The sequence below is a fragment of the Glycine max genome, chromosome 4 (assembly GCF_000004515.6).
Source record: "Glycine max cultivar Williams 82 chromosome 4, Glycine_max_v4.0, whole genome shotgun sequence".
Taxonomy (NCBI): Eukaryota; Viridiplantae; Streptophyta; class Magnoliopsida; order Fabales; family Fabaceae; genus Glycine; species Glycine max.
In genome coordinates, this window is record NC_016091.4 from 41,193,599 (window position 1) to 41,265,687 (window position 72,089).

The 72,089-nt window shown below is 34.6% G+C and overlaps 3 protein-coding genes and 1 long non-coding RNA gene across 5 annotated transcripts; 1 reads left to right on the forward strand and 3 right to left on the reverse strand.

Annotated features, from left to right (window-relative positions):
• Nucleotides 1-10,924: 10,924 nt before the first annotated feature.
• On the reverse strand, nt 10,925-14,537 carry LOC100783846 (probable arabinosyltransferase ARAD1). The gene is made up of 3 exons (XM_014774758.3): nt 14,281-14,537; nt 12,755-14,109; nt 10,925-11,625 (listed from the first exon to the last, which is right to left on the reverse strand). The coding sequence occupies exons 2-3, from the start codon at nt 13,706-13,708 to the stop codon at nt 11,125-11,127; spliced, it is 1,455 nt and encodes a 484-aa protein (XP_014630244.1). The 5' UTR covers nt 13,709-14,109; nt 14,281-14,537; the 3' UTR covers nt 10,925-11,124.
• Nucleotides 14,538-18,501: 3,964 nt separating this feature from the next.
• Nucleotides 18,502-20,044, reverse strand: GASA5 (gibberellin-regulated protein 5). The gene is made up of 4 exons (NM_001371563.1): nt 19,788-20,044; nt 19,622-19,657; nt 19,298-19,331; nt 18,502-19,115 (listed from the first exon to the last, which is right to left on the reverse strand). The coding sequence occupies exons 1-4, from the start codon at nt 19,854-19,856 to the stop codon at nt 18,934-18,936; spliced, it is 321 nt and encodes a 106-aa protein (NP_001358492.1). The 5' UTR covers nt 19,857-20,044; the 3' UTR covers nt 18,502-18,933.
• Nucleotides 20,045-25,411: 5,367 nt separating this feature from the next.
• LOC100806120 (uncharacterized) lies at nt 25,412-46,557 on the forward strand. Of its 2 annotated transcripts, XR_414008.4 has the most exons (4): nt 25,487-25,697; nt 25,764-25,855; nt 26,948-27,559; nt 46,212-46,557. It is a non-coding gene; the product is annotated as an uncharacterized lncRNA (long non-coding RNA). The 2 variants fall into 2 exon arrangements; XR_136472.5 differs by lacking the exon at nt 46,212-46,557 and having other exon boundaries at nt 25,412-25,697; nt 26,948-27,296.
• Nucleotides 46,558-57,380: 10,823 nt separating this feature from the next.
• On the reverse strand, nt 57,381-58,031 carry LOC100785967 (mini zinc finger protein 3). The gene has a single exon (XM_003522278.4). It carries the CDS (start codon nt 57,649-57,651, stop codon nt 57,382-57,384), a length of 270 nt encoding a protein of 89 aa, XP_003522326.1. The 5' UTR covers nt 57,652-58,031; the 3' UTR covers nt 57,381.
• Nucleotides 58,032-72,089: the final 14,058 nt, after the last annotated feature.

Consider the following 72,089-nt stretch of genomic DNA (forward strand, 5'->3'; position numbering starts at 1 on the left):
TTTAATGGTTTTCTTGTCCCTGTTGCATTAGCATTCTTAAATGAGTCACTTACTTCTACCTTTTTGTCTTGGTTGCCATGTCACCATTCTAGTTTGGGTGACAACACCTCTTACTTAAATAAACTTGATATTTAACAAAGAACAGGAAAACTTATACTATAAATGCTTATTGGTTTGTCGTTCTTGTTTTCTCGTTTAGATTCTTTCATTAGCGTCCTTTTATTTTATGTTTTAGTGTGTTTGTTTGAAAATTTATTTTGGATAAAATTAATTATGATTAGAATTAAGTTATAGTAAAAAGATTTGTATTTAAATATTTTTATTATTTTTTGGCGAAAATGATGGAGACATGATTTTTCAGTGGAACCGGTTCAAATTTTAATGTTAGGTAACGAAGCATGACATGCTCAAGTTAATGTTTGGGAGAAGAGAGTCTATGTAGATAATGAAAGTTAGTTAGGTTTTATACCTAAAGTAAGTATTTATACACTTGAATTTAGGTGAAAAAGTTACCGTCACATAATCCTCCTGACTTGCCTTAGGGTCACATGTATCACGCCTGCCCCCTTGTCTTTGCTTAATGTTCCACAGGAGCTTAGCTTTCGAGGCCCAAGTAACCTCCCAGTGAGAGAAAATAGAAGAGAGAGAAGGAGAATTGAGGAAATGCTTCTTATTATTTTCACAAGTGTTTTTCTTACATTTATAATGGTTACTATTACTCTGATGGGCAACAGAAAGCTAACGTCCTAACAGAAAGCTAACAGATTCCACAATAATATTCTTTATTCCCCTAAGCTTCTTCTAGAAGATACTAGCGCTGCTCCTACGTACTTGCATGCACCCAGGAACGACTATGCAGTTAATACGTAATCCTTCAAATGACTGGGAGTGTGGCTTTGCCTCTTGGGCCTTGCTGTTTGCAACTTCTTACTGCTATTCGTATCATTCCCCCGCGCTTCAAACAACACCTTGTCCTCAAGGTGATGAATATTTTTAAGGTTCGTCCAATCCTCCCAAGATGTTTCGTCAGGGTGAAGGCCCTTCCACTGAACCAATACGAGCTGTCTTGGACCTGTATCCGATGGAATGGTCTTGTGAGCCAGGATAGCTAGTGGGGTTGGAACTGGTTGATTATCCACTGCCACTGGTGGAAGGTCAACAGTCCTTTCAGCATCAAGAGGTCCCACGAAAGGCTTTAAAATAGAACAATGGAATACCAGATGAATGCGAGAGTTCTCTGGTAATGCCAGCTTATAAGCAACTGGACCCATCCGTTCAATGATCCGAAATGGCCCATAAAAACGCTTCGCAAGCTTGGATTGTGTCCCACCCCAGGCTGTGGTCTGATGATATGGCCAGAGTTTGACCAGGAACCATTCTCCAATCTGGAACTCATGATCACGGCGATGCCCGTCGGCGATAGCTTTCATACGGGCCTGGGTTTTAAGCAACTTCTGACGGAGTAAGGCAAATATGGATTCCCATTGACTGAGCAAATCATCTATTGCATCAATCTTTGAAGTGCCCGTTAGGTACTGAGGAAAGTTCGATGGTTTGCGACCAAAGGTTACCTCGAATGGTGTCAACTCAGTGGCCAAATGAGTGGATGTATTATATGACCACTCAGTCCACAACAGGAAGCACCCCCATGATTTTGGTTGCCGGTGGACGAAGGCTCGTAAATATTGTTCAATAACTCAATTTGCTACTTCGGTCTGTCCATTCGTTTGAGGATGATAAGCAGAACTCATCCTAAGTTTAGTGCCACTTAAGGAGAATAATGCCTGCCAAAACTTACTGATGAAAAGCGGGTCTCGATCAGAAGTGGTGCTCTTGGGCATGCCATGCAGTTTGCCCACTAGTTCCATGAACAGCAGCACCACACTTTGCGATGTGTGGTGGGAAGGAAGCATGCCGAAATGAATGCCCTTGGAAAAATGGTCTACGACAACGAGGATGCAAGTGTTGCCGCGGTACGCCGGCAACCCCACTATGAAGTCCATTGAAAGGTCTTCCTATGGCTGGGATGGGACCGGTAACGGACACAGTAAGCCCCTAGGCTTTGCAAGTTCATACTTCACGAGTTGATAATCTAAACAGCTTGCAACAAATTTACGAGTATCGATAGTCATTGTGTGCCAAGTGAAGTTTTCGGCGACGCGATTCAAGGTTTTCCAAAAGCCCATGTGTCCTCCAATTGGTGATTGATGAAATTCGATGAGCAAGGTATTGATGAAAGAAAAATATGAGGGTAGCCAAATGCAACCACGATGTAAAATGAAATGTGGAGTCAACAAATAATCAGGATATGCTACAGGATTGGCGCAAATCTTTTCCCTTAGAGTCACAAATTCAGCATGTGACTGTAGCTCCTTATGCAGGTCTTCAAGGAAAACAAAACGTGGCATCGAAAGAATGAGGAACGAAGCAATGGGTGGCTCCGATGATCGTGATAACGTGTCTGCAACCACATTGGTTTTGCCCGCCCTATACTGGATAACATAATCAAACCCTAACAAGCGTGCCAAGTACCGGTGTTGTTCAAGTGTTTGAATCGTCTAGCTCATTAATTCCTTTAAGCTACGGTGGTCAGTTAAGATGACAAAGTGATGACCTAATAGGTACTGTCGCCATTTCTTAATGGTTGTAGTGATGGCAGTAAGCTCGTGGACATACGTGGAGGATCAGAGCAGCTTGGGGCAGAATTGTTTGCTAAAGATAGCAATTGGGTGCCCTTCCTGAGAGAGTACCGCACCCATATCGGCGCCCGAAGCATCGGTTTCCACCATGAAAGGTTTAGTGAAATCGAGAAGTGCTAGCACCGGGGACTTAGTGACTGCATCATTAAGAGTTTGAAAGGTAGCATCAGCTTCCGGTGACCACACAAAGTTTTCCTTGGTCAGCAGTCGTGAAACGGGTGCAACCATGGTAGTGTAACCTCTTATGAACCTGCGATAAAATCCCGCGACACCAAGAAACCCACGCAGGGCTCGTGCAATGCGCAATTGCGACCACTGTTGAATGGATTGTACCTTGTCTGGTATGGGTTGTACCCCCTTGCCAGAAAGAGTAAATTTGGATAACTTAAGAGTAAATTTGCCATCCATTAATACCAGAAATGCAGTCTCCAAATGCTTTAAGTGCTCAACGAGAGTTCGACTGTATATCAATATATCATTGAAGAAGACGATGATATATTTGCGCAAATATGGCTGGAACAAGTGATTCATCGTTGCCTGAAAAGAAAGAGCATTACGAAGTCCAAAAGGCATCACACGAAACTCATAGTGACCATGGTGTGTGCGGAAGGCGGTTTTGCTCGTATCGGAGTCCTTCATCAGAATCTGATGATAACCTTGCATCAAATCTAGCTTGGAAAACCAGGTTACGCCTCCGAGTTCATCCAATAACTCGTCCACAGTTGGTATAGGGAAACGATCCCGAACTGTAATCGCATTGAGTGCCCTATAATCAACACAAAAATGTCATGTTCCATCACGTTTCTTCTCTAGTAAAACGGGAGAGGAGAAAGGGCTCGAGCTATGCTGTATGTGACCATGATGGAGCATGGATGCAACTTGATTCTCAATCTCTTGCTTTTGAGAGTAAGGATAGCGGTAGGGCTGAACGTTAACAGGAGTTGTGTTAGGAAGGAGGTTGATGGTGTGGTCTGTGGGTCGGGATGGGGGTAAGGTCGTGAGTGGTTGAAACAGGGAGGGACATTTAGTGAGGAGAGTCTGAATTGTTGGTATAGGATGAAACAAGGGTAATGATGTAGTGGTGTGTGGATCCATTTGAATGTGAAAATAACTGCTAGTGTTACCTGTATCCACAAGACAATGTAACTGTGATGGGGAAATTTGATCGAGAGTCATATCGCGATCCCCAATGAGTTCGATCAACTTGCCATCATAAATGAATTTCATAGTAAGAGTTGTGTAGTCCGTTAGGACAGGTCCCAGTGATTTGAGCCACTGCATTCCTAAGACTACGTCTGCACCGCGAATTGGCAGCACATGGAAATCAACCCTGAAATCATGCTTCTGAATATGCACTGAGACTCCTGGGCACACCTGATGACAATGCAATTCCTCACCATTGCCCACCATCACTTGCAGTGTTGAAGTATTCTGAGGGCACAAGTTCAGGGAGGAGACCAACTCCTCTTGCTGGAAGTTATGTGTACTTTTGCCATCAATGAAAATTTGGACCTGGTGATTTGCGATTAAGCCGGTGACGCGTAAAGTTTTCGGAGCTCCATGGCCCGAGAGTGCATGAAGAATGATCTGCGCCGATAATTTGTCTTGAGAAGTAGCAAGAGAAGTTGGCGACAAGGGCCCGGGATCGATTTCCTAGAGACACTCATCATCCTCCGTAACAAACAAGAACAAGGAAGAAGTACATTTATGACCGCGAGAGTATTTCTCTTCACAATTAAAGCATAGGCCCTTTTCCCGACGACGAGCCAACTCAGTCGGAGACAATTGTTTGAAAGGAATGGTGGATGAGTGTGGTTTGGTCACGGAGGGAAGCAGAGGTGATTCAGGAGAGTTGGTGGCTGGAGGAGGCGAGGGCCGTGAAGGTAGGGAAGTCATAGTAGTAGTAGGTGGGGGCCGAACGGAAGGTTGACGACCATCTAACAGCTTCTCTTCATGGAGCCTCACGAAGGAAACTGCTTGAGCCAAGGAGTGAGGCTGCATGACTTGCACCTCCCTTCGAATGGTGGGCTTAATCCTGAAACAAAACAACTGAGCACGAATGGCACCGAAAGGTCGATGACGCGATTAGCAAGAGCTTCGAACTCCGAGAGGTAAGCAGAAATGGTTGAACGCTGCATCAGTTTACAAAGTACACCAATAGGATCCTCATAAGCTGAAGATGAGAATTATGTGCAGGTCCTTCCATGTAGAATGAAGCGATGGTGAGACGATCATGGTCTCGTGTAGCATGATATTCAAAGAATTGTGTGATATTGAATATCCACCCCTTTGGATCGGAACCATTGAAGCGAGGAACCTCCAGCTTCAACTGGTAAGCAAAGTCCGCGGTCGTTGTGGACGAAGGACCAGAAAATGCAGATGGAACGTGAGGATTGGCGTGCGAGGTCTCCAATTGATTCATGCGATGGAGAAGCTCGTCAATCTTCGAAGTCATGGAAGAGGAAAGCTTCGCGAAGGCATCTTCCCAACGATCGACGTTGGCTTTGGATCGAGTAGCATCGGCCATGGCAGTAGAGAATGAAAGCACCAATGTTAGAGCTTGGCTTTTGAGGCCCAAGTAACCTCCCAGTGAAAGAAAATAGAAGAGAGAGAGAGAAGGAGAATTGAGGAAATGCTTCTTATTATTTTCACAAGTGCTTTTCTTACATTTATAGTGGTTACTGTTACTTTGATGGGCAACAGAAAGCTAACGTCCTAACAGAAAGCTAATAGATTCCACAATAATATTCTTTATTCCCCTAAGCTTCTTCTAGAAGATACTAGCGTTGCTCTTACGTACTTGCATGCACCTAGGAACGACTACGTAGTTAATAAGTAATCCTTCAAATGACTGGGAGTATGGCTTTGCCTCTTGGGCCTTGTTGTTTGCAACTCCTTACTGTTATTCGTATCAATATCGATCTAGATGAATCGAGTTATACAAAAGATCTTGGTCTAAGCTAACCTGAGATGATGTTATTCCAGGACAATTATAAAAAGCACATTAGTAGTAAAAGTCGTATAAAATTTTTGATCCAACATAAAATACACCAAAAAAAACAAATTAGAGGATATGGTTATGTTGGATAAAATTGGTTGAAAAACTAGCTAGTAGCTAAAAGTTGAAAAACTATCTTATTAAATTATAAGTGTTTAATAAAACTAGTTGTTAAAGTAGTTAAAAAGTATAAAATAACATAAAAATAATAAAATCATAATTTATTTAAAAAAGGTAACTAAGAAATTGGATAAATATATTGAGAATAAAAATGAAAGAAAATATAAAAAAAAATTAGAAGCTACAACTAACGTTTTAAAAAAAATTAGAAACTACTAAAAAAATTGTTTAACGAACAGTCAAATAAGTTTTTCAACTAATTAAAAAAGTTTGAAACTAGCTCGAAAACTTGTTTGATTGTTTAATTTAATAGCTTCTAGTGTTTTTAAAAATTCTACTTGAAGTAACATTTATTAGAACTCTAGCTTCTAACTTTTTATATTTTTTTCATTTTTATCCTCAATATATTTATCCAATTTCTTGATTGCCCTTTTAGATAAATCATGATTTAACTATTTTTTTTTGTTATTTTACACTTTATGGTTACTTCAATAGTTAGGCTATGTTCGACAAAATTAATTGGAAGCTAAAAATCTAACTGAAAGATGGAAGTTGAAAAATTAGTTTATTAAAATATAAGTGTTCGGTAAAAGTAATCGTTGAAGCAACTGAAAAATATAAAATGACAGAAATAATAAGATCTTGATTTATTTAGAAAGAATAACCATGAAATTGGATAAATGTATTCAGGATAAAAATGAAAGAAAATATAAAAAGTCAGACGCTAGCATTTAAAAAAACGCAACTTCGAGTAGCATTTAAAAAAAATACTAAAAATTACTAAAAAAGTTTGTTTATTGAACAGATAAAAAAACTTCTCAACTAATAAAAAAAGATAGATAATAGTTGAAATATCTTGTCAAACATAATCTTAGTTTTAGCAAACAATTATAATTTAATAAATTAATTTTCAGTTATCAGCTAATTTTTTCAGCTTTCAATTAACTTTTAAGCTAGTTTTAGAAAATATAACCAAAATTAATTGAAGACTTAAGAATTAATTTTTCAACATGAAATTAGATAAGTAAATATTTACCTAAATCTACATGTAGTCGATATTTTAACGTGATTTTAGATGACTTAATATAAAATCATACATGCAACAAATCGAGTGCGCCTTAATTTAGAGCATACGTTACATATGATTTTAATAGAACATGATTGAAATATATTTTTTAAAATTAATCTTAACTATAGATTTGGCATTAAAGTGTGTGTTAATATGTATGTGGATTTTTTTTTATTTTTTTGGCAATAAGCCAAGTGTGCCTTTAGAGCATATTAAATTGAAGTTGTTATTAAATATAAATAAGACTATTTTAACTAATTTATACCCATTAAAAAAGATATTGATTTAGTTAGTAGTATTGAATTATTAACAATTTATTTTATTTTTATGAAATTACTTTTAAAATTATTAGGATTTCTCATCTCACTCTTTTCACTTAATTATTTTTCACCTAATTAATTTATGTGTTGATAGTCATATTTTCTAATCCTTGCAAGAAAGATCATAAATTTATCTTATTAATTTATAGTATTTATGTAAAGTAATTAAAGATATTTTTGTTAAAAAAGTAATTAATAAAAAATACAATTTGAAAATAATCTTATAAAATAACACAAATAAATTTAAAAAATGTATAAGGACAGAGGTAGTAGTTTTTATACAGCTTCGCCAATGAAGCAATTGACATGACAAACTCTTACATAAGAACCGTTGCTTATATAATTAATGAAACTGTGTGATAATTATAAGACCCATTTTGAGATGTTAGGATTGCACTGTTGAAGAGAAAACTTGTTCTAGTTCTTAAAGTTAAATCCCATATAAGGAATAAGACCCACCAAAAATTAGTTGAACAACTGTACTATGATTGTACTGCACTGTGGTGGTACGTACCAATAGAGATACTCTCACAGTCTCACTAGTGAAAGAAAAATGGTTTCTTTCGGAGAGCGGTTGTTTTGGATCACAATCACCTTTTATGATTCCATTGCCTCTTCATCGGGGGTATAATTTAGAGGGTTAGGTATTTTGGAGATATAAGGTAGGCTAGATTATTAAAAAAATAAGAAGGTAAAATTGGTCTCTCATTTTATCTCTAATTACGGATTTGGTCCCCTTATAATTTAATTCACAAATTTGATCCCCAGTTTTATAAATTCCTGCAAAATTAGTCCTGGAAACCCGATTTGGACGTTGACCATTAACCTCAGACGTTGACTGTCACATGTCAATAACACGTGTCAACTAAGTGGTTTCATGTAAAAGTTTCATTTTTTGTAGGTAAAATTACACTTTTGGTCTCCCAGTTTTACTCCAATTTCAATTTTGATCCCCCTATAGTTTAATTCACACATTTAGTCCCCCAGTTTTATAAATCTCTTTATAAATTGTTCCTGCAAAATTGATCTTTTGAATGGTTTAGTCACTGGTGCTAAAGACATGGTAGGTCTTGATAAATCTTGCACTTCTTTTTCATCGCAAGTTTTTATTTCAGTTGGAACCTAGAGAAAAATTACTCTTTGTCTCTCCCACTTCCGGGGTTGTTCAACTTGGGAAAGTAGCGCATGAATCCCAACCTGGGTCTGAAATTTTCAGATCTCTTACTTTAACACGTTCTGTAATAACCCTTTTTTTTTCTTTTTTTTCCTCCCCCATGCGATATTATGTGCAGCTTAAGTGACCTATGTATGAGAATGATATTTTTGTTTGAAATTTGAAATACAACTTCTTCCGTAATGAAATTTGGTTGAATTTATAAAAGTATTTATAAAACTGGAGGATCAAATGTGCGAATTAAATTATAAGGGACCAAAATCGAAATTGGATTAAAACTAGGGGACCAAAAGTATAATTTTACCTACAAAAATGAAGTCTTTATAGGGAACCACTCAGACGTTAACGCGTGACATTGATTGACACGTGACATTAACATGTGGCAGTCACACGTGACAGTACGTCTGAGGTTAATGGTCAACATCCAAATCGGACTTCCAAAACCAATTTTGCAGGGATTTATAAAACTGGGGATCAAATTTGTGAATTAAATTATAGGGGGACCAAATCCGAAATTGGAGATAAACTGGGAGACCAAAAGTGTAATTTTGCCAAATAAGAATAGAGGAAAAAAGTTATTGGTTCGATTATCTCTGTTATCAAAATTAACAAATTAACATTTGTTGATAAAAAAAGAAAAAAGAGGGTTAGGTTTTTCATAGAACACCTATGATAATAGACTGTTCTCCCAATAAAATAAACTCAGAAGGCTGCTGATTCAACTAAACTAAGCAATATGCAGAGAATCATTCTTCTCATTGGCATATATGTCATGTCTTCAGGATATGGTACAAGGACATGTCAGCAAGGGAAGATGACGTGGCAGACTAATAAAGAATTTGAAGACACACAAGGTCCGGTCTTTGTTTGGTGAAAAAGAGCAAGACAAATGATAGGGATGTAGGGAAACTGAATGAAAAGATACTTGGCTTCCCAAGGATATGTTGTTCCAATTAACTTTTTATTCAAACCTGTCACTGTCAGTCTTCTAAATCAGCCTTATATATTTGCTTCTATAGCATTTGCTTATGATTGGGGTGAATCTAAAACTTCCCTACATGTTCTAGGCTTCTTATGCCTTTTGCTTTTACACTTCCAAATCCCATACAAGATAAACTGCAGCATTATTCTTGTTGCAGCTATGAGCAACAAGAAATAGGAGACAAAGACATACAGTTTCAAACACACCACCACCTTCTCTTCTTTGCTTCAAACTGAAAGAGAAAGCTTTTGTTCCTCCAAGTTTTTCATAGCAATAGACATGATGAGTTTCATGACTTTGCGAGGGTTCTTTGTTTTAGTTTGTGTTGGGATTTTAGCTTCTCAACCATGCATGGTTTCTGGCCAGAGAAGCAAAGATCTTGCTCTGAGATGGGATCACAAACAATCACCACTTGCTCGAATAGCTCGTGTCGTAAAGGGTGTTGCAATGGAGGATTTGCAATCACAGCTGGAGTTGGCACCTGCACCTTCAATGACATTTGATCCTAATCAATCAAACAAAAGGACAGTTCGAAAAGGGTCAGACCCAATTCACAATAGATGTTAACAACTTAACAAGCTGTGGCTATTTCCTTTTTGCTATGCTGCTGAGAGATTATGACAAATGAGTTCCCTAATGAGAAGATTGTTCTTTGCTTCGTTGACAGTTTCTTGATGAGGTTGGTCGGTTTTCAATGTTCTTTTCCCCCTCATGTGTTTTTAGTTTTGTTGAGTCTTTCTGTCAGGTGATGAATTGCTGCTGAAGCATTGTGTAAAGAAATCATAGGTATTGAAGAATAGCTAGATAGTTTCATGATATTGTTAGTTATCAAATACAGAATATAGTGGATTTCTCTCTCACTCTCACTATATATATTTATCTATCTATTTACAAATGACTTTTGCTCTAGTGACACTTGTGCTCTTGTCTTTCCGCAACGGATATGTTGACCTTTTTCCTGCATAATACAGTAGCTATCTACTTATGGACATACAATGAGAGCTTCTCATTCTAATTACTTTTTTTTTTCTGTTCACAAGACTCAAGCTTGGTAACAACAATGTTGGTATCCATGCTTCCATTTAGTAAAATTAGGATGCAGTTTCCATGTGAAGAGTCTCTACATTTCAGCTTTATTGTACCCTGCAGATTTTCTTCTTTGCAAATTAATGATAATTAATCACCACTTGCGATAATGCAAACCATGATCATCAATGCCGTGACAAGTACACTAATATACCATCACAGCATTAGTGATAATGGTTCTTTAGGAAAAACAAATTACCCAAATTACCAATAATTTGTGATTTAATTAAGGTTTTTTAAATTTAATTTCAATATATTGTCATTATAAATGGACTAATAAAAAATTATCTTAAATATGACTTTCAAAATAATTATTATAAGAAAATAACAATTTTTAATTATACAACAATTCATGATTGAATAATAGCATAAACAACTTCTAAACTATTAGTATATTCCAATCAATTTTTTTGCTTTTAGTTTTTCCTAAGATTCATATGCCAAGAAGAGGACAAATAATGAGGTATGCTTCGACATTAAAATATAAAATCTATTTTTCATCAACAATATGTTATTCAGCAAAAAGAAAAAATTAAAAGGAAGAAAAAGAAGCCTTCTAGTGGCAAAACATGAGAGTAGGTTTGTGTCTTCCACTGGCATGTTGAACTTGACTGACCAAGGTCAGCAGATTCTAATGTAACAGAATCTCAGCATTTCAGTTAGTCTTAACACGAAGCTAAGATCTCTGGTATCTGTTCTTCCTGTGCAAATTGAACCTTATCGAAGATATCTTATGTTCAACTTGCTGCCATATCATATTCACTGCATCCCCAGGTTGGGATGGATACTGATACTCAAAGTGGTGTGTAATCTGCTTCAATCTTTCCCACATCTTGTTCCACTCGTCACGCTTGATTGAACGAAGGAGATTCAGCAGGTAGCCTTTCTTCATGGCATCAGAGGCATGGACAATTATGGAAAAGTCAGAGTAGTCCAAGTCATCTTCAAAGGGTAGCTCAATTTCATCACTGATGATCACAGGAACACAGTGGCTTACTATGGCATCAAAAAGGCGATTTGAGGATGGGGTATCCCCTGCAATGTTGAGGCAGAATTTCGACAAGGCCATGCCCTGGCTAGCCTGATTAATCCCATTTCCTCCTATGCTCCCAAATGTGAAATGAACATCATTCTCATCTTTGAGGAGGTAGTACAGTTCTTGGCGAATGGCTCCTCCCTAGAGTCTCAATATGATAATTTAACTATTTAAAGTGAAGATAGACTATTTGGAACATCTAGAATTAATACAATAAAATTGATAAGGAAAGTAGTATCCATGGAAAGACTGCAGAAATTACATCATCGCAATGATTCTCATAAAGCAATCTTAGCAGGATGTGTTTTAGTATTCCCATGAATTGAACCTGAATCATGTGCCTAGTATATGTATTGTTCATAGATGTCAAAAGAAAATAATTCAATAAAACTGTTTAGAAACAAACCATCAAAGTGCTTTCTTACATTTGCCAGCATGAAAAATGTAACATTCTCTTATACCACCTCAGAATTGAAGGCTTGTATAGAAGCTATAAATGGACCTACCTGAACTGATTAAACTTCTACATGATTATATATTCAACTAATGCATTATAGTGAGCTCAGTGACGCTACTATTGACATCGTTAAAGCCTTTTGAAGTTCAATAAAAAATATGATCTATGATTGACATCTTGAGAGAGGTGCAGTTAGTGCCATTTTGCCATAGAAGGTGGAGTTGAAGTTTTTTTTTTCTTTTGTAATTGATAATTCAATACCAATGACGTGAAGGATATGGTGCTTGTGGCTAAAAGAGGCAGGGTGACAATATTTGTCATGTCACTCATGTGCCAGTTCTCAATGCTCGTATCAAATTTGCTACAAGAAGGTGCCAGGGTGAATCAGTGAATGCAAGTTCCTGGGATCAAATCCCACCTTCAAAAAGCCCCAGGTACCCAAGGTGGTGTGTGTGTGTTCTTTAGATGACATGAGTGAGTTACCTACTGGTTGAAATGTGAGGGTTTCTGAGATCTACTTTCTAAGCCAAAAAATATAAGGATGTTACAACGAGGAAGTTGTTGCTAATTCTGAATTCCACCTATTAACAAGTTAAGAAGCTAAAGCACCTTGACATCATGCCAATACTCGATACAACGGAACAGAGGCATTTTGCTAATCTTAAATGAGCATGATCAATAGCCAATTTAATCATAGATGGAGTTACCACAAAAAAAAAGGAAGGGGATCGTATCACAAGTCAGTGTGAGAATTTTTTACATAATAAGTTAACAATGCATTAAGCAGATAACATGAGTGTGGTAGAAACTCACATCTTTCCTGTATATTGCTCCCTGGAAATACACCAGTGTGGTACGTTTTTCAAATGAAGCTGATTCGGCTCTTGGTATGGTGCCTACTAGATGCCTGTAGGGAGCTATTATATCTTTCTTGATATTTGCTAATTCAACAGGATACCTTCCAAAATCAGCAAGTACAAGCATAGCAGCACCCAACCTTCTTCTTGCATCCAACAAGCTGTTAGGATGGTGGGCTACAATTAGATGATCCTTCCCTCCTGAACGTTTCCATTCTTTCCGGCCCATTAAGAACTGTACCAATCTGTCTTGCAACCTTTTGTTAAGGCTAACTTTCTCCTGTCCATTAAGCTTGGAATGCCTATTGTAACTCAGTGATGAGAAAAATGGCACAAAAATAACATCTGCTTGACTTGAATCCTGCACTCTAATTGCAGTGCAAGGCTGGCCAACTTTTGATGACAGAAGATCAAGGGTGAGCCAGTATTCCATGCTGTGCTGCAAGTTCAGACCACCTGGATAGCGGGGGATACGCTCGGGGTTATCCACCTCGGGCCATGTCTGATTCACACTTCCCTTCCAACCCAATAACCCAAAGTGAAATTCTGGAGGCAAGTCATACATGAATACTTTCAATAATGGCCGAGTTGGGTGCGATGCCATATTCATCTGCTGTCCTACAGAAGTTGTTTTCTGGCTCAAATCGGAAGCATGACAGTCAGATTCTCTGGGTTTTTGTGATTGAAAATTTGAATCCCCAGAGGGAGGGAGTAAAATTTGTTCTCTCTTCAAATTGGGCATGAAGTAAAGCGACGCATTATTGACAAGAATAAGTTCTAACGCTGATCTAGGTATCAAAGAATGACTACTAAACTGGAGTAGGAAAATGGAAGACAGGCTCAAAAGGAACATAGAAATTATCATCACACAAAATATAAACCTTGAGTGAACCATGATCTTCTCTGACATTGTTGAAGATCAAACAAGGGTCCAATGAAGCAACCTTCCAGAAAATAGAACAAGACACCAGAAGAAAATAGACAGAGCAGCTCAAAGGGTATGCTATTTCCACAAACACACAAAGCAAAAACCTTGATGGGAGTTATGGATTTAACAGTTAGCCCTCTTCAATCTGCATCCAAAGCTCAAATCCCTCGAACACAAAACCATGCCCACCAACTAATGTCTTCTCAACCTTCTACAATGTTGGAGAAGATCCCCAACAGTTCTCAAATGCAATGACTAGCTACATACATAGCGATGGCAAAACCCCAACTTCTTATAGAACACACTGATGAGACATAGCATCAACCATCAACCAAGAATTTCTTTGAAATTCAACCTTTTGAGCCAAACCAAAAGGTCCAAAACTAGCAACAAAAAAACACCCAAAAGAAAAAGTTCTCAGCTTCAGCATTCCAAAAAGCAATCTTAGGATGTAAAATCATAAGAAACCCAAGAAAATTGAAGAGCAATTGGCATCTAAGTAGACAAGAATTTTTCGATGAAACGAAGTTGTTGGGTAGAGCAAGAATGGGTACCTGAGATCATTGAGGTTGATGCAGCACTTCACTTCATCACTGTGCTGCGTCTTCACATTCAAACAGCAGAAGAGAAAAAAGGAAGAAACTTTCTTAGCAAAGGTTTATGTTTTGTTTAGCGGTGCACGCCCAACGTGTGCGAATTGCGAAATGCGAGTTTCATCACACATTTATCCTTCGATTCTCAACCTTTTCTTGCGGAATTCAAATACCCATCAAATAAATGTATAGACCTACTAGTACTGACTAGAGTTCTTAAAGTATTTATATTCTTACTAAAAAAATATATTTATATTCTCATTTATGGCTGTTCATAATGAGAAATTAAAGGAAGTAGGGAACACTCTTTCTGTCTGACTTATATTGCACCTTAAATATAACTTGAGTTTAATTTCTGTATATTGTATATTGACGGTATAAAAAATTATATTATTAACTAATTAAAAATAAACGAAAAAATATTATTAACTAGTCAGAAATTAATATCAGCAAAGAATAGTTATACATGAACAGTATAAAAAGATTTATAAATTTATTAAATTATAATTTATTATGTATGATAAATTTTTTAACTTTTAAATTATCTTAAAATAATTTAAATGATAATTTATAATTAGATAATAGTATAAAATTATTTTATGTTGTAAATACTTAGACATTAAACTTTTATTATTAATATGACTTAAAATTAATTAATATAAAATTTAATAAATTTATTATATATGATAATTTAAAATTAATTAATATGGAATTGTTTTATGTCACTGCATATCTATTACATTGATTAGGTTTTATGCCACCAATTAGGAAATTATTAAGTTTGAAATTTGAAGTAATAGGGTGTGGTATTGTGTCAAATAATTTTTGGCGAAAAGTCAAAATCTTGATTTGCACAAGGATTGTGGAAAATAATCTTACCATGAACATGAAGCAACAAAGGATTGACTAGGGATGGTTGGCAACTTGCTAACGCCTTAGAGTGAATGAGACTTTTTATTATTTTTTTTCACGATTTTGATAGTTTTGTACTATTTCACTGGGATATTTCTAGGTGCTATTAGGAATAAGAATATAAATTTCCACCTAAAAAAGAGAGAAATTAAATTTAACTAGAAAAAAGGCTTTGAATACGAATAACCTATTGTTTTTATTGCAATTGGTTCATGCAGTAAATGAACAAGACAACTGTAAAGTAAGCGCATGAGAGGGGAAAGAACCTTATTCTTAACTATATACACCAACTTATTTATATTTTTAGAACCTATAGTTAAACTAATAAAGTATGCTGCATGCTTTATGGGCACATCATTTTGACACTCTCTCAATTTTTTGGTAGGTCAGAAAATAGAAAATACTATGAAATTAAGGAATACAATGAGCTCCTAATCCTATTCCATTTTGCTTCACATAAATTCCATACAATATCTCGAGGATAAACTATTGGACCACTTCCTTTTACTAATTATCTACTGCTACTAATTATTTTATTTTTTCGTATCCATAACAAAACAAAGCAAATTATTAGGGAACTTTTTCCGGCCAAACACAGGATGATAAGGTGTCACGTGTCAACCGACACCATGTCAAGAAACTTAACTTTACTGAAATTTCTTATCTTATCTTTTAGGGGCCAGTAAAATTGAAATGACAACTTAATCACATTGTCTAATTTACCTATTGGGCAGAAGAACGTCATAATAATAATAAAATTTACATTCGCTTAGTTCGTAAGAAAGAGTGATCTCTATAAATAGTTTTTTTTTTTTTTGCTGGTTGTCTCAATAAATAGCGGTAATAAGTAATAACGATGTGTCACTCCTTCTTAAGGTCTCATATTTGCAAGAAGCCAATAAGTTCACTTTCTTCTTTTTCTTTGGCAATTGCTATATTCACTCCCCTTTTTTACTTTTTCACTTTCCTTTTTAATTTGTTTTTCAAAAAGTATATCTCCCTATTTACTTAAAAATGAGAGTGGATAAGCAAAGAAGGGGAATGAATATAGCATGTAACTTTTTCTTTTTGTTGGGTTACTCACTTTTTCGGCCTGCCCAAGCAAAATAATTGGGCCTAAAAAGTGATAGCCGATGAAAATAGTTTCTCTTGCTAGTTGCTATTCTCATCTGCTTAATTATTATTCTCACCCCTTACTTTTAAAAAATAATGTGAAAAAATGCCTAGCCCTGTCAGATTTCCCTACACCCCTCCCTGTTCCCCTTCTCAGTTCTCACACACGTTGCAACCCCACTTCTTCTCACCTCCTCACCCCTCCTTCCATTTTGGAGTCCTATTGTTTCACTTTTAGCCTCTTACCTCCTATTCTTCTCCCGGTTGTGTACATTCAGAAAGATTTTATTTTTGGTTTCAAATAAATGTGATTACATTTTGTAAAAAATACAATAGAATCATATTTCTATTAAAGTTAAATAAGAAAACTATTGTAAAATCATATTTTTATTGTGTCATTTGCATATGCATAATGAAAATACATTTTCGTTATATATCTCAATTGAGACACATAATAAAAACATATTTCCGTTATACATTTGTAAAAAGGGTATATTATAAATAAATAAAAATATTTGAAACACGGGTGAGAATTTAATTATTTCAACGTATAGTCCATTAAAAAAAGCTTTTAAAAAAAAGTCTTCAGTAAAGGTCATTTATATATTTATATATCTACGTATCTATATGTATTAATCTCACACACATTATACAAATATCTTCTATTTTTTGTCACTATAATAATCTCCTTTATAGAGATTAGTGTAATAAAAAAATGTATCAATATAATGTTTCAAACATTAAGGAGATATTAACGTTACATATAGAGTATCAATGAAATGTTTTCAAATATAAAGTGGTGAAAAGTGATGACATGACACTATCCAAATTTGATATGTGTTCACCTTGAACACTACCTATTCACTAGGCATGGTTGAGAATGAGTATGTCATTTCCTATTCTCGTCCTTGTTTTGCTCCCCAACACCATTCCCATCCATGATCTTCAATGGAGATACAATTTTGTCCTCATTCTCGGTCTCTCGTTTGAGGTCAAATATATCCACCTAGTCCCGTCTTTGCCTACTAAAAATGGTTACTACTTTATAACAATATAATTTGTATATGTTTTCTGTCTAATTTTAAATCTAAAACCAATTTTAGATGTCATTAAATTAAATAAGTTGTAAAAATGTAATGATTCAAAACATAAACTCAACCTACTATAATAAAAAAAACAAGTCTTATAAAAAGATTAAATAAATAAGGAAAATACAATGAGCATATATTTCGGGGATCGGGACATATACTGGGACGAGACAGGTATTTATATACCCACCCCATCCATGTCCTGATTTTAAAAAGTTGGGTAATACCTATATCTAATCAAAACAAATATTTTTTCATCAAAGCTAGGCCGGTTTTGGAAGGATACCCACAAGTATGGGGTTTCTTGCCATCCCCAATCATCATCACTTCTGATGACGTTGTCTAGCTCCATAGAATAAAAATCTATTTTTTTGAAATTTAATGGACTAATATTTTTTTCAACTTGGGAGACTAAAAAAGAATTTATCCAAGATCAAATAGATTTATTTGTTTTTATATGTTTTTTCTTTCACTTAATTGTTAGTTGTTGGTTTTTGTCAGTGGAAAATTCAAACTCATAACTTTTATTCCCTTCATTCTCTCTTCACCACCAAGTTAATCTTATAACTCCTACAAAATATAAATTTTAAAAGGATCATTTAAAAAAATTACAAAGACCAAAACTAAAAAAAATATAATATAAAGAATACAAACATATTTAAAAAGCTTTTTCTTTTTAAATTTAAATACTTTTTAGTCCTTGTAATATAATATTCATTTATTTTTAGTTATTTTTAAATTATATTTTATTTGTTTTTAGTCCTTAAAATACTTTAAATAACCCTTTAAACAGTAAAAAAATGTTATTTAAAGCACTATAAGAATGAAAAATAAAATAAATATAATTGAAAAAGATTAAAAATAAAAAAATAGTTTTACAAGTACGAAAAAAAACACTAAATTACCGTAATAAAAAATTATTTAAGCCTACTTCTTATATATTTTGTACGTCCCATGTGTCATATTTGTAAGTATCACTGATGCAGTATGGCCCTGCTACTTCTGATGCAGATGCCAGATTCTACACGCAGAAGTATAGGAAACTGAAGTGAATCAAGAGATACAAGAATTAAAATAAGGTTGGATCTACATATTTTTCTTTCTTTTTGCTGACATAGGTTGGATCTATAGATCCTCTTACCTACATGACATGTCTGTCGTAATACATTATATTATATCAGACAAAAATTATAAAATAACTTCATTATATATAAAACTAAAAAAAGTACAATGACAAAGATAATTGACTAATTAGTAGAACACCCCTCTCATACCTGTTTAGGAAAGGGAGTAACATATAGGTTTCTTCATGAAATTAATAATTGAACTAATTTCATGGTAGAGAACAAGATGGTATTAGTCTAGTGACAACCCAACTGTAGTAGGTGCTGCCCAAAACATAGAAATGGCCATATATATATATATATATATATAGTTTATAGTTCCACTTTGAGTAGTATATATGAAATTGTAGGTGAAATTATGCTTATATTTTCAATTTTCAGGGGCATTTGGGTCCTCCACGCTTGGTCTTCCAGTTATTGTAGCAGGGGCACACAGACTTGTTCCCATAGTAGCCAGGAGGAACACAAAGGCACCTTTTGCAGCATTGTTTGCAGAAGACCATGCAGGGCTTGTGGTACTGTGTCTGGCTACATCTTCTTGTGCATTCAGAAGGGCACTCTGATATATCAAACCAAATTCAGAAATGTAAAACATTAGATCGCACTTAATTCACATAATTGAAAGCAAATGACATGAAAATATTATATAAATTGGTAAATCTGCAGCAACTCTAGGTTCATGAATCATGGTATACAAATAAGACAACTTAGTGTGCAAAAAAATGGAGTGGGATTACTCACGTGAGCTCTTGAGACTCCCAGGTCCATAATTCCTCTGAAAATTAATGAAAAAAAAAATTAGTCAAGACTCAAGATATGAATTTTCAGTTTTGCAAAATGCCCACTAATCACGAGAAATTGTTATATAGTCTCGAACTACATGTAGTTTTAATTGGCTTATCATGACACGTTATTAACTCTTATAAATTTAAAAAATAATAATGTAATTACGTGTCATGTAGAGATTAACCAGACCAAATGATCTCAAACTATACAATAATTTCTCAACAATTAGGAGACGAAGAGAAGTTGAAAATGCTCAAAACAAAGGGAAGAAATACTCACTCCATCCAAGTGATAAGCAGAATCTGTTGCCATAACCTGAAACCATATAGTAAAAATTTAATTCAAAGCAAGGTTCACACTTAGAGTAAATAGCATAAAAACAATGGTACGTACATGTAACATGTTAGTGTATAATAATGAATTATTTTAGAAGGGACTAATTAACCTGAGTTGTGATCATGGAAATGCCAAGGAGTGCCAGAAGCAGAACACAGAAAACCTTAGCCATGGCCATTGCACTACACAGAAGAAGGGTCCAAGACCTCTTTGTGGGGAAAGAGCAAAAAAAAAAATGACACACTAAAGAGTGTGGGGAAAGTGGTTTGAGGGACCTTTGTTTTAAGAGAGCCTAAATGGTTTATAAGTTTGGTTTGATTCAGATACAGCGGTTGAATGGGTTATAAATAGATGCGGTTGGCTTTTAACTTTGAAGCCAGCAGCAGATTGGATAATTGAAGTTTTGGATTCCCCACTGTGTATTATTTATTATAAATAGTAGTATTGTATTTATTATGTGTACGGGTTTTTCATGATAACGTGAGTTTGTTGTACCTTTGATTCATTGCTATCTATGCTACCATCTTATCCCAATTTTTTGCACCATTCAATTATCTCATTTTATTTACTGGCTGTTGATGCTGCTCTATAGAGTATATTTATTCTTGAAAAATACAATACATGACTCTTAAAATATTGGGAGAGAAAATTAATGTATATGTAAAATCATTGTATGGGGAAAGTAATGTGATGTTATGATAAAAATTGTAACAATATAAAATATATAAGTTTCGTACGCGTGAAGTATTATTTTTCTACAGGAAAAAATTATATATTCATAAAAAGTATAAAAATATTATATATATATATATATATATATATATATATATATATATATATATATATATATATATATATATATATATATATATATATATATATATATATATATATATATATATATATATATATATATATATATAATTTCATTGCAAGTTGCCAACTTAAAAGAATATATCAATCAATCTACCAATAAACAATGACAGAAAGGGAAGCATTAATGTCAATCGAGTCATACTTCCTTTTCTCCCCTCTACTTAAATTAAGTGTTAATTTGAATTAATTAATAAAATTATACATACTACATTGTAAATCCATGTATCTTGTATATCATATAATACCTTTTCCATGTTATATCTGTGATCTTAACCTCTTTTTGCATCGCTGAAAAATAAAAGATTACATAGCTTTCTATAATGCAAGGTTACAAAACAATAAATATTCTTCACTCTTTCTACGCATCTAAAAAAAATTTAAAGAAAAATATCTACTAATTTTTTTAGTTTTTAAAATAAATTTTCTAAACATTAAATTAACATGATATTTTAAAGTTATTTTGGATAACATCACCCAAAGTGATGATACTAATAACCAAGCTCATAATTCTAAAACATAAAGTCAGTATGAAAAAGTAATGTGTTAATTTGAAATTTTAAAACATAATTAACTTAAAAGTAAAAAAAGCTAGAGAATAGTTTTATTTATGAAAAGCCCATGTTGTGAAGGAATCAACAGAACTATATCGATTCATGATTTGAAAATCATTTAGAAGTGGCACGGGAAACCAACCATGTCTGTGGTGCAAGCAACAAAAGGCATTTATTATTACTACTGTGGTTGTTTGTTGTTGAAGAGGAAATTTGCAATGAGATAAAAAAAAAAAAAAAGCAAGCATGTGATGTGAGAACCTAGTAACATTTTTTGTTTCCCACATGTTTGTAATTTTATTAGAGAAAGGGTTGAATCTTAAATATGAACATCTTTTTTGGTGGGAATTTGAATGTTGGTGTAGCAAGTGACAGATGAATCCCTTTCACTTGACTCCAGCCTTGTTGGTAGAAACTAGTTGCTAATAGTATAAGATTAGTGAGAAAATGAGGAGGAGAGATTAGTAATTTTGAGAGGGGTGCAAATGGAGGCCGATCACATGGGTAGGGTGGTTAAGAGTGGGGTCCCAAAGAGGGAGGGATGTATAATTGAAAGGGAAAGAAGGGTAAGCCATGTGCTTGAGTGCATTCGCACATGACTCAAAAGATAGGCCAAAAAAAAGGACAACAGTGGGACCCCTCAATTTCCGATGTCAATCACTTGGAAGTTGGAGGAACCTGCGGAAGGAAGAACTTGAGGCATTCACATTCACCTCATCTTTCTATTCTCTTTTGGGCTTTTCAAATACACACTCGTCCTATGTAGTTTGGGTGGCCCTTCTAAGTCACATTTTTTTTCCAGACCATGCTATTGACCCTATTGTTTAATTTTTGTTTTGCTCACTTTTTTTCTTACAACTACAACAAAGCTTTGTCTCAGCAAGCGTCAATTTGTTTTTCTTAAAACGTTCTTAAAAGAAATTAGATTTTTTGAGAAGGTTAGAATAGTAGAAATTCCTTCGAACAAAAAATAACCAGGGAAGGGTGGAATGATGAAAAGGGTGTCAATAGCAAGAGTCTTTTTTTTTTCTCTCTCCCTTATATGGGCCTTTTTTTTATTTGAGTTGTAACATCTTGGGTATTGCTATTGGCACTACCTATGTGGGTGTTTTTTCATTGTATTTCCAAATTGTCACTTGGTGGGAAACATATTGCAAATGGGGTAAAAAATGAAATCCAATAAATCACACTAGAAAGAGGGATTGAATAATGTGTTAGATAAACTTATAAAACTTTTCGCAATGGGAATGATTTTGCAATAAAACAAGTTCTTAATCTTGTCGTCCAGTAATAAAGAACTATTGTCCAGCGACAAAACTAAATTTTCACAAAGGTCTTTTGGGTTGTTGTCCGATGATTGATAAAATAGTAACTTGAAAAGCAATTCAATATAAAACTTGTATGCAACGTTGTATTATTTTGTCATTGAGTCACTCTTGGTTTTCACCAAACAAACAGTTTGAAGAATCATAGATTCTATCACTCAAGGAGTGCACTTACAATGAAGTATGAATCGGTACAAAAACTTTGCTAAGCAAAAATTAAAATATTTTAGCACCGTGTTTCACTCAATAGTATTTCTCTTGATTTCCTTTTTGTTCTTTCTCAATGTGTGAATGTTGTTCTTAAATGTTGTTCATCAATTTCGAGCGAAGCTTTGATGCGCCTTTTATAGGAGAAGGATGATCGAATCATTATGGAATCTTGTGCATTCAAATGCTGACATTGTCAATCTTGATCCTCTGGTTCTAGCTGGAGAGATATGAGACTAGCGTGGTCTCCTCAACGAGAATGATTTTGAATCTATTCTTTCTAAATTCGTTCTTCATTCTTAATTCAAACTATAGCCATTTATAAAAGGAAAGATAATATTGTTCCACAAAATATTCTATTTATAATTATTTCTTCTTTACAAAATAGAATAAGTGGACCACACTTAATAATAACATAGCATATTCATCTTTGAGTATTTTGGGATCCATTGGACGTTGGATATGATTTAGGATGAGGTTCCGGTGAATGGGAATGGATGATCATGAATCTCGCTGAGAATAGAAATTCTATTCACTTATATTTAAACCATTAGTCATCATAAATTTATATCTTTGTTTTCATCAAAACTAATAGGTGAGTGGATCATCCAGATCTAACAAAAAAAAATAAATAACAATGAAATTGTGATTTTATTGTTCAAGTGTGAAACAAAATTACGATTTTGTTGTTAATTTTTTTCACCCCACATTTGCAAAATGGAAGCATGTTTCGTTTGTACATTTTGATAGTTATACAACGAAAGCATGTTTCCATTGTGCTACTTGTTGGCCACCCCCATTTACGCAACAAAAACACGTTTCTGTTGTTGAGTTGAGCAAATTGTCCAACGGAAACATATTTCTATTGTTATATTTTTTTTTCTGATGCATTTTGTGTAAAGAAAACACATTTCTGTTGTATAGTTGCACATCAAAAACATAATTCTGTTTTATAAAATGATTATGAAAAAATAACAAAAATGTATTTCTGTTGTTCTTTTTGTCTGTTTGTGTTTGGATATTTTGGTTTGGTTTGTGTTTTGGAAACTGTGTCCTTCAAGTGGACGTCATGTGTTCTCGCTTCCATTTCTGACGTGGGGATGGCCTAGTCATATCTGTGACTTTTATTCCCTCAACATAATCCGTAATCTACCCTCTATTTGCATCAATTTTTTATTTGTGTTGGATCTAGTAATTGTGATTGGTGTGTTTGTCTTTGTGCCATTGAGTTGTGTGCTACTAAAAGTGAATTTGGTTGAATTATTGATGAATGAATGAATGGATAGACGTGATGGTGGTTTTCAGTTAATCATATTTTGAATGATTTCTAAAACAATTTTTTTACGATTTTTAATCGTTAGAAAAAAATTTGCCACAATCTACCGGTCACATCTTTATTTAACAAAGAGACTTAATGGCATGGACTAAAAATCAAATAGAAAAATAATTTATGGATCAAGATCACTCAAACTTTAGTTGAGGGATCACTACAAGAAAAATGACTTATGCCTACGGACATCTTTTGCCTACAAACATGAATTAGTGTAAGTAAAACTCAAAATACTTCTACCTTCAATTGATTAATGTAGGTAAAATTCAATGACTTGTACCTACCATTATTTGGTGTAGGTAAAATTCAATGACTTGTACCTACCATTATTTGGTGTAGGTAAATTCATTAAAACTAAAAAAAAAAAATTCTTCTTATAACTACTTTGTATAGGTAAAACTCCATAAAACTTATGCATAATGTCGATTAGTGTAGGTAAAACTCAAAAGAACTATTACCTACAAAAACCTAGTGTAGGAAAAAGTCTATAAAACATATACCTACAACTACGTGATGTATAAAACTTCATAAAACTTGTACCCACAGTCGGTTGGTGTATGTATAACTTCAAAAGTCTTATATCTACAATTATTTGGTGTAGGTAAAACTAAAATAATTATACACCATCAAATGCTATCCAATCATATAATAAGTTCCATCATCATCAAATGATTTAGTAAAGTGCATGACCTAAGTTTCTACAATACATATTTTATTAATAAGATTTTTAGAATATTTCAGTCATATTTAAAAATATATATACCAAGAATAATTAACTTTATACACACACTAGTTACCGAATAAAAGATTTGTGAAAGACAACACTTGCATAAAAATTTCTCCTCTAAACTAATTGCTTGTAGGACCTCTCCCACTACTAAAACCAATATAATTAATTCGCATTAGAAATTTATATTGGCATACAATTTTGTCAAAACATAATTATACTTCTTGTTTCACAAACTTATGGTGATCTGGTATGGCTACCCACTGATGAATATTGTTTTTTTTCCCTTAGCATCCAGTTTGAACAACTTTTCCCATTTCATACAAACAACCCTAGTATTGCATGCCAACATATGGTATAGTGTTGTACATGTAACATCTCTGATTTTCAATTTCTCACACTACAATATTTCATGCGGTAACACTTCACTGAATATCCTTATTGGTCAGAATCCTTCGTAGGTAATTTTTTTCGAGACCTTGAAAATCAACTCTGTCTGTTTATAAGATTAATGACTAACTCCACAAACCAAGACAAAACTTTTCATTATGTTTTGTCTTCACTTACACGCTATTTAGGAAATTTTCTAGAAGCTTACACATTCCATTACTACTTCAAATCAAATACGCTTAGTTATGAAATTATTAAGTGATGAACTACTAAAAAATATATGCATCTTTATTGATATAAATAGTACTAATTAAATTGTTTTACGTCATCCTCAATTTTAGAGTCTCATACCTCCACCCTTTGAATTTCTGATATGATTTGTGAGGGTGTTACAGTGCATGCATGTATGCTATTTAATTTAATAATATGCAAACACAAACAATTATAAAATTATAAAAATAACACCCCGATTTCCACTTCGAATCAGTTCACGCTGTCAAACTCTACAACAACATCAAGGAGCGCTCGAGTGCCCAGGGGAATTCACCTTTGCCGATTTCGTCACGCCGGATCCTCATCGAACCAACGCTCTTCTCAATTTTGGTGCCTATAGGTTAGTCTTTTAACTTCTCCTTCGCTTAATTAAGAGAAAACCTAATTGTGGTGTTTTCGATCTCAGGGACGCCAGGTTGAACTGTCTTGGAAATTGAGGACGAAGTGAATGCGATAGAGGCGCAACGAACAGAGTTGGAGGAGAATAGGATGTTGCAGGTTTGTATTGGAATCTCAATCTCAATTTCAAACTCGTTATGTGGTTTTAACTGAGCCTTTGTTTTGCTGAGTGCTTTATCCAGGTGGAATTGAGAGATGGAATTGATATTGTTTGTTTTATCCACATGTTATTCACAGAAGTTGTTTTAGCTTTTATGACTACAATTAGAAATGAGAATAGACAGTTCCACTTACCTGGTTTTTTTTCCTGCAAAGATCTATAGGGAAATTTTGATGGACTGAAATACTAGTATACTAGTGTACACACACACTATCAGTTTGAAGGGGATTTTTCTTCATTATTCAAGAAAATGCTTGTCTATGCTTGACAAAAAAATTACAATTTGAAATACTTTTGGGGGTTAAATTAAAAATCTAATCCCTACGTTTGATGCTACTTTTCATTTTTGTTCCTATATGGAAAAACATTTTATTTCTACATGAAAAGTCGATTACAAATTGTTTTATCATTTGCCAATGTTATAAAGCTATTAGATTTAGTCCTTGTGCTTGCTAATATTTTTTTATTTTGTTCCTACACGAAACAGATATATACTTTGTTTTGATCCTTGCATGAGAGAGAGAGAGATTTCATCCATACACTTGTTGTTAAATCTAAGTATTTGGTAAATTTCCCATCGTGTCGTTTCTTGTTTTTGTAATTCTACTGATATACTTGATCAAGCCTTATTTTTTTCTTGGATGACAAAGTAGTAGAAGGGTTTAGCCTTTCCATTTGAAATTATGAGCAACTGCTTGCTTTTGTATAGCCATAACCCTAGCTTTTGTTTTAAGGACTAAGGACATTAGTATTCAGTATTCACTTGTGTAGGAATTTGGAAATGATTGTTGCTTGCTTACTATTACTAAAGTAGGGGATGACTGTATTGACTTATGTAGGCCTTGGCAATAATAGTGTTTTTTTTGTCAGTAGAAGACTATTGAACCATATTAGATACTCTTTTTCCCATAATAGAAGACTTATTCAGCCCAATTGGAACTTCATTATGGTTTGAAAATTTTATTAAATCATTAACTGAAATTGGTCGCATTTATATTAATAATTTATATATTACTTATTTTAATGCATAGGATGATGAGAAAGGGAAATCATAGATGGTGCTTGAAATTATTGGCTGACAAAAAACAAGTGGTTGCAACATGCCTGAGAATATACATGATGAAATGAGGCCTAATTTATTGATGCGACACATATGGTGGTTGATCTGTTCCATTTCCATGTACATTTTCTAAAACTTAGTTAAATAATCTTACTATAAACTGTATACTAAAATTTAAAGAGAGGGGGAAAGTGATGCCTATCTCTGTTAATATATAATCAGGCTAAAGCTTTTTGCAGTTCCATGGAGGAAAGCAATGTCCTTGACTCTTATCTGGCATAATAATATATTAAATAAAGGAGGATGAAACGTATCCTGTATAGGTTCTTTGGTTTTCTTATTTCCCTTAAATCAATGACAGCTTGTTATTTTACTTTTAATTTACTTTTAAAATAGATTGATGAATGTGTATTGTTATTTTGTTAATATAGAACATTAGGTAGAGCACTGAGTTACATTAACAATAACTGAGACGACAAATTAATCAAGACCAGCTTGGTGACAAACCAACTCTTGATATCATTGAAGAATTAAAAGCACTTGGTGGAGATATTGTTGTACCAGAAAGTTATACAAAAACCTGGTACTTTATTTTTTCTTTCTGTTTTTACTACCATTTGCAATTTATTTGGTACCTGCATTTCTGTCTGTAGTTCATAGCATATATTATGTTCAGATTTTTTTTAGTACTATGGAATTGTTTGCAGGATAATTTTCGTGAAATTAATTCAAAAATAGCTTCCAAGTTCCACATTGTTAATTAGCTACTATGTATCTTGTCACAGACTTAAGTGCCTAACTTTTTTGTTTTTACACTGTTAATTTGACAAAATGGATAGTATACATGGATGTTTTTGTTATACTAAGCACAAAAATTGATAATTCCTTTGAAATATTTAGATGCAAAGAAGTGTGATTTGAAATAGTTTACTAGTCGAAGCATTTGTTTACAAAATAAATGAATAAATAGAATTTAATTCCATAGGATTGCTCTAAATTTGAATAATTAATTCCCTTTTTCTTTCTGTTACTTTCCCCCCCATTTTGGAGACCAGTATTAATTAGAATATAAGTCATAAATGAGGAAAATGGCTTGTTGATAAAACTAAATTAGAAATAGATCGAGTCTACTGATAATTATCGTACCAAGTCTACTATCATTCATTCTGACAGCATCAATAGTTATAGGATTGCAAAATTATATCTGTTGTACTTGCTGGCCTCTATATCTCTAGTTTATTGTGGGGTTTTATTGTGTGTCATGGTTTAATGGAAATGCCATTGGTTTTTGGTTTTATTTACCTAAATTGTCGTTTTCTCTAAGGCCTTCGTAATGATTGTAATGCTATCATAAGCTCGTAATGCATCTGACCCTGATTTAGAGCTTGCTGTTTTAGCATGCTCAAATTTGAAATTTTCCTGCAAATGAGTAAAAGCAACAAAATTTGTAAACCCGTATCCATATGTCCAATTGGTTCGATTTTATTTTATATGATATGATATGGGTAGAGGCACCCCGTTTAAGTTCACAACTTGACGGCAAATCTAGGAACGATTTTTTGGATGTTGACTTTGAGGAACAACTAAAAGCATTTAGAAGGTACACCTTACTTACACTTCTTTCTAATTAAATTAACCCAATAAATCTTAATTTGTTCTCAATTACACTACTCAGGTCAACACTTGAGTAGAAAAAGACAGAAGAGGTTTGGTTTTTGCTTTTGGAGATTTTCTTCCATTAAGAAAGTATGTGTGAGAGTTTTATTTCATGTTAGATTCAATTTATAGGTCAAATGTAATCCAATCATGATATAGTAACTAAATTATCATTTAGGTCGTCTCCTAAGGAATAAAGAAAAGATTTCATGTAATTATTTAATTAAGAATTAGATTTTTATATTTTTGTTGTGTGATTGTCACAAAATAAATAATATAAAATAAATTACAATAAAAATTAAATGATAATAAAATAATTAAGTAAAGATAGAAATATTAGAGTTGGATGGTGACGTTGATCTTGATGAATGAATGTCTAGGTTTGAACTTGAAATTCGTTTGATCTACTGTAACTTCACAATTCTCTACTTATCTTTCTTACTCATTCCTAATTTATGAATGTATTCTATCCCAACTCTTGCATGGTTGCAAATTTTAAACTACTTGCGTGATATGGTAATTCCTTGGACATACCGACATAAGTAATCAATATTAATACTAGAGTTGGATGATGATGCCAATCTTGATGAATGAATGTCTAGGTTTGAACTTGAAATTCGTTCAATCCACTGTAACTTCACAATTCTATACTCATCTTTCTTGTAAATCTTCAATTCACTAATGTATTCTACCCCAACTTCCCCATGGTCGTAAATTCTAAATTACTTGCCTAATACCCAATCCCTTGGGCATACCGGCATAAACTATCAATATTAACGATCGAGAATTAGTAAGGCTTAACCATAATTATTCTAACCCTAGAGATAATCTCAATTAAGTACTTGATTCATGTTCGGGTTTCAACAAGGCTCGTCAAAGTGCAAGTCAATTCCTGAGTTCATTTATTAGATGACCAATCAAATGAAAGCATAAGTACAAAAAAAAATAAAGAACTTAAGATGAAGTATTGAATTGATAGAATTAAAGCGAAACAAGGTTCATCCTTTCCTCTCCTAGGTGGAAGGAATTGTACTCATAAAAATACTGCAATGAAACCTAGAGTGTCTAATGAAATAATAGAGGCGTCTAATAGGTGAAAGTCTAAAACATAATTCTAAGAATTGTTCGGGTTTTTTACACGTTACAATGAATGCCTAATCTCTTATTTATAGAATTGTAGTTAGGTTTAATAAGAAGATAATAACAAGAAATTAAAAACAAATAATATCTCTAATTAATTCAAGTAATTATCTTCTTCTTCCGTTGATTTATTCTTGAAAAATATATTGCTCTTGATTTTCCTAGCTTTTATTTTTAATTTTTGTAATTTCTTCTTCTAGAACTTTTTGCTGATTTTGACTCTCTGGGGCTCTGGCTAGAATGACTTGTTTTTGCTGAAAAACTATAAAAAATCCATTAAAAATAATTAAAACATAAAATTCTACCTAAGACAAAGTAAAAATTAAATTTAAAGCTAATTTGATTCAAAACAAGGCTTAAAATTAATTAAAATGTCAACTAAATGTCACAAAATACATATGAAAATCCGATAAATTTGACGTTTATCAGTATGCTTGCACATTTAAATCAGATAATATATCTCAAGTTTTTATAATAATAATTTCATTATGCTTCAGTTTTGGTCTTTGCCACCAACAATATATGCCACATATGTATTCTAGAATAGATAAACATCAAAAGTAATGCCTAATAAATTATAATGAACGAAATTTAAATGGAGCGAAACTATAAGAAACCAAATTTAACGACTAGCTAATAAATACAGGAACAAGATCATAAAATCCTTGTAAGTAACGAAAATTAGATATGCTAATTATGTTGATAGCCTTAGGCAATTAAAATTTATGCTAAAACATGATATGTCCAGGTTTTGCACAAGTATAAGAGATACATCTATCTATTTGGATGGTGTTCAATGAAATAGACAATGTTAAAACATTATTGACTGATATCGACCAAAAAAACCCTAGGCGACATTGATTAAAATAATCTCAGTCAAAAAATAATCCCGGTTGACGTCGACCAAAATAAACTTTTGTCGACTGTCAACTGAAAAATAGTCTCGTTTGACATCAATCATAAGAAACCCTAACTAACGTCAATAAAAAAAATAGTCTCTATCAATGTTGATCGAAGAAATCATCAATCAACATCAACCAAAAAAACTCTAGATGACATTGACAAAAAAATAGTTCTGACCAACATTGTTTTGGAGGAATGCTATAAAATTTGAAAATCCAATAAAATTCAATAAGATATTCAATCCATATCCAAATAATTGGATTGAATTTAAAATCCAAAAAAATTGGATTAGGATGTAAAACCAATCCATTAAAATGGATTTAAAGTGGTTTTGGATATGGACAATTATGGATTAATTTTATATAATTGGATTTTTTGTATACCCCCTACTTATCACTGTCTATAAAAGCATAAAGTTGTTGGTACAACATCTACCCATCAGTCATTGGATTTGATAAACTGGTTCATCAGTTTGATGGAGTTGGAATTAAGAAAATATCTTAAACATATCAATGCAACCTAAAAAAAATATGAGGTGTGCCAATGAGACAGTATAAATTTGAAACCTATAGAAAAGCCCCAATGTATAACAATTAATGGCCAAATGTGAGCAAGCCTAGTAGAAACAATGCAACCAAGAAAGTGAGCAAGCCTATTAAGGTCCAACTAACCTATTTTAGTTTCATGAGGCTTTCCAATCTACTCTTCAGCATCCAATGTCACTTTTTCCTGAGAGGAAAAAGATGACATGATATAAATCGAGACTTGGGGTCATTCCTAATTTATACAAGTGCCTACATAAATTGGCACAATACCTACATAAATAAATAACTATTTACACAGAAAATCATACCAATGGTTACAAAGGTCTTGAACTTCTTTGGCAATGTAGGCTTAGAGCTCTACTTGTCGAGTAAGGGCATGATCAAGTGCTTAAAGGGAAAAAAATGCTAATATGGTATACTAATTAGCGCCCACATCTATATACAACAAGATGCTTTTATAATTTATTATTCTTAATATGATGATGTTAGGAACAAAATGAGAGCCTAGAGTTTGAGGACTAGGGGCCTTCGAGAATGGAAGGAAGAGGGAAATAATGTATTATTTCATCTGTTGCTTTTATTACAAGAATTCACAACTATATATAAGCATCACATAAGGATGCTGCCAAAATAGAAAAACAAAAAAGGGAAATCAGAATAGCGCAATGAATATCCAATAACAGAATGGGAATATTCCTACTACAATCCGACAAGCATCAGACAGAATCTCTTTCCTCGCCACTAACGTGTTTCCAGCTCGACAACATCTAACAGGATCTGTTAAATGTAATCCGTTAGATGTTTGGGAGCGATGATCCTTCGTTTGGGCTTGGAATTAGTGGTCATGTCGAACGGGTGGTGGATAGTGCTGGTAGCATGAGGCTGATGGTGCGCAACCCTATCATCCCCTCCAACTTCAAAGAACACCTTGTCCTCAAGGTGCTATGTCTCCTTCAAGTGATCCCAGGCTTCCTAAGTAGTATCGTCTGGAGAGAGACCCTTCCACTGAACTAAAACCAGTAATTTGGGTTCCCCTGAAAAGTAGTCCCAACGAGTATTAAGAATTGCGAGAGGAATGATCAAAGGTTGGTTTTCAATGATTTTTGGTGGCAATTCCATGACAAGTTTCGGGGAGGAGGAATGAAAAGGTTTGAGAAGAGAACAATGGAAAACAGGGTGAATACGAGAACCTTCAGGAAGCTAAAGCTTATAGGCGACCTCACCAATCTTCTGTGAAACCTGGAATGGCCCATAAAAATGTTTAGCTAATTCAGAATAAGGTTCTCCAGTGGTTGATGTTTGTCTGTGTGGACAAAGTTTGACTAGGATCCAATCTCCAATCTTGAAGTTAACATATCGACAATGAATGTTGGTGAACTGCTTCATTGTTTCCTGCGATTTGAGCAACTTTTTCTGCAAACTAGCTAAGATAGCATCACAATTCACCATGAATTCATCAATTGCATCTATACTTGATGATCCTGAAAGTTATTGAGGAATGTTAAGTGGTTTCTTGCCAAAAGTTATTTCATAGGGCAAAAATCCCGTGTTGGAATGTTTCAATGTATTATAAGACCACTAAGCCCACATCAAGTATCGACCCCAAGAAGAAGGTTGTTTATGCATGAATGCCTAAAGATATTGCTCAATGACACGATTCAAGACTTTGGACTTCCCATCTATTTGTGGGTGGTAGGTGGAACTCATTTGAAGTTCACTGCCACTCATCCTGAACAACTCTTGTCGGAAGTTGCTAATAAATAATAGGTCATGATCCGATACCATACTTCAAGGCATTCCATAAATCTTGCCGACGATCTCCATGAACAAAAGGGCGACAGAGTGAGCAATGTAATGTGAAGGAAGCATTCCTAGATGGATGCCCTTCAAGAATTGATCTACGATTACTAATATTGTGGTATGCCCTCTATAAGCTAGTAATCCCATGATGAAGTGTAGAGAAAAGTCCTCCTAAGGCCGGCAAAGAACAGGTAAGAAAGTTTTCCTTGACCTTAGTTAAAGTCTTGGTGATCCCCATATGTTTGCCAGTGGGGGTCACATGAAATTCCCTAAGCAACATGGGAATGAAACAAAATCCTCAAGGCAACCATATTCGACCTTTTTGTAATATCAACCCTTGTACCATAACGCAATCGGGATGCTTGTCCGAATTGTTTGTAATCGCATCCTGTCGGGCAATAAATTCTGGGTTAACTAATAACTCCTATTTTAATTCCCTCAAGATAGTGAAGTTGGGTAATGACAACATAAGGAATTTTTCGATGGAGGGTTTCAACATATGAGATAAAGCATCTGCATTGGAGTTCAATTTACTTGACCTGAATTGGATGGTGTAATTGTATCCAATCAACTGCGCCAAGCACATTTGCTATTAAGGAGTTTGAATGACTTGCGTCATTAACTCCTTAAGGCTCCAGCGGTCAGTTAAAATGGTGAAGTGATGGCCAAGCAAGTATTGCCACCATTTTTTAACCGTAATGGTGATGGCGGCTAGTTCCCTGATATAAGTGGAAGAGTGAAGGAGCTTAGGACAAAAGGGTTTACTAAAGAAGGCAATTGGGTGACCCCGTTGGGAAAGGACGACGCCCATTCCAACCCCAGACACATTAGTTTCTGTTAGTGCTTAGCTTTACTTAGTTTTAAAAGATTGGCTAAAATTTTGTTAAAACATAAGCACTTAGACAATGAAGGAAAGCTGGAGTTGCTGCACATGATGTCTAACATTATGTCAAGGAATCAGATTGGGCTGCACAATGCACAAGGCAAGATAAAATGTCAAATGAAGAATTGAAGCTGCAGGATCCACGATGTCGGATACAATGTCCAGGACATCCTGCCCGAAAATACTGGACACATAAATCTGTTATATCTTTAACAGATTAATGTGTAGTCAGCAACAGATTAGGAGCTCTATCTTTAGGAACGAATTAAAAGATAATTAAAGATTGAATTACAAACTTGAATAGTTTCGTTCAGAGATTAGAGATTGAAGATAAAAACTAAAAGATAAAACTTTATCTTTTAGATCTTTAAGTGCAGATTTTTCAGGAGAATGATAGAGCTTATCCAGCGCAAGTTGTTGCAGCCCAGATACGTACACTGCTATATAAACATGAAGGCTGCACGGGTTTTTTAATCAAGTCAGAGATTGAAGAGTTATTTTGTGAGTTTTGTGACTTGAGTGTTTTGTGAGCCACCTTGATGTTACCCTAACATCAAGTGTTGGACCTGAGTGTGTAGAGTTGATCTCTATTGTTCAGAGAGCAATCTCTGGTGTGTCTTTGATTTGTTTGTAAACACGGGTGAGTGATTGAGAGGGAGTGAGAGGGGTTCTCATATCTAAGAGTGGCTCTTAGGTAGAAGTTGCATGGGTAGTGGTTAGGTGAGAAGGTTGTATACAGTGGCTGTTAGATCTTCGAACTAATACTATTTCAGTGGATTTCCTCCCTGGCTTGGTAGCCCCCAGATGTAGGTGACGTTGCACCGAACTGGGTTAACAATTCTCTTGTGTTATTTACTTGTTTAATCTGTTCATACTGTCATATACAATCTGCATGTTCTGAAGCGCGATGTCGTGACATCCTGTACGACATCTGTCCTCAGTATCAGAATTTCAGTTTCGACCACGAAGGGCAACGTGAAATCCGACAATAGAAGAATTGGAGCTGCACTAATATCATTCTTAAGTGCATCGAAAGCAAGCTGAGCTTGAGGTGTCCAGTCTAAGTGTTCTTTGGTCAGTAGCTGAGTAAGAGGGGCAACCATTGATGCATATCCCTCGATGAACCGTCTGTAGAAGACAGATAAGCCTAAGAAACCATGTAGGGCCTTGGCAGAATAAGGAACAGACCATTGCCAGATTTCTTGAACCTTCTTTTATAGAGGTTCCACTCCTCGTTCGAAAACCAAATGGCCTAAGTATTTAACCTGGTTCTAAGAGAATGAACATTTTGGAAAGCTTAAGGAAGAACTTGCATTCCATTAATATCTGAAAGGTGAGTTCCAAATTGACATATGTTCCGTGAAGGTCCTGCTATAGATCAAGATATCGTCAAAAAATATAATGATAAGTAAGGGTAGAAAATACTAGTCATGGTGGCATGAAAGGATGACGACGCATTGCACAAGTCAAAAGGCATGATGAGGAACTAATAATGGCCATGGTGAGTTATGAAAGCGATTTTGTAGGCATCTACTTCGTTCATCAAGATTTAATGATATCCTTACAGTAAATCCAGTTTAGAGAACAACCACACACCACCCAGTTCATCCAGTAATTCATCAATGATGGGTATTGGAAATCGATCTCTTACCGTAATGGCGTTGAGGGTACGGTAGTCAACATAAAACCGCCATGTTCCATCTCTTTTCTTTACTAGTATCACGGACGATGAGAACGGGTTGGTATTGGGATGAATGAGACCTTTCTGAAGCATGGATTCAACTTGCTTCTCGATTTCCTGCTTTTGAAAGTATGGATATTGGTAGGGATAGACATTTACCGACTTAGAATTTGGAAGAAGATGAATGGCATGGTTTGTGGGTCGTGATGGGGATAAATCAGTTGGGTTCTGGAAGAGTTCCGAAAATTGGTGGGTAAAGGAGGCTATCTTTGGGTAGTGGTGGGAAGGTATCATGGTTTTGGTTGAAGAGAGCTCTAGAGGAATGACCCTAATATGGAAAAAACCACTGGCGTCATCCGTTCGAACTAGTCATCGCAGTTGGGGTGGGGTGATGAGATGGAGTCCAATGTCACTATTACCTTTAAGTTCAATGATCTTTTTGACGTGCATGAACTTCATTATCAGATCATTATAATCTGTGAGCATTGGGCCAAGAGATTTAGGCCACCGAGCTCCTAAAACCAAATCCGTTCCACACAATGGTAGGACATGAAGGTCGATGGTGAAACTTTGATTTTGTATATGGACGAGAACTTCCTCACAAAGCTGGCGACACTCAATTTGGTTCCCATTTCCTACCATGACTCTAAGTGGGTTAGTGAGTGTGGTTTGCAAGCCCAGTGATTGTGCCAACTTTTCCTGGACGAAGTTATGAGTGCTCCCCCCATCAATCAAGATAACCTCCTTATAGTCGAAAATGTAACCCAATAAATGCAGGGTCTCTAACGCTAGATGGCCTACGAGGCATGGAGACTGATTGGAGTGTAAGGGTCAAGGGAATCCTGGAGGTTGAAAGGTGGTTCCATAGGTTGTTGTTCGTTTGGATGACCGTCCTCGTCATCTGCGATCAGAATAAAAAACTTTGAAGAATATCAGTGACTACGACTAAACGTTTCATCACAATTGAAACATAGTCCTTTTTTCCTTCGAACAACAATTTCCTCCGGTGATAAACATTTTAGTGGCAATGAAGGTGGTTTCAGAGGAGTAGGGAGCAGAGGTTGGGTAGGAGGTGAGGGAACAAGAAAGGAATGTTGTGGTGAGGGTGAAGGAGGCGGAAGTGGTCGACCTCGAAAGGAACGACAGTGATCCTGAAGCTCCTCTTCTTGGAGTCGTGCGAGCATTGATGCCTGAACCATGGTCAGAGGTTGTAGGGCCTGGACCTCACGGCGAATATTCGAAGCCAAGTTGGAAAGGAAACAAATAAGTAAGAACGAAGGTGGAAGGCCAATGATATGATTGGCTAGCGTCTCAAATTGCGACAAATAATCATTTATCGTTCCTCGTTGTGTTAGCTTAAACATTATGCCCTTGGGATCATCATACTGAGATGGAGCAAATCTGGCCTCCAAGGCCTGAAGGAAGCCTGACCAAGAGGAAATGAGGTCGTTCCTGGTCATCCACTGGAGCTAGGCCAAGACTGGTCCCTCCATATACAACGAGGCAATAGTAAGCCTCTCATGCTCTGGCGTGGTGTGATACTTAAAGAGTTGAGTTATATTAAAGATCCAATCGGAAGGATTATACCCATCAAAATGAGGTAAGTCCAGTTTCAGGAGATGAAAGTGGGAAGAAGGTGGTACAAGTTCAGGTTTGGCAGAAGAAGTTGGAGAATGCTTGTTGGACTCAAGAAGGATGATTTTTTTGAAGAAGCTCATCCAGTTTTGAGGTCACATGGTTCTGGGTCGTGATTAAATTTAGCTGGTTAGAGGTAAGCTTGGAAATAGCATCCTCAATACGGTCCATGTTGGATTTTAAACGAGTGGATTCCGCCATTGATGCTCAATGAAAGCACCAATGTTAGGAACAACATGAGAGCCTAGAGTTTGAGGACTAGGGGCCTCCGGGAATGGAAGGAAGAAGGAAATAGAGTATTATTTCAAGTTCTGCTTTCATTACACGGATTCATAACTATATATAAGCATCACATAAGGATGCTGCCAAAATAGAAAAACAGAAAATGGAAATCAGAATAACGTAAGGAACATCCAATAACAAAATGGGAATATTCCTACTACAATCCGACAAGCATCCGACATAATCTTTTTCCTTGCCACTGACGTGCTGCCAGCTCGACAACATCTGACAGGATTCGTTAAACGTAATCCTTTAGATGTTTGGGAGCGGTGATCCTTTGTTTGGGCTTGGAATTGGTGGTTGCATGGAATGGATGGTGATTGGTGCTGGTAGCGTGAGGTTGATCGTGCACAATCCTATCAGATGACATTCAAGTATCAAGGAAAACCAATGATATCTTTTTGGTAGTAGTAAACTCTTGTTCCAGCGTACTAACTCTGAGGGCCATATCTAGGAATTTTGGGGCCTTAGGTGAAAATTAAGACAAGGGCCTATGCTTTTTTTTTTTTTGGAAAGAAGACAAGGGCCTATGTTATAATGTTAATATAGACTAATAATTTTTTTGTTATTTTTTTGGCTTTTTGAGCTGCAAAATTATTTATTAAAGTTTTATAACCAAGTAACTCTAACATGCCACTCTCAATAGATAACATATCTAATCCATTCAATCAATCTTGTAGCATGGTTGATCTTAAATATGATTTAATCAATTTTAATTTTGAAAAGCTTTTTTCAGCGGTCGCTACAGTTACAGGTAATGTTAATAGTATCCTATAAGCAATGTATGTATTTGGAAAAGAACCTAACCTTTTTATAAAGTTCAATATTTTTAATGGTGTGTTAATTTCATTTGTTAGAACTTCTTTCAATAACCTTAATTCTGAAAACAAATCAAGACCATCAATATCAGAATGGTTTTCAAAACTCAAAATCTTTTCAAGATTGATGCAAGATTTTTTCAATTCATCTTTACTCAAAGTTTTAAATTTATTTGAATTAAATAAAAATCCAAACATGTTTTCATATTCTAAAAATTGTTCAAATCGGCTCTCAATAGAAGAAATAAACTGATCTAATATATACAAAAAATAATCAACGCCAAAAGAATCTTCAGTAGAATGAGTTATCTCATCACTAACAATGTCATCAAAATGTTTTTTCCTATGAATCTTACGTTTTTCATTGAACTTAGGCTCTATATCAATTTCAATAGTCATTTCTTTGGTGGGTTCTAATGCAAATGCAAAACCATTTTCCCAGTAAATTTTCAAATAAGTTATAAGGCCTCTTAAGTGATCTATATAGCAACATCTATATGTATATATTTAGATTGCATGATCTTACTTATAGAATTCACAACAAAAAGTATATTATACCAAATATTCATTCACGATAAAAATTCAAAATTCTCCATCTCATAAGTTGCTAAACATATGGCTTCACTCTTTATCTTAGGATCTTCACTAGTTTTCGATAATTGAACAAGTGCGTCCCTTATTTTTGGTGCTTGAAACTTTATGGCTTTCAAACTTTCAATTCTACATTCCCATCTAGATTGAGATAGTAATTTAACTAAAAACTTAAGATACATTTTCTTGTAAGATTTTCCACCGTTTGGTCGAAGAAGTAAACAAAGAATAAATGCGTTGCAAAACTCCAAAAAAAGAAATAGCTCTTAGTACATGAATTGGCCATATCACCTAGAACTAAATTCAAATTATGACAACCACAAGGAGTATAATATGCTCTAGGGTTTATGTCCAACAATCTCTTTTGTACTCCTTGATTTTTATCTTTCATATTAGACCTGTTATCATACCCTTGTCCCCTTATATCATTAATATCAAGGTCATATTTTTTTAATACTCGAGTAAGTTCCTCAAAAAGACCTTTTCCTGTTGTGTCATTGACTTGTAAAATCTCTAAAAAGTATTCTTCTATTTTGACGGGACAACTGAAAGTATCAACACACCTCAAAATAAGAATCATGTGCTCTTGATGACTTACAACCAGAGTACAATCAAGAATGATAGAAAAATATTTTACATCTTTAATTTTTTTAGTATAATATTTTTTATTTGAGAAGCTAACAATTCTATAAGTTCATTATGTATAGTCTTACCCAATTAATGATTATGAAGGTCACAATTTTTTATACGCTTAACATGTTCTTGCATAATTGGATCAAATTATGCTAACAACTCAATCAAACTCAAAAAGTTTCCATTGTCTTTTTGGTATATTTTGTCATTTGTCCCACGAAAAGCTAAATTGTTTTTAGAAAGATATTTAATTATAGTTATAATCCTTACCAAAATCTTCTCCCAATGTTCCTTCTCCTTGTTAATTTGTTCTTGGATCTCCTTATCAATTGTATTTTTCTTTCTCAATCTTATTTCTAATTCGATCCATTTATACATATTAGTTACATGTTCATAACTTGTTTTGTGACTCTTAAGCTTGGAACCAATATTTTTCCAATCTCTAGTACCTTCATTAATTAATTGATTAGCAATACAAGCACTACTTTTTGAGCAAAACAATTTACACTTTATCTAAATCCTTTGAATACACTAGCCATCTTCGATCATATTTTTCTCCATTTGGCATTACTTTTTGGTAGTAAAATGAAGAAAAATGTCTATTATTTTCATCTTTTTATCATTATATCTATTTGGACCATTCTCAACAATTAAATCTATGAAGTTTCCATCAATATTTTTCCATTGTCTTGGATCATAAATATTTTTAGAAGCTTCATTTGATGTACTATTGAGCTCCTTATTTGTTTCTAAACTATTTTCTTGTAAATTTTCATTATTCTCTTGTTCTTGACTAGGATTAGGACTATTCATATTGTTAAGATTTTCTACTTCTTGAATGTTTTCATTATCAGTATTTTGCTTTACCGTATTAATATTAGTTAGAATTTTTAGAGGAGAATTTTCTGTCATATTTGTATGTGTTGAACTAGTTGTAACATCCTTTTTATGAATAATAACAAATTTATGAAGAGCACCTTGTGGAGATTGAATCAATTTTTCAAAACCAAATGCATACTTTATGTTTGACATATTTTACTGATACACTAGAAAAATTATTTTAAAATTAAAAGAAGATAATAATGAAACAATAAAACCTGAAAAGTGAAAAATTAAATCTGTGAACAAAAATTTCTTTAAGCTATGACTATGCACCGTCACATCTACGAGTATCCAAAATCCGAACCGTAATGACAATCACTTTGCTTGCACCTACAACGATAAACAATAAAAAAAAAGAGATGTAACAATTGTAATTTGTAAATATTCATTCAATTTAATTTCAATTCAATCAATTGCTTTATAAATTAAAATGCAAAGTAAATGAGTGAAATGATCAAACCTGTTGAGAATTTGACATGCTAGCAATGTTTATGAGTATCTTCTTCTTGTCACTTAGAGATGAAGTAATGGAGTTGGTCACTTGATGTGGGGTATACCAATTCACAAATTAGAATATGATTATACGAAAGTTGAAAAGTCAAATAATTGCTTAAATGTAGTAATAGAGAACTGAGAATAAAGAGAATGAGAATGAGAGAGACTAGAGAGAAAACAGAGGTTGATCCAAAAATGACTTTTTTTTTGTCAAAAGAAAATTAAATTACATTAATGTTGGAACTATATAAGTAGCCAATAGAGATTATATGTTCAGCTGCCGAGAAATTTACTTAGTCACACTTGAATGACTTTTCATTTGCTGAAAAACTAAAAAATTGGATTGTGGACTTTTAAAAAATAATTTATATTAATAATACTACTATTAACAAAATTTGGAGACCTTATAAATTTGGAGACTCTAGACCATGACCTTAGATGCTTGTCGAATGTCCGGCCATGCTAACTCTGTTTAAAGTATTATTCAAGAATTCTAACATTTCAAACGTATGACAGGTTTCACAGTGAGGGCATTCACCTTCTCTTTTAGTTTAGCCACATATGTGATCATTAATGGAAATGGCAGGTGCCTTCATTATAAAAGAAATACCTGAATTAAACTCTTATTAATCACAACTCAAATCAATTTACAGTAAACTCTTATTTTATGACTTCTATGCCTCTTATTAATCACCTGAAAGTGATATTAAAGGGAATGATACGTCTAGAGCCGAAAATACGTACTTTAATAACATTACATCATCATCGTGTTGTGTCCTTTTACACACACACTCTCGCTTTTTCTGTCTCCAAATCTATTAGAATTCTATGTTTTCCATTTGCCACCTCTCTTCTCTCTCCCCTAATGAGTTGAATACTTAACTTGGTTTCTCTATTATTAATTACTATTGTATACTATCACACATATTGGTCATAGCTTTTTTTGGTTGCTGCTCCACCAAAAGCTTTTACTACAGCATTCCCTCTCCATATGAATCACGACATTCTGTTCAATAGCCCAACCTTATTGTACTTGCACTCACTGTAACCACATCCTCACCTTCAACCACCATGTTGGTAAGCCTAAACAAATATTAAGTTCATGTTTGGATAATTAACCATTATTCGAATTATAAAGAATCTAATGGTAAGGGAATGACATCTTAGCAATGGCTCTGTCAAAAATGAGATCACTAACTAAAACACTAGCACTAGCCGTCCCTGTCCAGATTTTGGGCAGTATATATCTCTAATTGAATATGCTATCCAACAAAGCCACAACCTTGTCTAGATTTGTGCATACCAGATTTATGTATCACAGGTATAATAACATTAAATAGTAAAGCATACCAGATTTGTGCAGATTAGAAAAATTTATATGCTCCACGTATCCATTCTCCTTGGTGCTTAACAGTCCAGAGTGTGTATATGTGTGTCTTAGAGTGGGAACTAAATAGCTTCCTGTTATGAAATGGCGAGAATACAAATATTACTTATCTAAAACTATGTCATTCAAATCATACTACATCTAAATTGTAACACCCAAAAGTCCAACCCATAAAATGGGAAAAAATGTAATTAATAAGAAAAAATTTAATTATTTCTAATAAAAAAAATGTATCTTGAGTAATTGCATGTAATTAGTAAAGTAATAGTATAATTAAGGGAAAAAATGGGAAGTATAAAAAATTAGTAGTTTCTTAATAATGGTTAAGTAGAAAAGTATACAAAAATCAAGTATGAGAATATACGTATAATTATTCTTGTGCAAGTATTTTCTTGTAATTTTATCTTTGTGTTTCTTGGTTGAGTGAATTGTCCATAGGGTGTGGTTTAATTAATGTTAGATTATATAATTGTTTGCGATCGAATTGATCATGGACGGTGATTTGATTGGACATCACAATGCTAATTTATTTATTCTTTTGTGAGTGGAGTGTTTTCTTAAGAATAAGGTTGCTTGTGATTAATTGTCGGTAAGTGTTGCCGGTAAATTTTTTTGCTGGAGATATTTTGTTGTGATTTAATCCTTTTAAGAAAAAGAATAAATTGATTGTTGGAATTTATTTAATTTATGAAGTACTGAGTTTTATAAAAACTTATTTGATTAGATTTAATTCTTAAAGTTAGTAAAAAAATATTTTTGGTCGCGAGAAAAATATTTTTTCACAGTGCAGGGTTACATTGTGTAAAGTAATTACACAATGTAAATCCTTTTTCCCACAATCATTGCAAATCTCTACTCATCAATAAGGAGGAAGGACTGATCATGCATGCCAAACACTCCCTCAATCACCTCTTTATACACTCAAAAACTCAACCCCTCCCCTACACTTTAACCCACTCACTTCATTTTCTTTTCAAATCAAGCTTAAGTGCACAAGTGAAAGAGCTCTCTTCTCTCACCTTCTTTAGCTGACCAAGAAGAAAACCGAAAACCTCTCATCTTCCCCCTCTCAAGCACACCACTTGTGAATCACCAAAGAGGAAGGAGGAGTCATCCAAAATTCTGCACAACGTCTTGTGTAGTGCTTGCACCCTCATCCTTTCTTTATTTTCGTGTGAACTGAACCATGTGGTAAGAGTTCTTTTTTATGAACTCAGCCCCCATGGTTGCCTTTGGGAAGCTAACAATTCTATTGCATTGCATGTACAAAAATTGGGTTTTTAAAGGGTCTTCTCAAACTGTTTTGCAAAGTTGAAAACTTTTCACTTGCATGCATGTCTTCTCTTATTTTTTTTAGTTTCATGCTTCGGAAGGGATCCTAGTACAAAGGAGACTCTGTTCAATTTTTTAAGGATTTATAAAGCAAGATTAGATTTTCGACAATGGGCAATGAGAAGGGTGAGGCTGACTGTAAGGCTTTGTCCTCTGGACCAATCTCAAGGTTTTGAGCCTAGAATAAAATCTATCCGTTGGATTTTCATGAAACTTATTTTGTTTTACTCCAGACACAATATGAAACAACTTTCATGTTGAAGCCCTTGATATATGAGAGCATTTTGAGGCCAATCCATGACATGAAATTTGACTATCTTGTGTGCATTGAGTGTCTAGCAGTGCTCGGGTTTTTGTAATTTTTGACTTCCGCGGATGTCACCATAACAAAAGGGTCACTTTTAATGAAAATAGAGAAGAACTTCTTTCCAGCCGTGTGAATAAAAAAATATTTATCTCATCTTCCAAAGCCAAATAGATATATTGTAGGAAAGTCAGTTTTTAGGTATGGGAAAAGTGTTAGAAAGAAAATTTTACCAGGAGCAACACAAGATGAATTTTTGTGTAATTTTTACCTTGCTAAAAAAAGAGCTCTGTTAGCTTCACACTGTGAAAATCATAAGTCTTTTTGGTTTTGGGAAGAGGTAGAAATTTGCAAATCTTTGAACTATGTCCAAATTGAAGTGCTTTCTGTCTTGCTACTTGTAGAATTTTTATGGTTTTTTTAGATTTTTGCTAATGAAGTATTTTAGCTTGTTAGAAAGATAACAAGATTTCATTTAATGCTGTATGAAAATTTTTTAATGGTAAAATTGTTTGCAAAATTTTACAGGGGCTTGGATATGTCTATTTTATAAAAGCTAGGGTTTTTAATGCATGTCACTTTATGTATTGAATTACTTAAATTTTGGCTGAGTGTTGATGTGCTACCTTGTTGATTTTTTTTCTAAGTGTTGTGGGATGAATTGGATGATTTCCATATGGGCCATGATCTGTTTGTTTATGATTGAAAGACTTGGGAGTGTGAATCCTAGACATTTATAATTGCGGAATGTGTTGCTTTACTTTTGGAGACCAGGAGGTGTGACTAGGGTAACTGTTGCATGTGATATTTTGTGTGTGACCCTATTGAATGGCAACCGAGAGTTGTAATGATTTGTGTGTTAGACCTATGTGTGGTGGTTACAAGTGTCGACTAGGACCTCGCTCTAGTGGCATGGTGCATCTTGAAAGACATGCACCTTTGTGTGATTGATGTAGGGACTCAGGCATAAGTCTCAGTGTGGACTAGAACCCCATTCTAGTGGGCATTGTGTGCATTGAATGATGTGCAACATTGTGTGATGGATTACAAGAACTTAGGCACAAGTACTCATGTGACTAGGTTTCTTTCCAAAGAGAGTAATGCACTTGAGAAACATGCAAGCGAGTGTAAATATGTGGTGAACTGCAAAATGTGCAACTTGAAGAGAGTCGCGTGGGCTGTTTTGTGTAACACCCTGATCAAATCACATCAAAATGTGAGGGATCTAGAGGCTATGTAGGTATGAAACTATAGAATTGAGCATGACTTAAAAGAATTAATTGATACTACCTATATCAACAAGATACATATACTTTTTGGTAGCCCATCACTTAAAAACTTCATAGATAAACGTGTTTGGCTTGGAGTAGTTATGGGATGAGTGATCTTCTCGGAAGTTTCCCAAAAAGTGTGTGAGTGAGGACAAAGTACTTTGAAAAGTCTTGTGTTGGTTTGTGTGGTCAGCCATTGATCATGGAAGCAGGCAGAGCTGATTTTCGAGGTCTCGAAAAGGCTACCTATGAAGTGTTCTGACCGGTGGAGGGTTCTGACCAACGAGCAGTTGAGTGAAGTGTCACCGTGTAAATTGTTGCAGTGTGAGAGCTGTCGAGAAGTCAATAATTACGAGTGTCACATTTTGATTGTGTCGATGTTTATGAAGTAACGTTGATGGAAGTAAAGGTCAAATGGTAGTGTCACCTAGAGTGATCAAGGGGATATGGGTCCTCGAGACTATATGATTATGGAGCAAGTCCATGCACCGGTTCCATGTTGTGCGGTGCCAAAAGCAGCAAAACCCTATTGCGAAAGGAAGGACGCTTTGAATATGGAGATTCATTGAGGAAACCCTCCTCAGAGTTGTTGGATGACCATGAATGGTACCTAAGAAATGATAGTAGGATGTTAATTGTCCTTGGGGGTGAGGCGTCGAGTTGTGATTGATGTCACCGAGCCAGCTTGGCAATCCTGAGTGACTACGAGCAATTTTTAGTTGGTAAGAGTTTGCCATTATACCATGATATAAAGGTGTACTCCCAACAGTCATCCAAAACCAAGTTGTGTAAGACCATCGAGTTCTGAGAGTTCTAATGATAGTTGGCCAGTAAGAAACATATGTTGAGATATTAAGAGAGATCTTTCCGATGTGAGTGAAATCTGGTAGATAATCACATCGTCGTGTTTGATAAATTGTATGTGTTTGTTCTTGTTAAGTCCTTTTGTGTTTGGCTGACGAAGCGGAAAGACTCACTTCTTACGTTTTTATTTTAGGATCATATAAAGGGCAAAGAGTCGACGCTTCATCTAGATAATGAGTGCACTTGGGGGCGGCGGATACCCAACGTGACCAGAGGTGTGGATCACTTCCTTGGGTATCCCAGTTATGCACGAATGCCTACTGACTTATACTTTTGTGTAGTTTCTACATTGGATTGGGTGTTAGAGATGATTGCTCTAAAGTCTAGGGCCCTTCATTTTATATGTATTTGGTATGGGTAGGCCTAGACTTTAGTACTTTTTCTCAAGTGTATATTCAGTCATCTACTTTTTTCTTATGTACAGTTGTACTGAGGTTGTGCTCGTTACTATACTCAAGGAAAACACTTATGTGCACGCATACACACGCATACACACAAACACACATGCACACACATTATGAACTTCAGATATGTTATTGCTACACTTCTTTTTGAGCATGTGTATAAGTACTTTATTGATTACGCGAGGTTGTCCTTAGAAACTAACTAATGAAAGTTTTAAATTTTTTTACTAAAATTCCCGTTCACGCTTTCTCAATTGTATGTGACTGGAAAAATCAAATGGATTAATACGCTTTATAAAATAAAAAATTAATTAATTAAGGTATAATCAAAGTCTCAGAATTTAGGGTGTCAATAAATAACCAGTTAATAATTCTAGAACAAGAAAAAAATGAAGGAAACATACCTTTAGGATATATAACACATTTAGCAGTTCGTAAGATGCACCCTGCATTAAGATTCCTGAATGAGTATAGCATTACATTGTAAGTGACTAAATGAATCTATGTAGGTCCAATCAACATCTTAGTCACTCTAATCACAATTTTTGTTTTTATTATAAGTTACATCCATTGTCACAAAATGCAGTAAGCTACCACAATTCACAACAATAGTCACTAAAATAAGCAATGCTTAAGAAAGAACAAATAGAAATTTTGGTCTATCAAACATTGGTCTTCTAAGCATGCAATGAAAACACCTTGATGTCAACTAAAAGGCTGAAATAGTTGGATCAACAAGTATGGAATTGTAGCACATTCATGCGGGACAAAAACAAAAACTGAAAAAACATTGAGAAAATTAGTAAAATTGTAACATCACAATTATGAAAATAAAAACAATTCACGAATAGAAGAAAATAAAATGAAAATCAAAATAAAAACACACAAATAGATCATCGAACCTTAGCTTCAAAATCAACAATGAATGTGATCGATGCGAGAGGGAGCAAGTGATGAATTAATGGGAGCATGAGTGAGTGAGGGATGAACACGAGATGAGTGAGAGAGTGAGTGAAATTCCAATTTGAAACAAGAATCAAACCATAAAATGAAACATAGATCCATGACAACACAAAGTTAACGATAAATAGAGCGACAATCCAATTTGAAACGAGACTAAAACCACAATGAAATCATAGATCCATGAAATCAAATGATGAAATAAAGAACCACACAAATTAATGAATAAAAAACAAAAGGACACAAACCTAGTTCACAACCACCATGCTAGACACAACGTTCTTGGAGAGAGAGAGTAACTAGGAAAGAGATATTAACAAATTATTTAATTTCAATATTATTAACTAGAAAAATAAAAATGGTAGCTATGTAGTTAATTAGCTACAAATTATCTATGAATTTTATTCCTAATTAAAATTAGTAACAAATTGTAAAATTTCTTATAGTGTCCTACTAATATTATAACACAACTAACCGTTAAAGTTTGCGAATATAAAAAAACTTAATTTAAATGGATCCATCTAAGAAAAGAATTTATTTTGGGTCTCATTACAAGTGTTGGCTATACGTATCCTTATTCTTAGCGATGAATCATTGTATTTGCATCTTGCCCGCGAAGGATCCCATCAATTTTCCTCACAATCACGCTCTCAGATACATAATTGTAACTGCACAACATGATAAATGAAAAAAAGAAAAGTTTTCTCTCATGCATTATCTTGATCTTGTGTTAGGGGGAGAAGGAGAAGGGTTATGTGGAGGACAGCGGTGGTTCTGTTTTTCTCTTGTCGCAATGCAAACATGACATACTCATCAGCACCGACGTGTATTTCACGCGTTGCCTACTGAATCCAATTAACCATCAAATGATATAACTCTTTCTGTACTTGTTGCCCTTGTGAGCACACCCATGTGACGTGGTAATGTGATTAGGTCATGTGACAAAGTCTCCTAGAGAAAACGGAAGGAACCAAGCAAGCTAGCTAGTACTAAATTAACCAGCATGCAATTAATATAGTATATATATAACAATTTGCATAACAAATTTTACAATAAAAAGAGAAAAAAGAGGAGTAGTTTGGATCATCTTCATTTTTTCGCCTCCATTATTTTCATTTTCTAAGTTTTTTTATGAATAAATAAAATGGAGATGATACATTTTTTGCTGATAAAAAAATACTTTATGAAGAAAAAAAATATAATGAGAAAATATAATAAAATACATTTCTTAAAAGCTTGATAATGAAAGAAATGGAGAGAAAAGAAAACGGAGAGGGGTCCAAAATCAAAGAGAAGAGAAAAAAAAGAAAGATGTAATGAATGGAGTGATAGAGATCAAAGTATATGTATAAAGTTATACAAATAACAACTCTCAATATAATGAATCGACTTTCCTTCAAAAAAATATAATGAACCAACCCAGCATATGTATTTTATGTGAAAACATCAAAGTAAAAGTCGATAGCTTTCCTTTTATGGAGGAAATAATTTTTTTTTATCGTACCACTTGATCAAACACGTCTAATTAGAGTACTACTTTTGTCTCATTTCTAATCAAATAAATATTTAATAGAACTAAAAATCATTATATTTAAATTAAAATTAATGTCCTTATTTATACATTGATATCTAATACCTGCACCATTAGCAGATATTAAATAATTAAGGGTATATTTGAGAAAAAAACATTAACTAGATTTTAAAGTTCTACAAGATCAATTTTTTTTCCGAGAACAAATAGAAAGCTAAAACATATATAAAAAAGAAATGAAAAAAAGGTATAATTAATCACGTTGTACAAAATGGTTTCAAGTAACTTTAAATTAACGATATATATACTTTTATTTTTCAACCTTATACATTTACTCATTTTAGAAAAACTAAATACTGGTTATGTGAATGTTTATCTTTATATATCATGGTTATAATTTGATTTACAACAATCGTGACATATTTCATATGTAGTAGTATACGGGTTTTTTTTCCATAAAAATCATCGATATGCTAGTCAAAACTTTAAGAAACTAATTTAGTAAAAAACTGCTATCAACAAAACGAATGTGATTAAGCAAATTTATTAAATCAAAAGTATTTGGAAAAATTAACTATAAAAAAAATTAAATAATACATATTCATATATTTTATATATAAACTTGATCTATTTTGTTGTTGAAAAAAATATATTTTTAAGATATTGTAATTTTAAATATTTTATTTAATTTGAAAATTTTATCATTTTCTTGACATCAATTTTATATTAAAATGATAAATAAACGGTGTAAAAAATAAAAATGAATATCGTAACTAAAATATATATTTAGCATCATTTTGAGTACATTTGCTAATCTTATGTAATCCTAGGCATCTATAAGATGATTTTTTATGCATTTACAATTATAATATTCGATGCAAGTTACTTTATTATATATATATATATATATATATATATATATATATATATATATATATATATATATATATATATATATATATATAAAGTGATGTTTTATTAAAATATAAAAAGGAAGAAAATAATGATACAATTTGATTTTAAGTGTTCCTTCAATTGCAGTAAACTAATGAGATAAGCTTGGATATTGAATATTTCTTCAATATTATATATATATATATATATATATAATTTTATTAATTAAATATTTTAATATTAACTCAATAATTATACACACCAAAATTTAGATAAATCGACCATTTTATATATAAAAGGCAGAGTGCATCATATTATCGATAGTAGAACTTTTACTGTAAAAGTATAATATTGCGTCCAAAGTTGCTAACTTTATTCAGCCGCCTAGAGCAATATAGCTATATATCTAGAAATATATTATTCGTACTATCACCGTTGGTATTGGTAAGGTTACGTAAGCGACAAGCGGTTGTTTCCTGAGCTCTTTCTAATATCTGTCATCCTTTTCTGTTAGGCCTCTATCTTTAAAGAGAAATATAAATGATTAAACAAATTTTATTGGCTCCAAATAGTCCAAAAACAAGAGTTTCAGCGTAGGCCCTATTAGATATGATTAATATATAGTTTATACATGATTTTTTTATATATTTTTTATATACACTAATTTTCTCACACTTTTCCTTCTCTTCATCTCTTCCCATCACTTGTGTGTAAAATTATTATATAAAAGTTCAGTACAAAAACACTTACTACTCATCAGAAGGCCCTCATGAGGCACTCATATGTATATACTTGTGTGTAAAATTATTATATAAAAGTTCAGTACAAAAACACTTACTACTCATCAGAAGGCCCTCATGAGGCACTCATATGTGTGTATATATATATATATATATATATATATATACGTCTTTCCTCCTTCAAAATACAGTTAGAAAGTTTTCTATTATATATCGAGGTTTCTTTACATGGTATAACAACATAAAAGGAATTCAAAAGTCCATGATGCCTCCACCTCAACAGAAGTACGTGATGCTTTAATATGTTGTTTAAAGAACAAGGAAGAGTCTTGGGTATTAGACTCTGGAGCATCTTTTCACGCCACTTCTCAGAAAGAATTATTTGAGAATTATGTCCCCGAAAATCTTGGTAAAATTTATCTTGATAACGAACAATCTTGTGAGATTGTGGCTAAAGGCAAAGTGGAGATTAAGTTAAACGGGTTTGTATGGGAATTGAAAAATGTTAGACATATTCTTAACTTGACAAAGAACTTGATCTCTATAGGCCAATTAGCCAATGATGACTAAACAATAGTCTTCCATGGTGATCAGTGGAAGATTTCAAAAGGTGTAATGAGAGTTGCTCATGTTAATAAGAGTGAAATTCTTTACATGACAGATGGAGCATGACATTTGATTGCAGATGCAGCAATTGAAAATCTCAATCTATGGCACCAGAGACTTGGCCATATGAGTGAGAAAAAGATGAAGATCACGCACTCAAAGAATAAATTACCAGGTCTTCAGTTAGTAGAAATCAACATGTGTGAACATTGTATACTTAGAAAGCAGAAACGAGTTAGCTTTTAGACAAGTGGAAGAACTCCAAAGAAAGAGAGACTCAAACTTGTTTACTCTAATGTTTGGGGTCCAATGATAGTCCCATCCATTGGTGGAAGACAATATTTCATAACTTTTATTGATGATCACTAAAGGAAGGTATGGGTATACTTTCTAAAATATAAGTTAGAAGTATTTGAGGCTTTCAAGATATGGAAAGCCATGGTAGAAAATGAGTTAAAGATCAAAAAGCTTAGATTTGACAATGGTGATGAATACCTAGACACTAGATTTAAGAAGTTTTGCTATGAGCATGGGATCAGAATGGAAAGGACTGTGCCAAATATGCTTCAACATAATGGTGTTGCTGAGCATATGAATCAAACATTGATTGAAAGAGCCAGAAGTGTGTGTCTACAGTCAGGCTTGCCAAAGCAATTATGGGCAAAAGCAGTCAACATAACAACTTACTTAATCAATCAAGGTCCATCAGTACGTACCATTCGATCACAAAATACCAGAAGAGGTATAAAGCCGAAAAGTGGTAAAACTCTCACATCTTAGATTTTTTGGTTGTGTAACATATGCGCACATTAGTGATCAAGGTAGGAATATGCTTGATCCCAAATCAAAGAAGTGCACTTTCATCAGTTATGGTGAAGATGAGTTTGACTACCGCTTATGGGATAATGAAAAATAAAAAGATGATTCATAGTAGAGATGTGATCTTCAATGAAAGATTAATGTACAAGGATAAGGACAACACAAACACTAGCAACTCAGAACAGAGTGGGCCAGTGTATGCAGAGGTGGATGATGTCCCAGAAACCCCTATGATTGAGACCCCTCAATTAGAGGAATCAATCAAAAATAACAATGAGCAACAAGTTGACACACCGGAGCCTTCTACTTTAGCTCCTGTATTAAGAAGGTCTTCTAGGCCTCATATGCCTAACAGGAAATATCTAAATTATATATTATTAGCTAATGAAGGAGAACTTGAAAACTATAAGGAAACATGTTAAACTGTAGATTCCAGCAAGTTAGAGCTTGCTATGAAAGATGAGATGAAGTCTTTAATCTCTAATCAGATATGGGAACTAGCTGAGTTACCCATGGGGAAGAAAGCACTTCACAATAAATGGGTGTATCGAGTCAAAGAGGAGCATGATGGCTTTAAGAGATACAAATCCTGCCTAGTTGTCAAAGGATTTTAGCAAAAGGAAAGAGTTGACTACACTGAAATCTTTGCTCCAGTTGTGAAATTCAATACTATCAAGTTTGTCTTAAGCATTGTTGCCAATGAAGTGCTCTACCTTGAGCAATTGGATGTGAAGACTGCATTTCTTCATGGAGACTTAGATGAAGAGATTTTCGTGCACCAACTTGAAGGTTTCTCAAAAGAAGGGAAAAAGAATATGGTGTGCAGATTGAAGAAGAGCTTGTATGGTTTGAAACAAGCCCTAAGACAGTGGTACAAGAAGTTTGAAAGCTTTGCGCACAAGGAAAGTTTCTAGAAGTACAATGCCGACCATTATTGTTTCTTTAAGAGAATTAAATCCAGTTATATCATTTTGCTACTTTATGTCGATGATATGTTAGTAGCTGGATCAAATATGGATGAAATTAAAAACTTAAAGTTGCAGTTGCAGTTGTTAAAAGAATTTGACATGGAGGACTTAGGTCTAGCAAAGAAGATCCTTGGTATGCAAATCATGAGAGATAATCAAAGAGAGGTTTTGCAGTTATCTCAAGTAGAGTACATCAACCGTGTTTTGCAAAGATTCAACATGGGCAACACCAAGCCAATGAGCACACCTTTGGCTAGTCATTTTCGCCTATCCAAGGATCAATCACCTCAAATAGAGGAAGAAAAAGAATTCATGGCTAAGGTTTTGTATGCTTCAACCATTGGAAGTTTGATGTACACAATGGTTTGTACGAGGCCATATATTGGCCTTGGAGTGGGAGTTGTTAACAGGTTTATGTCAACTCCAGGTAAAGCTCACTGAGAAGCAATTAAGTGGATTTTGAAGTACTTGTGAGGCACTACATAGAAGTGTTTGTACTTTAGCAAAGGAGAATTGAAAGTACAAGGCTATATAGATGCAAACTTTACAAGTGAAGTCGATGACCGAAGAAGTACTACCAGCTGCATTTTCACTGTTGGTACTATAGCTGTTAGTTGGATATCGCGAGTACAAAAGATAGTTGCTTTATCGACTACAGAGGTTGAGTACGTAGCAGTAACATAAGCTAGTAAAGAATTGATATGACTTCAAGGATTGTTGATAGAGTTTGAATTCTAGGAGAAAAGTGTTTTGCATAGTGATAGTTAAAGTGGAATACATCTGGCAAAAAATTCAATATTTCATTCTAGAACGAAGCTCATTGGACTTTGTTATCGCTTCATCAGATCTCTACTTGAAGATGATGTGCTAATATTGCAGAAGATTCTACGAAGTAAGAATCCAACAGATATGTTGACAAAGGTCGTAACCATCGACAAACTGAAGTTGTACTCAACTTCAGTTGACCTGCTAGAATAATAATTCAGATAGGGTTGTTGTATTGAGCGAGGTGTGAAGACAAAGTGAAGTTAGTCTTGAAGTTGGAGATTGTTGGAAATGGTCAAACACCTAATAAAGAGAAACATATAATGTTTTGCTTGAGAGAAATTCAAAGAAAGCAATAGAAGAAATAACAAAGTTAAATAAGTAGAGGAGAAATTGTATAAATACATTATTTATTTCCCTTCATAAATATTCCAACTTCAAGAAAAGAAAGAAAGAGAAGAGAGAGAGAGAGAAAAAAAAGAACGAAAAAGAGAGAGAAAATATTTATTTAAATAGTTTTTGGGCAAAACAAGATTGTGAGTTGAGTGAATATTTATAAACACTTGTTTATAATTTTCTCTTTACAATAAAATATCTGCAGCAACTTGAACACATAATTAGTCGAACTCCATTATTAATTGTATGTGCAAATATTCTATATATATTTTATTTCTTACAAATCTGATTATAATTTTCCAGTCCCATCACCATCATTAGTAGTGCTTGATTTTGCATGAGATTGGTAGTGGTAATAATAGAAGTTCTTTCTGAAATCTACCAATTTTTCAACGGACCGGTTAAATCCATTTTCAGTTTTTGTTACCATATTATGTCATTAAGTTTGTTATATTATATTGAAGGGTTGCTTTGAAAATCTAAACACATATCACTCACAATTTTGAAGAGTCCATTAGTAGTGTATAATCAAGTTCAGGTCGAACTCACATTAATTTTCTATTAGCAATATCATGCCCATGACAAGACAAGTGAAAAAAAATAAAGAAGCTACGATTGGACTCGATCACTTTTGGTTGGCATTATTTCATCCCTCATGATATTATAGAAATAGCCGAGGTGGTAGATCGAGCTTGACTCAAAGAAATTTTTATGCTTTTCATGAGCTTGCGTTGTAGAATATTAGCCAAATTAACTGAAAGGGAGAATGAGCAAGACAAAGAAGGACATGCACTCTTATCCACCCCGACAAAGCATAGACACATTTTAAGGCCAACCATCTATCTATACCTAATTAGGGGGCTCACATGCATGATTAAACCTTATTCTTTTGCACACTTGACGATCCCCTACAATACCTTTAAAATGTGTTTAGCATCTTACGATTCTTGTGTGTGTGACTAACTTAGTGATTGGTTGTGTCTGCCATATTTAATTACTATCCAAATTGGGCTCTTTTTCTTTATATATATATATATATATATATATATATCAAAACATTGATGGCCCTCTAAAAGTATTCTCCATGAACACCTAACTGAAAAAGAAACAATATTAGGCACCACATTGAGTGGGTTTTATTGGCCTTTATAAAATTTTCTATTCAGGAGTTTTGGCAATAGGCATTTGATTCACCTATAATAACGGCACGAACCTGGAAACTTTGATGCAACAAATCAATGCCTTTTGCCTTTTGAGATAATTCCCATGCTTGGTATAATACAATATAATTTCAATAATTTTTCCAACATAATTACTTTTTAAATAGGGTCCAGATAAATTTATAAATAAGTCAAAAAGAAAAAAATGTTATTAAGAATGTTTTCATACTGACATGACAATCTAGATTCTCGGTATACCAATTATTGACAAATTATATTTTTTATTTATTTTCAAATTAATAAGTTTCCCTCCATATTACTAGTACTTGTTATAAAAACTATAAAATAAAGCATTCCAGAACTCAAGGGAAAAATAGATTCGCTACTATAATTTACACTTATATCAGGTGATATATAATTAAGTTTGCCCAAAGACAAGATGCCTACATATTCTTCGTTCATCACAAACAATAATAAACAACTGAAGAGCCCATACATCACAAGGCAAACGAGAGGAAGTGCAGTTGCCACCACTTCCAACTATTAAAGCTACTTGGATTTTGTTTTATTTTTCTACCTTTATTGAAACAATTCCCTTGTGTTCTGTGAGAAATTCCACTGACTTCCCAAAATAGAAGTGGTCATCACCTCCACACAACAACACTAATTACCTTTAATCAACTTTAATTAATTTATCAATATATCAAAAAAATAAAATAAAAATTAAGGCATATCCTTAACATGATTGAATACAAGTGGGCCTTAATGAATTATATAATATTTCAAACACTAAATGATTGGGACAAAGATAATTTATTTTCATCACGTAAACATAACCTGTTTTTTCTTGCCTTCATGGCATGACAAGGAGGAATTAATATATGGTTATCTCTTGGCTTTCTCAGCAGAATCTATAAATTTTTCTCAAACTAAGCCTAATATACTTACTGATAAGATTTTTTTTTTCTCTCTCTATTTGCTGTGCTCAACGCTAAATAAACTTTTAGTTTGTCTCACTCGGTAGTGGGAAATTAAGCGTGAAAAGAATACAGAACATTAATTAATTCAAGATTCGTACAAGATTTTTGAACTAGTCAAGCACTAGCTAATTGAACAGCTGAACAAGTACTTCAATCACCGGATAAAGTATGTGCTCCTTAATTTCAGCCCGCACACACATCATATATAAATGGGGGTGAACCAGAAAACCATATTAATTTATACTATTTAAATTATACACAAACATTTTATTTCAGTGGAATTATATATATACTGCTGTCAATCTATGTGTATGCAAAGATTGATCAACTTTGATTGTATATACAGCTAGCATGACTATATATATATATATGTCAAAATATACAGTTAGGATGGTAAATATACAATCAGAAACAAAATTGGACAGCTCACACAAACTACAATACAATTGCAGAAGGCTTTAATTCCAAAAGCAAAACATATCATTATTATTAAGATCCATATCATAAATATGAGGAATCATATGACTTTAGGTTAAGTTCTATATGGTAATTAATAATGTAATATACCAGTGAAAACAATATATCTCTTTAAATTCTCAGTTCCTCAATCATCATCAGATTGATTAATTGATTAGTCACTCACCATATCGCCTTAATCGTCTGAGATTCATAACCGACCTTGTAGAAAAAAAAATGTTACTAGGATAAAAAATGGAAAGAGATAGAAGAAAAAGAATTGGAAGCTGGGGGAAAAGAAGAATATATAGAAAGCCAGGATATATATATATATATATATATATATATATATATATATATATATATATATATATATATATATATATATATATATATATATATATAACATTAATTCCAAAACACAAACCATGAAGCTTAATTAAAATTTTCTTTTACAAGAATAATTCCTCTGTTGGTAATCAATCATTGATCCACGCTTACAAGAACACAAATGAAAGAAATTAAATATGGAAAGAAAAAAGAAAGAAAAATCCAATCACCAGTTAACTAATTTGATACACAAACTCTTCTCATTCTATTTTTTATCATCCCTTTTTTTTTTCTTTAGCGACCAGAATTAGGAGGAGAGTACTCACAAACTACTTCAGTATTCACTTCCCTTCTGTGAAAGTTCCTGTGGCAGCCACAAGCAGCACATGTAAGTGCCCCACCAGCACCTTCCCCTGTACTAGCCATGAATTCCCTGCAACCATCAACAGCATACCCTCCAATATTTGCTGCATGATTCTTCTGGCACTCACCATATCTTATGTTTCTCATCACTGAAGATGAAGTGTTGGCCACACTTTTCACCACCACCTGTCTCTTCTTCATGCTTGACCACACAAACCCTAATCAACTTGATCTAAAATTTGTCTATATTTGACTTACTGTTAATGTGTATATTTTGGGCTCCAATCAGTTTATTGTTTCACCCACAAATATATGTAGCCCCAACAAATCAGATTGCTGGATGATGATTACACTAGAGATAGCTCTAGCTCTACTTATATACACATATGAGTCAGTGCTTGCTGGTGGTGACTAACCCTAACCCTAGTGTGTGTTTGTGTAAATTTGTGAGTGGCTTGTTTGGGTAAAGCACTAGGAACAAAAGATGGAAATAAAAGGTCATGATGGTTCTTGAGGTATTGAGCAGCCTTATTTTACCAACTTTTTGGTGCTCATGTATTTCAACTTGGGAGTATAAGGACACGCACATGGGAACACTTGGTCCCTAAAGTATTAAGATAGGGACTTACATGATCAATTCTAATTAAAATTACATGTATTGTATTTTTACCTCTCACAACTATATATGAAAACAATGGAAAAGGAAGATGAGATGACGAAAGAGAGAATAATACACATGTTATATTTTTATTCGAGAACAAGATCACTAGCATGTACACAACTTTATCCAATTAAGTTTTTTTTTTGTCTAAAGTATTATTGTTTTCTTGGCCAATGAGGGCACAACACGTCATCCCAAGAGGAAATGGTGGGGTTCTTAGTTGGTTATGATGCTAGAGAAAGGTAGAAGTATGTTTACACAATGATCATCCGTTGCTTTTATAAGTATAAGTGAAAAGTCTCCATACCGCATTGTGGCGCCCTCTGATTGAGAACCGGACAAAACTTAATATGGGAAGTAAAGGAGGGAATACTTGTCCTTACATTAACCATACTACCCTAGAATTGTCTTCTAGAATTGATAGCTCACCTGTCTCAAAAGGACTTTTAAGTCAAAAGAGAAAAAAATGGAAATCAATTTTTTTCTAAAAAAAAAGAAGCTAGCTTGACTATATACATTATATATTTACACATGTAGTTAATAAGAAATTAATTAAATATACGTGGTGATAGTGCAGTGAACTGCTTTTTTGGTCAAACTCATTGATTAAGCTGTTTAAGCAGAGTTACCAACCAAAGGGTAGATGCTAATTTTATATCTGCAATGGGTCCGTTTTGATACTTAAAAGGAAGGTTGCTGTGGCCCTTGCAACTGTGACAACAACTCTTGTCTAATATTACCTAAGATTCTAATAGGGTATAAGACCATTCCCCACATTCATACATGAATGGCCACCCTTTTCTTCTTTCCTTTGGATCAAATCAAGGACAATCATAACTTTTCAAAATTTCAACATCATTGATATGCTCTTGAACTATATATCTGGCCATCATCAAAGCTAGCCAAAACAAAAGTGCACTGTGTATGTCTACACACCACCCGATTCCTTTAATTTTTCTTGTTTTAAGTCATTGCAAGTAAAAGAGGGGAAGATGGTTCATCAAACTTGCGATTTCTCCTATTGAGAAGTTGAAAAGTACGTGTCTCGTTCTTTGCATATATAGAACCTTTGCAAACACACACACACAGATATATATATATATATAGAGGAAGTGAAGAAGAACAAAATAGAGAGACAAAGAGAGTGTTGAAGTGAAAATATGCATTATTTCGAAAGGTTCATATAATTGGCTGGGGTATTAATGGTGGGGGAAGAAGAATAGAAATGCCATACACAAGTTTGATGTTGAAAGGTCTGGATTGTTCACTTAGGCCATGAGTAATACATACACAAGAAGGCACGAGGAGCCTCCACCAACGCCATATCAAAGGGGAGAAATAGAAAGGGACAAGCACACATTGGGGCAATAACATGTGCACATTAGAGTAAAGTGACAAGGGACAAGGACACATGTGCTTGTCAATCAGAAGCGTGCTCAATCGTAGTTTACGTTATATAGGAAGGAATTAATGATTCGTATTTAGCTAATCTCCATTAGGAAAATCAATCAATTAATACCCCCTGATGAATATCTCTATGTAATGTGGGAATTTGGTTTCTTTCAGTTGAGTTGCTATGTGATATTAGGAAATGTAAGTATATGGCTATAACGCTCGATAATTTGATATTTAGGCAAGATAAGCAGTATTATTTAATAAGTATAGGAGAAATATAATTAATGTTATATAGGAGAGATAAAATGATTTAATCTTAATCTTAATAATATAAAAAACAAAGCTAGTATAGAAATAAAACTTACACCAAAATGTTTGACCATTGATGTTACTTTAATCTAATGGTTCAATATCCCCTAATTTAATGTGATGAGTGATAACGGTTAAAGCTATCCTAAATGATTAATCCAATGGCAAGGGAGAGTCATATCGTCCAATCAACTTTAGTGTTCATTTGACGTTTGAAATTAATTAATTAAACATGAAAATGAAATTTCTTTTTAATTTTATGCTTAAAAGTTTTGTCGAGTTATAGTTATAATTCTACAGTAGTTTCTTAAAATTATAAAATAATTGTAGCCTGAGTATTTCTTTTACTGTTTGTAATATCTTAAAAATTGTCAAACTAGGTCTCTAACAATTAAAAGATGAAATTTGTTCAAGTAGACCCATGATTTGACCTATCGGATTTGAAGCTATTAGGTTACATAGTGGATTAAACTCTGTTATTTGTAATATTCCTGCAAGCTAAAGGACAAATTTAGTTATTAGGAAGCATTATAAATAACCTTGTAAATAAAGTAAGAGAAATGATAAATATAGAAGCACTTCCTTTACTCTTCTTCTTCTTCTTCCTCATGGAGGCCCTGGTCCTCGAAACCAGTTCTTGAGTTGCAGACCCGTAACATTTGGTGCTTTCATTGAGCTCCAATGACTGCCTTTCATGGTTGTCATGCCAACCCAAACCATCGCAATCCACGCCACCCGCCAAACCACCTCTCCCCATTACCCTCCATCCGCAACCACCTTTGTCCCTTCCATTTTAGCACACACCTCGCATGGCAGACGCCGAACTTTCTCCCGCTGGCGTGGACCGCCTCAAGGCCACCTTGGCCAAACTTACCCTCAGTCAACTCAACCTCACCGCTGTTGTCGACACCATTGCCACCACCATTGATGACCTTCTTCAGCGACTGAGCCTTCACAATCTCACTCCACATTTTTCATCTTCCATCCCTGCGCAGGCACCGATACCAGTCGCCATCATATCGACTCCGCTCATGTCTACTCCGCTACCTATGCAACAACGCCAATCACCCATGCCGACTCTGTCGCCCATGCCACTTCTGTCGTCCATGCCACCTCCGCCATCCATGTCGACTGTGCCCATGCTCCACACCCATGCAACCAAGTCTCGTACCATCACCAGCTCTGCTTCCCATGCCGACTGTGCCTCCATGTCTTGCACCCGTGCAACCATTCCTTCCACCATTGTCGGCTTCGCTTCCTATGCCTGCTCTTCATCTGCCCAATCTCGGCCTCGTTCGCACTACCATTTCCTTCAACAAGCTTATCAACACCGTTTTTCTTTATGACCATGCAGTTGTTCCTCATGACAAGCCTTGGAAAAATAAAGACATGACACTGTTTGAGATGGGACATGTGTCCTATAGGACTATCATAGCCGCATACAAGCTCCAACCAGTTGCCTTTGCACTATGCAAAACTGCTAAACCAAGTGCAATTCGCCGGAATAGACCTTGAGATCCCGGTATTACTTTTGGAAGTTATTGTTTGAAGCCCCAACACCTTGAGGACAAGGTGTTTTTGATGGGGCAAGGAATGTTAGGATGTGATAAGGAACCAAAGGCAGCAGCAGAGAACATATTCACGAAGCCAGAAACAAGGGTGTAAGCAGAGGTGTAAGAAGTAAACAAAAGCTCAAAAGAAGAATTACGAAACCTTTGTACCTTAAGGATTTCGTATGAGCAGGGTGGCCATCCGGGTAGTGTAATCTTGCTAGAATAAGCTTTGTCTGCCAATAGGGGACAAAGATAACAAACTCTGTTATTTGTAATATTCCTGCAAGCTAAAGGACAAATTCAGTTATTAGGAAGCATTATAAATAACCTTGTAAATAAAGCAAGAGGAATGAGAAATATAGAAGCACTTCCTTTACTCTTTTTCTTCTTCTTCTTCCTCATGGAGACCCTTGTCCTTGAAACCAGTTCTTGAGTTACAGACCCGTAACATAAGCCTTCAATAAGGCCTAACCCCAAGATATATCCAAGGACATATCTATCTAGCATAGTACCATGATTAATCCATACTCATAGACTAGACGATGACCCTAGGTAATATGTCTTGGAAATGCAAGGGAGTCTTTCACTCACAAATTTTATAAATCTATAGCTTCACTCTTGTGCTTTCGATTCATACTTCATCACTCACAATAACGTCTGCTCACTCAAAAATCAGAATTTTCACAATCATCTCATCAGCACACAGTATAGCCCATTCATCAATTCATCGAGAACAAGTTTCAACCAATCATAAAGTACCTACATCTCTATCTTGTAATTTTTATTCAATGACTGAAATTAAACTGCTGGAAATTAAAATGCTGAAATTAAAAAAAAGAAAAAAAAAGAAAAGTCTTGATCAAAATGTGCCACAATCCTGTGTGGGCCTTGGATCCCAAGCTCTATGAGCATCAGTGATGTTCGCAACATAATCATCATCAGCTCTGACATCTGCAACTTCATTATCAACGCCAGAGGTATCACCCCTGCCTGACAGAAGGAAGCTAGACTCCTGGCCAAGCAACCTGGGCTAGGAAGGCCTCTAGCATCATCATTGGCTACTAGAGGGAGAGATGGTGGAGGCTCTACATCAATAGGTATTGTCCATGGTGGAGGCTCTGTAGCATGAGTAAGAGTTGCTTCAACTGAGTAGAAGAGGGAGAAGGCGTGCCGTCTATAGAAGAAGTGGCTGGAGGAGGGATCACCAGAGGTGGAGTTGGTGGAGCGTCTGGAGTGGTTCAGGTCTTGACTCGCCCTAGCCCAGGGAAGACAATGGAAGGGTCTGCTAGATTCATGATTGTCTTGGCTTCATCTTTTTCTAGAAGCACATTCTTTAGGTGTTGCCCAGCAAGGTTAGCTTCTTGCTCAACTTCCTTCACCTTGAAGCACGTCTTGAGATGCTTTATCTCCTCAAACATGTTGAAAATGACCTTTTGGTCTTCCACACTCATCTCTAAGTTGTCATTCCCTATGTCCACAACACACTTTGCAGTCAACATGAATGGCCGACCTAGAATCAAGGGGGTCTCAACATCTTCTTCAATTTCCACGATTACAAAGTCCACCAGAAAGGTGAAGTGCCAGACTTGACCAGCACATCTTCAACTACCCCTGAACGGTCTTGTGATGGAACGGTCTGCTAACTGGAGTATCATCCTTGTAGGAGCTATCTTTAGATTTTCGATTCTTCAGCACATGGACAGGGGCATCAACTTGATGTTTGCTCCTAAGTCAATGAGAGCCTTCCCTACAGACACATCCCCAATAGAGCATGGGGTGGTCAGGCTTCTTGGACTTTTGAACTTGTGTGGTAGCTTCCTTTAGATGCACTGTAATTGCCTTCTACAATTATGCTTTCATTGTTGATATATTTCCCTTTCTTTGTAAGGAGGTCCTTCAAGAATTTGGTATATAAAGACATCTGTTGTAGGGTCTCTCCAAAGGGAATGGTGATCTTCAGCTTCTTGAAGATGTCAAGAAAACCAGTAAAATATTGCTCATTCTCTTTCTTTGATGGCACCATAGGATATGGGACTTTCTTCACTGGGACTGATGGTATCTCCTTTTCAGCCTCCCGAGCTAAATAACTCTTGGTCTTAATGATTAAGACCTTATCACCACTCTCCTTATTCTCATTTTTTTTCTTTTTCACCCTCTTCTCTCTTTTTCTCCTCTCCTTCCTCATCACTCACATCCTCCAATACTCCCTCAATTCTCTTTTCCTTCTCGGCACTTTCCCTCCTAGTGAAAATTACCTTGCACTCCTCCTTGGGATTCTTCTCTGTGTCGGCCATAAAATTGCTTATGGATGTTTTAGCCAATTGCTTAGCTAATTGACCACCCACTTGTACCTCCAGATTCCTATTGGCGGACTCAGTGCTCTTGTGATTTAACAAAGAAACCTGCATAAACCGAGTCAAAGTGTTTTCTAGCTTGGTGGTTCTCTCATACAAATCAAGTCCTTGATTGAGAGGATGATTAGATGAAACTCCTTGATTTCTGTGGAAGTTATTCCCAGGGTGGGATCTCCAACCTTGGTCGTGATTTTGAGAGAAATTTCCCCCCTGATTGTATCTTGGAGGTCCTCCTTGATGAAATCCTTGACTATTCGGACTGGCCATGTAGTTGACTTCTTTGGATGCATCATCTTATGCCATGCACATGCTAGAGTCATGGGCCCCACCATATATGTTGCATCCCCCAATTTGCATGGTTGGGGATGGAGAAGGGTGCACTACATGCAGCTGTTGAGGGAGCTTACTCAAAGTTTGTGTGAGGGTCTCTAATTTCTTGGCTAAGAGCTTGTTTTGAGCTAACAGAGCATCTTGAGAAGTGAGCTCATGAAGGCTTTTCTTTGTGGGTGCATAGGCTCGATCATGGAGGATGGTGAGATCACTGGCTGCCATATTTTCAATCAGCTCTATGGCTTCTTCTGGAGTCTTCAATTTAATCTTTCCATCGGTGAGGCATCCAGGAGCTCCTTGGAATGGGGTCGCAAGCCGTCAATGAATATGTTGAGCTGAACCGACTCACTGAACCCATATGTAGGAGTTTTCCGGAGCAACCCATGGAAGCGGTCAAGTGCTTCACTCAATGATTCGTCAGGGAATTGGTGGAAAAATGAGATTTTCACTTTTACCTTAGTGGTCTTGGACTCTGGAAAGTACTTCTTTAGGAGCTTCTCCACCACCTCTTCCCATGTCCGTAGACTATTCCCTTTGAATGAGTGAAGCCATTTTTTCGCTTCACCGGCCAAGGAGAAAGAGAATAAGTTGAGGTGGATGGCATCTTCAGGAACTCCTACTATCTTCATCAAGTTGCAGATCTCGATGTATGCGGCAAAGTGCACATATGGATTTTCATTTGTTAGGCCATGGAATAGATTGCCTTACATCAGCTGGATGAGGGAATGTGGGTATGTAATGTTGGCCACTTGAACTTTTGGTCTAACCATGTTGGTGAAGTACTGAGGGGTAGCAAAACTAGAGTAATCCTCTAGCGTTACCCTCTGTGAATGGTCTTCTTCCATGATGTGTTCTTTAAGGTTGGGATGTGGGTTGATCATAGGAAAGGAAGATGATGATTCAGAGGATGAGGGTTCTCTCTCTCCTTGATTAGTCTGCACCTATTGTTGTTCTCTCCTTTTTCTTGCAACGTTGTTCCTTCTACGGGTTACTTTAAAGGGAAATTAAAGGGAAAAGTAAGAGGCAAGAAGATAAGAAAAATAAACAATATTTTAAATGCAAAAGATGACTTCAGAATGCAAATGTGTTGGGGCCTAGCATGTCAAAATTACTTGTGATGCAGTGTTAGTAATTTTTCTCTATCTAATGTTATCCCAGTTTCACCCACATATACTATGATACTCTATCTTTGGTTCCCCGCATGAAAAGCCTAGTTTATCTATTTTCTTTCCCAAATTCCTTTGCAAACATAAAATAATAAATTGCATTAAGATTAAAGATGCATAAAATAGGCTAAACAAACATCACTCTATTTCTAGCAATGATTTCATTTAGATGCCCTTTCTCAGTTCTTTAGAAAATAATCATTTTCCAATGCATTACTTCCTAAACAATCAGGAACAATAAAGCACAGAAAAGAACAATAAAAACTGGAATTGCATTAAATAGATTTTAAGGAAGACTTACATTACAAGAGGTTGGCCTACCAGGCTCCCAACAATAGGGGTTTAGCCTCTCATAGTCATGAGAGACTTTACACTTTAGGAGTTGATGTGGATAGAAGAAGAACAAGGATGGTTAAAGGAAGAGAAGGGGAAAATGACTATAGAAGGAGGATTTCCCCTATTAGAGATGCTCAGGCTTTGGATGTATTCATTAGAGAGCTCTGAGTCTCAATTTGTCTTTCTTTTTTGCTTCGTACTCTTTTTATAGAATTCTTCAAGGCTTTTTCTTCAAGATTTTGCATCAATTTTTCCTCCAAAGCACTTGTAATTTCCTTCTTTTGATTCCTGTTGGTAAAAAATTACAATGATGTTAAAATCCTCATTATTTCATTAAAAACAACAGTAAAGTAGAGGAATTCTTATCATTCTTAGCCAAAATTGACTATCAATTAAACCCAAATTTTGCAGTTATCATTTGGATTTTTTGAATTTGTTAATTGTAGGTGTTTGGCACCACCTACTGGAAGATATAATCTACTGTAAACTTTTTAGAATGGTCTTTCATCTCTCTTGGAATCCTTTGGACTACAAACATTATTTTAATGTTTTCCTCATCTTTCTTTTAGTTTTTCTAAGACAACTTTTTGTACTTTTAGTTAACCTATCATGCATTATTAGAGGGTTGGATTGTTTATTTGTTATTTATATATTGTGGTGTTTCAATTTGGTTGGAATTGGAAAGGTTAAGATGGTTTTGATGATATATATTTCAGGTAAGTTCAAGCACCGGTACTGTGATGTGCTGCCTTAGCTGCATTTCCTCCATAACGGGCTACTTCCACTCTAAGTCAGCGAGGAAATTTACGGTGCAAGAGAATATTGTTTTACTTGTATTTGACTTAATTATTTTAGGAAAATAAAACAGTATTGCTGATTTGTTTCATGCTTTTTAAGCATAAACTCTATCATTATGTTTCATTGGTTCACTTTAATAAATTTCTGCTTTAGACTTAAGCCTACTTTTTTAATTTCTGCTTTTTTAGTTGAGCCTGCTTTTTTAATTTCTACTTAATTTAGGATTCAAATCTTACAAACTCCATGGATTTCAGGGCATGGATCTTTAAATTATATTTCAATTGTTGTATCTTTATTTTGTTGGAAGCTGGATTCAATAGGTTCACAATGACCTGCAGGAACTTAGCTCGGGTGATATTGATATGACTCCTAATCTGGTGAATTTTGGCACAAGGTCCTTTGACTAATTTTCCATTACGCATTATAAATAAATTAGAGAAAAAGATTTCAACACTTTGTAAAGTGGGATTGTGTGTGTGATGATGATATTTGGTTTATAATGCCTGTAACTATTTATAGACTTTGGCATCGGGCGTTCCTAAATTGGAATGTGTATTATCGATATAGGGGATCTTTCAATTGAGAAGATCCATCGACTTGAGATGAAGAGAAAGAAAGGTCTATCTATTTTTTTTTAGTTATTCAGTTAAACCAATGATTCGTTATTGGAGCATATAACAACAACCATGTCATCTAGGAAAAGCCATCTTTTTCTCAACAATGTCTTTGTCATTTGATCCAATAGTGCTTTGTTAGATAGGAATAGATTTGATAAATATTGATAACTCTCGAATAGAGTATTAGAACGGAAAAATCCATTAGATAATGAACTATTGATTCTAAGCAATCTCTAACAAATAGTTCGACTAATTGGGATTGTGTGTGTGATGATGGCCAAGCTGTGACATGGGAAGATAAGGACATTCCTCTTTCAATTATTTATGATTATATGACTCTACAATTTGTTTCAAGTAATGATCAATCAATCTGCACTACAATCCTTAGACTGACCAAGGTTGTTTACAACTTCTCTTTGATATGCATTTCTATCTCATTTTTATTTGATCTCTTTATGTTAATTATACCTGTCAAAGGTTTTGACAAATATTCTTCAAGGGAAATGAAGTAGCATTTGACTGTGAATTCTCTGATCATTTAAATCATGCACTTCTTTAAGGTTGGGAAAGTTATAATCATATGCATTATTCCTAATTTCCACTACTTATGTTTTGTGGGTCCATCATTGTATGTTGTTAAATTATGAACATATTGTTAGTATGATAACAGATATACTACAAAATGAAAGTATGGTTTGTCTCATATTGTTATTATGATAACAGATATACTAAAAAATGAAAGTATGGTTTGTCTCATATTACTAAGTATGAGCATCCATGTCAAATGATTGAGTTAAAGAAAAAGGGTGTCTGAAATTTTAAAACCATGTTAGAAGGTCCCTTCTCTCTGTTATCAAATTAAAAGTATCATTTGTTTCATATTACAAAGTATGAGCATCCCTGTCAAATAATTGATTTGAAGAGAAAGGGTGTCTGAAAGAGGAAGAGTTTGTATTAACTTATATATTTGAAATGCATGTTCCTTCTTTGTTAAGAGGATACAATGCTCATGTTCGTCTAGAATTTGATCTCACTGATAGCAGCCTATTTTTCATACTAGCCAATGATTCTAATGAATTCAACCGATTTGTCTTCTTCAAAGTTTCAATTTATTCTTTTTGATTTGATAGTTTAATGTGAAATTATTCACTGGCTTATTTAAATGATTCGTTTAGGAGGCTAGACAAGTTTTGGCACGAAAATTGATGCTTAACTTAGTGGATGATTTGCAACATAACAAACGATTGGTTTTAAATTCCAATTTTGTTGAAGGGTTCAAACATATACTATGTGACTCAAGTTTGGACAAGGTATGCTTCAGTTCTTTTTTTCAAGATTATTCATTTTGTTGATGATGGGTTTTATCATATGATTTCCTTTATTGTACTTTATGTTTTTTTTTATCATCTAGGAATCTGTGGCAAAGGCAATAACTCTGCCTGGCGAGGGAGAAATAATGGACATGATGGGGTTGCAGATCCTTATGTTGTTCATGTTGTTTGAACTTTCATTAGGAAGCAGCTTGCAAGTGAACTGAGATCAGAGTTCCTCAGCAGGCCTATTGTCTGAAGTTGTCTGAGATTATTAAATATCTTTTTCATTGTATCAATCTCCTCAATGCTCACCTTTTTTGCAGTGGAAAATAATAGGAGCACAGAAGAATATGTCTTCAATCACTCAAACTTCTCTAGGCATGCTCTGAAGAATGTTGCTCTTGGTATATACATATTTGTTGCATACTAAGATTCATTATGCATGGTGGTAGCAAGCTCATATTTTTTTAAATAAAAAAAATTATAGCTTATCTTGGATGCCCTCAGGAACAAGAATTCACCAATCTTGTGCTACATGAGTGTAAAACTGCTGCAAATATGACTGAGTAGTTTGCTGCTTTCGCTGCCATAGCCCAGAACCCTGGTAAAACTCAAGATGATGTTCTTACTGACTTTTATGGCAAGTGACAATATGATTTCTTGGTAAATTTTCATCTCTATGACTTTTTTTTTTAAATTATTCTTTTGATGTTGGGCATGTCTCTATATCCATTCGTTTTCAATGTATCCTATGTTATAAACTTTACGTCATATGTTGATGGTGAGACTGGATTTAATTGATGATGCCATTTGATAACAATTTCCAGCATGCTTCCTTTTGATACCTACCCTAGCCTTGCTTAATCTTTTTTGTTTTGGCTTGGCTGGTGGCTATTAAATTCTCGTGTTTGTCTCACCTATATGTGCTTATTCGTTTAGTTTAATTTTAGAAGTTATTTTTACCTATGACTTTATAGTTCCTTTTCCTTTCCAAGTGGCAAACAAATGGTTTGCTCCTTAAGCAATGTGTGGCATTCCTGATAATGTTGAGAATGTGCGAAAACTATTAAGCAACCCAGCATTTGATCTACTCAATTTAGTGCTATGTTAAATTGGTTAAGTTGCTTATCTGTAACCATTACTAAAAAAAGTCTTTTTTACAAGCAGTATCAACGATGATTGCTAGAGAACCGTCATAAATAAAAAGGTGGTGGCATTTTTGTAAATCTTGGCATATGAAACAAAGGCGGTTTTCAAAAGTTGTCTTCAAATGACCTGTTCTAGGACGGTTACTTATAAAACCGTCTTACAATCCATTGTATGAAAAAAGCAATGGCATTTTTGAAATTAAGTGAAAATTATTTAAGACGGTTTGAAGCTACAATCGTCTTAGAAGGAAAGGAGACAAAGATAGTTTTTGAATGGGATTGTCTTTGATTTTTAAATATTAAGGAAATAAGTTAGACATTGTCCTCGATCTTGCGCTCATCACCCTCATTCACAAATCCTTCATTCTGGTGCTCATTGTTGTTCTGTAAAATGAGCTAGGAATCCCTCAATGTAGCTCACGTTATGGCCTACCTCTAGATCCTGTCGTGGCCTGACTCTAGTTCGTGTCGTCGCCTCACTGTACCTCATGCCCTATCCTCATTGTCGCGACCTATAACTCCGCGTCAGTGTCTTGATTCAGTGAGCTTCCCTTGCTCTTTCCTTATGTGTTGTTTCCTTGTGTAACGACCCGCCTCGTCGCTATGATATCACAACTCTAAATCGTGAGATTTTCAATTTTTAAATGAAAACTCCGTTAATTTGCTTATGAAAAATTAAAGTAAATTTTTTTCACGATATACATTCCTAAACAACGCACCATTACTTAAATGAATATATATATATATATATATATATATATATATATATATATATATATATATATATATATATATATATATATATATAGGAATAGTAACTCAGTACACATCATTCACATAATGGAAAGTAAATTTGTTCATACATATACCTAAATCTGTGATTTACATCCTCAATTAAAAAAAAAAAAGAATTATGTAACCAGCTACAGAGGAGTTAATTAACAAAACACAACTCTCTCCCAAAATGATCCCAACGTCATCATGTTGGGTTGACGGCTCCACAAAAAAATCTTACTTCTCGTACTGTACTGCTGTCATTCTGATCCCACGAACAAAGGTTCGCGATCATCACAGGTACCAACCACACGGTACACAAATTGCGAGGGGTGGGTTTATTATAAAAGAAGTTAATACAAAAATCAAATAATTATAATTATTAAGAAAACATTATCAAATACCATAAACATACACAAACATCCATTAGTCCAACATACACTCAACAAGTATTCATCATCCGTCCATAGTTCCAATCAATCATGCTCAGTATGTTACATGCACCTGACCTCAACTCTCAAATGCAATGTGGTACCATCCCCGAGGAAATAGCCTAAGCGTGTCTACACGACACTCTCACTTAGGAAAACTAGGCAGTAAGTGTCGAGGTCACCCTGTCGTGCACATGCAACTCCCCCCTCCACGGTGATCAGCCTGAGTCTCAAGGGAGTTTCAAACCAAGTGACATGTCCCCAAGTACAAGTATTTTTTCTCATGAAAAACTACGAGTACTTACTGACAAAGTTTGTACTATTCCCATGCAATATGAAGTATGAAACATGAGCATCATCAATGCACTGACCATGGATAATTAAAGATTCTAAGCCATCCCCTTCTCTCTCCAGGAATGCTTAAAACTCTTTAAAACACTATTTCCCCCTCTAGGGATATCCAACATGGTCACCACACCACCCATGTACATACACAACATACATCATCAACATCAACATCAACATCATCTCATTTCAACATCATCATCAACATCACAAGTAATCACATTCCACATACGTACATATAAATTCATGTCCGAGATTCACATTCCCCAGGTCTTCAGGCAACATAAACCTCATACAACAACAATCTATAATACTTCGAGACTCATATTTTTTTAAGGAAAATTCTAAATTAAAGAGGAAAACTATAGTATTCAAAACAAACTCTTATGTCCATTTAAAATTTAATAAAGAAGTAAATAGAAGAACAAATATAAAATTTTGGGCAGAGTCTCCTCTATATTTAAGACTTTTCCCAAAAATTCCAATCAATACAACAACAACATCATTGACAATTTATATCATCAATAACAAACCTATCACATCCCATTAGTTAAAAACACAGTTTTTCTTGAAAACCAACATGCACATCAATAACAAATATATCACATCCCATTAGTTAAAAACACAGTTTTTCTTGAAAACCAGCATGCACAGGGACAAACATACATCCCCATAATTGGGTTCCCTGACCCCAACTATGGTATCAAAAACAATAAACTCCCCTCACCTATCTATATCTCTCTCTTAGTTCCTTGCAGCGTTGCTCTAAGATCTCTTAGGTTCACGTCCGTTCGTCCAAACGCTGAGCTCTATATACCAAATCAAAGATAATTCAGTATAGATTTCAAATACAAGGTTAATATTAACTTTTGGGGGTCAAATACCCATTCAATTTAAAAAGGGACTAAAGGGGTGTTTTGAGATTCATATCAAAGAGATGTCATTTTGAAATTCTGATCACGCCACTGTGACCAGGGTTCAACAAATGTTACAAAAACAAAGTCTATTTTATAAAATGACAACTTTTACAATGTCTCTTTTTCAGGGGGTTTTCAAAGGAAGTGTAAAAACATCCAATAATGGTTCCCAAGTCAGAAGAGATGCAAAAA

Excerpts from the sequence above, each read along its gene's own strand:
- LOC100783846 (XM_014774758.3), bottom strand. The coding sequence starts at position 13,708 with ATGTCAGAGAAGATCATGGTTCACTCAAGGTTTATATTTTGTGTGATG. Across the intron at positions 11,626-12,754 it reads GAGCAATATACAGGAAAGAT|GGAGGAGCCATTCGCCAAGA; the intron begins GTGAGTTTCTAC and ends TTGAGACTCTAG.
- LOC100785967 (XM_003522278.4), bottom strand. The coding sequence starts at position 57,651 with ATGAAGAAGAGACAGGTGGTGGTGAAAAGTGTGGCCAACACTTCATCT.
- GASA5 (NM_001371563.1), bottom strand. The coding sequence starts at position 19,856 with ATGGCCATGGCTAAGGTTTTCTGTGTTCTGCTTCTGGCACTCCTTGGC. Across the intron at positions 19,658-19,787 it reads TTTCCATGATCACAACTCAG|GTTATGGCAACAGATTCTGC; the intron begins GTTAATTAGTCC and ends ATATGGTTTCAG. Across the intron at positions 19,332-19,621 it reads CTGCTTATCACTTGGATGGA|AGGAATTATGGACCTGGGAG; the intron begins GTGAGTATTTCT and ends ATTAATTTTCAG.